The sequence below is a fragment of the Anomaloglossus baeobatrachus genome, chromosome 1, assembly GCF_048569485.1.
Source record: "Anomaloglossus baeobatrachus isolate aAnoBae1 chromosome 1, aAnoBae1.hap1, whole genome shotgun sequence".
Taxonomy (NCBI): domain Eukaryota; kingdom Metazoa; phylum Chordata; class Amphibia; order Anura; family Aromobatidae; genus Anomaloglossus; species Anomaloglossus baeobatrachus.
Genome location: NC_134353.1, coordinates 920,138,594 through 920,210,682, shown reverse-complemented (window position 1 = coordinate 920,210,682; position 72,089 = coordinate 920,138,594). Strand labels below are relative to the sequence as shown.

Here is a 72,089-nt window from a genome sequence, read left to right as displayed (position 1 = left end):
AGGTATTTCTTCCTTCCAGTTTGACAGATGTGGGAGTCACCAGCAATACTTGGTAGGGACCGTCATACAGTGGCTCTAGGCAATGTCTCTTGATGTGTCTCTTGACCAACACTGAGTCTCTTGGCTTCAAAAGGTGGCAAGTGTCATCTCCTGTAGAGTCTGGGAGAGAGGAAGAAACTATAGCATGTGTGTTAGTTAGTTCTTTAGCAAGATTAACCACAAACTGCACAACCTTATCATTTGATTCTGACAATTCCTGGGGGCTGAACCCTGCAATCGGGGGAATTGACCCAAACAAAATCTCATAAGGGGACAACCTGTGTCTAGCCAATGGGGTCATTGGCACATGATACAGGGCAACCGGGAGTAGATCCTACCATCTCTCGGCCGACTCCTGCATCATTTTAGTCAGTTTCCTCTTAAGGGTGCCATTCATTCTTTCCAACTTTGCATTGGATTGAGGATGAAACGGGGTATGCAGGGCAACTTGTGATCCAACCATGGTCAATAGTTCTTGATAGACGATTGCTACAAAATTGCTTTCAATTACTTCACTTACTCCATTTCTGCATACAACTTCACTGATTAATTTCTTTACTGTTGTTCTGGCTGTCATATTGGTCACTGGGAAGGCTTCAGGCCAACTGGAGAAAACATCCACTACTACTAGGCATTATTCGCATCTCCCACACTTGGGCAACTGGATGTGGTCGACTTGGATCCTCTGGAACGGGTACAGGGGCTTTGCTAGGTGTTTGGGTGGGACTTCTTCTGTCCTTCCAGTGTTACAAGTTTGACAAACATGGCAGCTCTTATTATAGGCAGCAAGCATGGTAGATATCCCAGAACTTGCGTATCACTTCTAGGCTCTAATTTTTCCCTCTGCGGGTGGGACCATGTCCCCAGGAAACTATGGCGGCATACATCCTTCTAGGAAGGCAGGACAGACTGTTCACCTTCCAGATGTCACCTTCTAGCTTGGCTCCTTCTTTCTTCCATGTCTGCAGTTCTTCTCTTGTGACGAGTCTTTGTTCTGCCTTGAGCCGATCCATTGGTGTTCTACCAACATTTATGCAGTCTCTGGAATCTTCTGGTTCAGCTAAAGATAGGTCTTGTAGAATCCTCTTCTTCTGTGCTCTGGTCATAACCATGGCCATATAGCATTCAGATTCTTCCACTTTCATTAAAGCGGCTTTATCTTTCTTGTCAGTGTAGTAGGCATTTCCTCTGACAACTTTCTGTGGTCTGGAGTCCATGGGCTTGGACCTTCAAGATGGCAACTTGTTCTGGCCTGGACAGGGCAAACATCAGTCTGCGGACATATTCTTTGACTGGAGTTCCTGCTGCGGTGATGACCTTCTGTTTGCCCATATGACACTAAAATCATGCGCTATGCCGAAAGCATATCGAGAGTCTGTATAAATATTGGCAGTAGCATCTCCATCTTCAGCATAGGTATAGGCTTCCGCCAGGGCCACAAGTTCTGCTTCTTGGGCGGACATTCGGGCTGGGAGTGCTGTAGCTTTGATCACTGACACTGAGGTGGTTACAGCATAGCCTGTATGAAAGGTGCCCTTTTCATCAGCTAGTCTTGAGCCATCTGTAAACAGGATGTAATCTGGATTTTCAAGTGGGTGTTCAGAGAAATTGTCAGGCGTGACAGTTTATTTCTCCATCTCCTGGAAGCAATCATGAGATATATGTATATCTGCTGTATCCTCCTTACAGATAAAAATATAAAGACAACTTAAAGGAAAAAAAACGCAATTGGTGAACAAATTAAAACCTTAAAAATAGGTGTGACTTTCCACATCATCTCCCCCCCCCTTTTTGAATATATTATCCAAAGCGTAATTACATTCAAAAAGTGTTCTACATTTAGGCATAAAAGAAAAAACAAAAAGCCAGCACCAAATGTGCACTACAGCACTAAACATTCCAAACTGTACTTATTATAAAAAATTTTTGAGATTTTTGGCAAAAAATTGCAATTTCTTGAGCTGCTTCGCCACGTCACGGCAAATCTCATTTGAAGCAGTCCTACACTAAAATATTTTTATAAAATGTGCCATACGGCCTCACATATGAATAGTAGAACTGCTCTTAGCAGCACTCACCTGGTCTATTTCAATCCCGTACCCATGACTGAGTCATGGCTGTGGGCGGGACAGGTCCAAGCAAATGCTGCATGAAGTAAATAGCCTGTGGACAAAGCCTGATGACTTAATGTGAACAGTCACCAACCGCCAAAATCCAGACAGATGGAATACATCCCAAATTGGGGTGCATAGCAAGGTGGAGGTCAACCACCGACCAATTCAATGAAGAAAAAACAAAAAGCCAGCACCAAATGTGCACTACAGCACTAAACATTCCAAACTGTACTTATTATAAAAAATTTTTGAGATTTTTGGCAAAAAATTGCAATTTCTTGAGCTGCTTCGCCACGTCACGGCAAATCTCATTTGAAGCAGTCCTACACTAAAATATTTTTATAAAATGTGCCATACGGCCTCACATATGAATAGTAGAACTGCTCTTAGCAGCACTCACCTGGTCTATTTCAATCCCGTACCCATGACTGAGTCATGGCTGTGGGCGGGACAGGTCCAAGCAAATGCTGCATGAAGTAAATAGCCTGTGGACAAAGCCTGATGACTTAATGTGAACAGTCACCAACCGCCAAAATCCAGACAGATGGAATACATCCCAAATTGGGGTGCATAGCAAGGTGGAGGTCAACCACCGACCAATTCAATGAAGAAAAAACAAAAAGCCAGCACCAAATGTGCACTACAGCACTAAACATTCCAAACTGTACTTATTATAAAAAAATTTTGAGATTTTTGGCAAAAAATTGCAATTTCTTGAGCTGCTTCGCCACGTCACGGCAAATCTCATTTGAAGCAGTCCTACACTAAAATATTTTTATAAAATGTGCCATACGGCCTCACATATGAATAGTAGAACTGCTCTTAGCAGCACTCACCTGGTCTATTTCAATCCCGTACCCATGACTGAGTCATGGCTGTGGGCGGGACAGGTCCAAGCAAATGCTGCATGAAGTAAATAGCCTGTGGACAAAGCCTGATGACTTAATGTGAACAGTCACCAACCGCCAAAATCCAGACAGATGGAATACATCCCAAATTGGGGTGCATAGCAAGGTGGAGGTCAACCACCGACCAATTCAATGAAGAAAAAACAAAAAGCCAGCACCAAATGTGCACTACAGCACTAAACATTCCAAACTGTACTTATTATAAAAAATTTTTGAGATTTTTGGCAAAAAATTGCAATTTCTTGAGCTGCTTCGCCACGTCACGGCAAATCTCATTTGAAGCAGTCCTACACTAAAATATTTTTATAAAATGTGCCATACGGCCTCACATATGAATAGTAGAACTGCTCTTAGCAGCACTCACCTGGTCTATTTCAATCCCGTACCCATGACTGAGTCATGGCTGTGGGCGGGACAGGTCCAAGCAAATGCTGCATGAAGTAAATAGCCTGTGGACAAAGCCTGATGACTTAATGTGAACAGTCACCAACCGCCAAAATCCAGACAGATGGAATACATCCCAAATTGGGGTGCATAGCAAGGTGGAGGTCAACCACCGACCAATTCAATGAAGAAAAAACAAAAAGCCAGCACCAAATGTGCACTACAGCACTAAACATTCCAAACTGTACTTATTATAAAAAAAATTTGAAATTTTTGGCAAAAAATTGCAATTTCTTGAGCTGCTTCGCCACGTCACGGCAAATCTCATTTGAAGCAGTCCTACACTAAAATATTTTTATAAAATGTGCCATACGGCCTCACATATGAATAGTAGAACTGCTCTTAGCAGCACTCACCTGGTCTATTTCAATCCCGTACCCATGACTGAGTCATGGCTGTGGGCGGGACAGGTCCAAGCAAATGCTGCATGAAGTAAATAGCCTGTGGACAAAGCCTGATGACTTAATGTGAACAGTCACCAACCGCCAAAATCCAGACAGATGGAATACATCCCAAATTGGGGTGCATAGCAAGGTGGAGGTCAACCACCGACCAATTCAATGAAGAAAAAACAAAAAGCCAGCACCAAATGTGCACTACAGCACTAAACATTCCAAACTGTACTTATTATAAAAAATTTTTGAGATTTTTGGCAAAAAATTGCAATTTCTTGAGCTGCTTCGCCACGTCACGGCAAATCTCATTTGAAGCAGTCCTACACTAAAATATTTTTATAAAATGTGCCATACGGCCTCACATATGAATAGTAGAACTGCTCTTAGCAGCACTCACCTGGTCTATTTCAATCCCGTACCCATGACTGAGTCATGGCTGTGGGCGGGACAGGTCCAAGCAAATGCTGCATGAAGTAAATAGCCTGTGGACAAAGCCTGATGACTTAATGTGAACAGTCACCAACCGCCAAAATCCAGACAGATGGAATACATCCCAAATTGGGGTGCATAGCAAGGTGGAGGTCAACCACCGACCAATTCAATGAAGAAAAAACAAAAAGCCAGCACCAAATGTGCACTACAGCACTAAACATTCCAAACTGTACTTATAAAAATTTTTTGAGATTTTTGGCAAAAAATTGCAATTTCTTGAGCTGCTTCGCCACGTCACGGCAAATCTCATTTGAAGCAGTCCTACACTAAAATATTTTTATAAAATGTGCCATACGGCCTCACATATGAATAGTAGAACTGCTCTTAGCAGCACTCACCTGGTCTATTTCAATCCCGTACCCATGACTGAGTCATGGCTGTGGGCGGGACAGGTCCAAGCAAATGCTGCATGAAGTAAATAGCCTGTGGACAAAGCCTGATGACTTAATGTGAACAGTCACCAACTGCCAAAATCCAGACAGATGGAATACATCCCAAATTGGGGTGCATAGCAAGGTGGAGGTCAACCACCGACCAATTCAATGAAGAAAAAACAAAAAGCCAGCACCAAATGTGCATTACAGCACTAAACATTCCAAACTGTACTTATTATAAAAAAATTTTGAGATTTTTGGCAAAAAATTGCAATTTCTTGAGCTGCTTCGCCACGTCACGGCAAATCTCATTTGAAGCAGTCCTACACTAAAATATTTTTATAAAATGTGCCATACGGCCTCACATATGAATAGTAGAACTGCTCTTAGCAGCACTCACCTGGTCTATTTCAATCCCGTACCCATGACTGAGTCATGGCTGTGGGCGGGACAGGTCCAAGCAAATGCTGCATGAAGTAAATAGCCTGTGGACAAAGCCTGATGACTTAATGTGAACAGTCACCAACCGCCAAAATCCAGACAGATGGAATACATCCCAAATTGGGGTGCATAGCAAGGTGGAGGTCAACCACCGACCAATTCAATGAAGAAAAAACAAAAAGCCAGCACCAAATGTGCACTACAGCACTAAACATTCCAAGCTGTACTTATTATAAAAAATTTTTGAGATTTTTGGCAAAAAATTGCAATTTCTTGAGCTGCTTCGCCACGTCACGGCAAATCTCATTTGAAGCAGTCCTACACTAAAATATTTTTATAAAATGTGCCATACGGCCTCACATATGAATAGTAGAACTGCTCTTAGCAGCACTCACCTGGTCTATTTCAATCCCGTACCCATGACTGAGTCATGGCTGTGGGCGGGACAGGTCCAAGCAAATGCTGCATGAAGTAAATAGCCTGTGGACAAAGCCTGATGACTTAATGTGAACAGTCACCAACCGCCAAAATCCAGACAGATGGAATACATCCCAAATTGGGGTGCATAGCAAGGTGGAGGTCAACCACCGACCAATTCAATGAAGAAAAAAACAAAAAGCCAGCACCAAATGTGCACTACAGCACTAAACATTCCAAACTGTACTTATTATAAAAAATTTTTGAGATTTTTGGCAAAAAATTGCAATTTCTTGAGCTGCTTCGCCACGTCACGGCAAATCTCATTTGAAGCAGTCCTACACTAAAATATTTTTATAAAATGTGCCATACGGCCTCACATATGAATAGTAGAACTGCTCTTAGCAGCACTCACCTGGTCTATTTCAATCCCGTACCCATGACTGAGTCATGGCTGTGGGCGGGACAGGTCCAAGCAAATGCTGCATGAAGTAAATAGCCTGTGGACAAAGCCTGATGACTTAATGGGAACAGTCACCAACCGCCAAAATCCAGACAGATGGAATACATCCCAAATTGGGGTGCATAGCAAGGTGGAGGTCAACCACCGACCAATTCAATGAAGAAAAAACAAAAAGCCAGCACCAAATGTGCACTACAGCACTAAACATTCCAAACTGTACTTATTATAAAAAATTTAGACATAAAAGTCACATTGTGTAGATTGTACCTGACCGGGAACACCATAAATATCGCATTATGTGTAACCTTATAAGAAAAAACTATTTCAATGGCTTTTTAACCTTCACTTGGACCACAGAAATCTGCATTACAATATTTCTTTCTATAAAAAGAAAACAGATGATTCAAGACATTAAATATCATAAACACAGAATACCATAAATCATCCACATACCTTAAACCAAATTATTGTAATTATTAATAAATTAGATTATTAATAAAGATTATAATTATTAACTAATGGTGCACAGCCTGACCTCTATGCTCCAATATCTACTAATAAATCTAAACATGTCCACAATTCAATTTATTCTGTTTAGATTGAATCAGTAAAATAAAACACTATTGTAAATTACTTTTTCCAATATAATTTACAATGTATTGCTAAAAGTAGGGAAAAGTCTCCTTTTTTTCTGTCTGAGTATGTAGTAGTTCACTCAGTCTGTTGTTTAAACATTTACACAGCACATGGTTTTCTTCACACATCCCCCGTCACTTCCTTTTTTTTTTCTAAACTATGCCTCGGCCACCATGGGCTTCATCCACCATTTTAAGATCTGACCTAAAATGGCTGCCACCAGGAATAGCACATGGTTTATCACAGTATTGCGTCCTAGAGTCCCCACATCCACAACAAAGTTCACAGGCCCATACCATACCATCGCCCTTTTTGGTCACTCACAAGGTACATTTTTGTAATATACATAACTCAAATTTCTGTCTTTCTTTTTTTCCTTTCCCCTTTTACCCGATTCTCTCTATATACCGTGTTTTTCCAAAAATAAGCCCTCCCCCAAAAATAAGCCCTAGCAGGGATTTTCAGCATTTTCGGAGCAAGGCTTAATTATAAGCCCTCCCCCGAAAATAATCCATAGTCCTGGATCAATAATGAAGTGTCCGTGCAGTTAAAAAAAGGTTACAAATACTGCAGGACACTTCATTATAGACAGCGGCACCCGGCAATTACACTCACCCGATGCTGAGCGGCAGGACCTGCAGTGATCACACACCCACACACATCAGATCTCTCACACACACACAATCAGATCTCACTCACACACCAGATGTCACACGCACACAATCAGATCTCACTCACACACCAGATCTCACACACAAACATCGTATCGCACACACAGTCAGATCGCACACATAATCAGATTGCACAGATAATCAGATCGCACACACAAACATCAGATCACACGCAAACATCAAATCACACACACAAACATCGGATCGCACACACATTGGATCGCATACACACTCACCTCATCCAGCGACACCAATTATTATTATTATTATTATTATTGTTTATTTATAGAGCACCATTGATTCCATGGTGCTGTACATGAGGGGGTTACATACAGAATACATGTACACGTTACAATAGACAGACTAGCACAGGGGGAAGAGGGCCCTGCCCTTGCGGGCTTACATCCTAAAGGATTTTGGGGAGGAGACAGTAGGTGGGGTGTAGGTGGGGCGGCAGCTCCGCACGGTGGTGGGGCGGCAGCTCCGCACGGTGGTGGGGCGGCAGCTCCGCACGGTGGTGGGGCGGCAGCTCCGCACGGTGGTGGGGCGGCAGCTCCAATGTCTTCTCGCTGGCAAAATTCTGAGAGGCAGTGCAGTGAAGCACAATGAACAGGACCTGCGGCGGGACACGTGACTTGCTTTCATTCCCTGCGTCCGTAAGCGCTGTGATGTGATGTGTGCGATCGATTGTGTGTCTGTGATCTGCTGTGTGTGTCTGGGATCAGCTGTGTGTGTGTGGGATGGGCTGTGTGTGTCAGTGATCTGCTGTGTGTGTCTGGGATCGGCTGTGTGTGTCTGGGATCGGCTGTGTTTTTCTGCGATCGGCTGTGTGTGTCTGCGATCGGCTGTGTGTGTGTGAGCTGCTGTGTGTGTCTGCGATCATCTGTATCTGTGATCGGCTATGTGTGCCTGTGATTGGCTGTGTGTGCCTGAGATCGGCTGTGTGTATCTGTGATCGGCTGTATGTACCTGCGAACGGCTATGTGTATCTGTGATCGGCTGTGTGTGCCTGCGATAGGCTATGTGTGTCTGCAATCTGCTGTGTGTGTGATTTGCTGTGTGTGTGATTTGCTGTGTGTGTGTGTGATCTGCTGTGTGTGTGATTTACTGTGTGTGTGTGATTTGCTGTGTGTGTGTGATTTGCTGTGTGTGTTTGTGTGTGTGATCTGCTGTGTGTGATTTGCTGTGTGTGTGTGATCTGCTGTGTGTGTGATCTGCTGTGTGTGTGATTTGCTGTGTGTGATTTGCTGTGTGTGATTTGCTGTGTGTGATCTGCTGTGTGTGTGATTTGCTGTGTGTGTGATTTGCTGTGTGTGATCTGCTGTGTGTGTTATTTCTGCTGTGTGTGTGATTTGCTGTGTGTGATTTCTGCTGTGTGTGTGATTTGCTGTGTGTGTGATTTCTGCTGTGTGTGTGATTTGCTGTGTGTGTGATTTGCTGTGTGTGTTATTTCTGCTGTGTGTGTGATTTGCTGTGTGTGATTTCTGCTGTGTGTGTGATTTGCTGTGTGTGTGATTTCTGCTGTGTGTGTGATTTGCTGTGTGTGTGATTTGCTGTGTGTGATTTGCTGTGTGTGTGATTTGCTGTGTGTGTGATTTGCTGTGTGTGATTTGCTGTGTGTGTGATTTCTGCTGTGTGTGATTTGCTGTGTGTGATTTCTGCTGTGTGTGTGATTTGCTGTGTGTGTGTGTGTGTGTGTGTGTGTGTGATTTGCTGTGTGTGATTTGCTGTGTGTGTCAGTGTGTCAGCCAGCAGCAGGGGAGAACGGCGTGCAGCAACCACCAGAGATCACAGGAGGACCTGGGAACCATGCAGACGTCCGGGTCTGGTGAGTATGAGTCTCCTGGGAAGTGGGGGGGGTCTGTTTTTTGGGGGGGTAAACTTACCCCCAACCGTGTTTCTCCAAGAATAAGACGTCCTCCAAAAATAAGCCCTGGTGCCTTTTTGGGGGGCAAAAAAGATATAAGGCAGTGTCTTATTTTTGGAAAAACACGGTAGACACTATATAAACTTTTAGAAACCGTTCCCCATGCACAAGCAGCAGATAACAATCCATTGTCCTCCAAAACACCTTCTTTTTTTTTTCTTCTTTTAGTGTACTAATCTATCAAAGTTCACAGTTTTGCTGCTGTTCTCTAAAAGAAAAATAAGGCAGCAGACAATAAATCACTCAAACTCAAACAAAACAAACACTAGATAAAACCCATGTCTCTGTAACAATATACATTGCTGGAGAATTTTGAGACCTTACGATAGATAATACGGTTCATATATACTGTACACTAATATCCATGAAAGAAAGGAAAATCAAAATATTAATGAAATACTGGCAGTCTGTATGCAGAGTCACAAAATAAAAATATATTGTCCAAATAAATCACCATAAAAACAAAAGAAAAAACTAATTTGCATATCTCAAGAAATTTAATTCTCCATAATACACATCTCTGTTGGATCTATTTTTTTTTATTATTTTTTTTCAAATGGATATAATACCTTCTAACATTATTTGGTTACTCTTTAAATATTTTTAGATTAGCTAACATGGTACAAACATATGCATTTACCTGCCCCTATTCTATTTTAAGATATAATGCTGCCGGACGTTTAAAACACCAATTGTTCAAAATTTTCACTTATTTGTACAATAAGGGGTCCACACTTCAGAGATTCAAAGTAACAAATTTTGTACTTGTAAACTCTCTATTCTCACCAGGCTGTCCAACATATTCCTCTGATTCTTCCTGAATCTTCTGACCCCCTTGTAAAACCATTTGCTGGGCCAGTCTCCAGCATGATGTAAATTTGAATTAGCCGGGTTAACATACACCCCTGTCTCCTGCACCACCTTCTTCTATTTCAACATATCCTTCTGACTGTAACATCTGCACTACACTTTACCAAACACCTGTGCATCTTCCTGTGGCGCCCCAGGACCTGGTCGCCACAACAGCATTGCCCCTCCAAAGGGTTAATGCTGAGCCTGGAGGTAATTGGGGGAATCTTTGGCCAGTAAGTTCAACATCCAACGTAGTTTCTCCCTCAGGCCAGCAGGGGGAGCTCTGAACCTGGAGTTCCAGGGAACATTCCTTAAGTCTGACCTGAGGGAGGAGTTAGTGTTCAGTCTGTAGAGAGAGAGCAGAGAGTCCAGACGCAGAGTGTGCTGTCTTGTGGAACTGGGGCCTAGAGCTGGAATAGCTTGGCCCAGTGAAGCAAGATTTGCAGAGAGGCACAGAAGAGACTCAGACATCGGAGTCTGTGGTTGCCAGGGTATAAAATCCTTCCCTGGTGGCCGAATCCGGAGGGCAGGAGAGCTGCAAGCCCCCCTGGCCCAGTAACAATCTGGAGGTACAGCTGCATTCCAAGGGCCCGGTGTGGACTCCAGCAGAGAAGCACCAGAGAGGGCCTGCGCAGCCTACCACACAGAAAAAGGGACGAACCACCGGTCCCAGCAGCAAGAGGGCCATTGCTAAATTCAGAGTGCAGGGTCCTGTAGAAGAAAAGAAAGAACAGGGAGTAGGCCTCATACTCAACTGGCCAAGGAGATCACCCCCAGGCACTTCCAGGCCGGCCGGATCATCTTTACCACCTGTGACGGTCTCCCTGGACTACACTGTTGCCAAGTAAAAGAGGAGAAGGTAAAGAGACTACTGTTTGTGCCTGTTTCTTTCACTGCCTGTCGGCCCTGCACCGTATTATTCACACAACATCTCACCATAGACTCTCACGAGCACCAACTGTTGCCCCGGGGTACCGCTCCACCTGTGGGGAGCAGGACCATCCAAGCTGTCATTCCATCAGCCCCGGAGGCCCCATACAGCAGCGGCGGCCTAATAGCCGCAAACCACAGGTGGCGTCACGACAAATATACCCTTTAATTGACACCCACCAGGGTCACGGAGTCGGGCTCCGCCACCACTGACGACCCCCGGACTAGCCCGGCCCGGCACCGGGTGTCCCATAGCCCTGGGGTGGGCGAGTCATTCCCACAATCCTTTATCGTTCAACTTTCCTTTCTTTCCCTTCAGCGCCGCATTCCATTGTGACGGCTGTAGCCGTCCGCTCCTAGGCAAACCTAACACCTTAAAAATCTCTAAAGCATGGCGCACAACTTTCTTTTCGTCTGTCTGTCACTAAAGGCCCCATTACAGGGGAAGAGCTATCGTGCGATTGCACCCACCCACGCCGTTTGTGCGTCACGGGCAATTTGTTGCCCGTGGCGCACAAAGTCGTTTACCCCCGTCACACGTACTTACCTCCCGAACAACCTCGCTGTGGGCAGCGAACAACCTCTTCCTGAAGGGGGAGGGATGTTCGGTGTCACAGCGACGTCACACAGCGGCCGCCCAATAGAAGCGGAGGGGCGGAGATGAGCGGGACGTAACATCCAGCCCACCTCCTTCCTTCCGCATTGCCGGCGGCACGCAGGTAAGCAGTGTTTGTCGTTCCCGGGGTGTCACACGGAACGATATGTGCTGCCTCTGGAACGACGAACCACTGGCGTGCAGAAGGAGGAACGACTTTATAAAAATGAACGGCGTGTCAACGAGCAACAATAAGGTGAGTATTTTTGCTCGTTCACAGTCGTTCGTAGCTGTCACACGCTACAATATCTCTAACGATGCCGGATGTGCGTCACGGAATCTGTGACCCCGATGACATATGCGTCACGGAATCCGTGACCCCGACGACATATCGCCCGATATATCGTAGCGTGTGACGCCGCCTTAATTCTATAACATTCTGCGAACCTTCCGGCTTCTCAACTTTCTTCTTTCTCCACTTAAACATTGTTGCTGTCTTGGCGGCAGTTGGATTGCACTAATTCAAAACTATATGGTGCACGCTACAGTCCGGCCGGCACTGGGGCATTCCACCCTTACTCTAGCTCCCTCAGCTAAGTAAAAACAAAAGGTGTCCCGTGAAAGGAGGAGGATGTACAAAAATGTCACATACATGAATGTCCCACCCTCCGGACTTGGTCAGCTGTACCAATTTATTGTCCTAAGCCCTATCTTCGATCACGGGTATCCCCCCCACATACTCAAACTACGGATCGGGTCAGTCTAACCAGCTATATCCAATTGCTGCCGACTTACCCCCTACTATTCATCCTCCGGATCTCTTGTGACAATTGAAATCTACACCACAGGGTAGAATTCGAACTACTGGGCCCACAGCGGGCACCACCACAGAGTCATTATCGGGAACCTTTAACTCTGATGGGGACACAAGGCCTGTCATCCCCTCCTCTACTGAACAACCTTGTTGGCAGTGAATACACAGTATGTAACACTTACCAGGGTTGTAGGTTGATCAGGCCTGTTGGAGCAGAGGGAGGTCCTGTTCCGTGAAGTCCAAGGTATCGGGGTGTCTAGGTTTCGGGGTGCTTCTTATGGGGGCCCCACATTGGGCGCCAGATTGTTGAGGGAGACCTCCAGGTCTCTCTCAGAGTCTCGGAGGAGGATTCCAAATCAGAACAGCGCAGATGTATATGAAACAGGAAAAATGACCACACAGAGACGTTTCTCTATCCAGGAGAAGCTCAATGCTCTTCTGACCCTTGTATTCAAAACATAGTATATATACACAGTTTACTCAATACATCCACGCTATCTATTAACCAACAAGCTAGCATAGTTCATTCCTTGTTTGAACAGTCTTAGCAACATTCGTTAGCAAAGCATTTCAAGTGTGTTTAAACATAGATGAGAGTCTATGAATGGAACAATGTCAGTTACTTATTCTCTTATATTCATGAATGTCAGTTACTTATTTGAAACTACAGATAAGCATTCCTCTATAAATAGAAGAATGCTAGTTACCTATCTGAAACCACAGATAAGTATCTCTTCCATTCATGAATGTCAGTTATTTATTCATGAACTAAAACTTTTTCTAATTAGCCCTAAGCATAATTAGTTTTGGTTATACATTCCGTTAATATTTCAATTAGGTATATACAGTCAGGGCCAGAAATATTTGGACAGTGACACAAGTTTTGTTATTTTAGCTGTTTACAAAAACATGTTCAGAAATACAATTATATATATAATATGGGCTGAAAGTGCACACTCCCAGCTGCAATATGAGAGTTTTCACATCCAAATCGGAGAAAGGGTTTAGGAATCATAGCTCTGTAATGCATAGCCACCTCTTTTTCAAGGGACCAAAAGTAATTGGACAAGGGACTCTAAGGGCTGCAATTAACTCTGAAGGCGTCTCCCTCGTTAACCTGTAATCAATGAAGTAGTTAAAAGGTCTGGGGTTGATTACAGGTGTGTGGTTTTGCATTTGGAAGTTGTTGCTGTGACCAGACAACATGCGGTCTAAGGAACTCTCAATTGAGGTGAAGCAGAACATCCTGAGGCTGAAAAAAAAAGAAAAAATCCATCAGAGAGATAGCAGACATGCTTGGAGTAGCAAAATCAACAGTCGGGTACATTCTGAGAAAAAAGGAATTGACTGGTGAGCTTGGGAACTCAAAAAGGCCTGGGCGTCCACGGATGACAACAGTGGTGGATGATCGCCGCATACTTTCTTTGGTGAAGAAGAACCCGTTCACAACATCAACTGAAGTCCAGAACACTCTCAGTGAAGTAGGTGTATCTGTCTCTAAGTCAACAGTAAAGAGAAGACTCCATGAAAGTAAATACAAAGGGTTCACATCTAGATGCAAACCATTCATCAATTCCAAAAATAGACAGGCCAGAGTTAAATTTGCTGAAAAACACCTCATGAAGCCAGCTCAGTTCTGAAAAAGTATTCTATGGACAGATGAGACAAAGATCAACCTGTACCAGAATGATGGGAAGAAAAAAGTTTGGAGAAGAAAGGGAACGGCACATGATCCAAGGCACACTACATCCTCTGTAAAACATGGTGGAGGCAACGTGATGGCATGGGCATGCATGGCTTTCAATGGCACTGGGTCACTTGTGTTTATTGATGACATAACAGCAGACAAGAGTAGCCGGATGAATTCTGAAGTGTACCGGGATATACTTTCAGCCCAGATTCAGCCAAATGCCACAAAGTTGATCGGACGGCGCTTCATAGTACAGATGACCCCAAGCATGACCCCAAGCATACAGCCAAAGCTACCCAGGAGTTCATGAGTGCAAAAAAGTGGAACATTCTGCAATGGCCAAGTCAATCACCAGATCTTAACCCAATTGAGCATGCATTTCACTTGCTCAAATCCAGACTTAAGACGGAAAGACCCACAAACAAGCAAGACCTGAAGGCTGCGGCTGTAAAGGCCTGGCAAAGCATTAAGAAGGAGGAAACCCAGCGTTTGGTGATGTCCATGGGTTCCAGACTTAAGGCAGTGATTGCCTCCAAAGGATTCGCAACAAAATATTGAAAATAAAAATTTTTTTTGGGTTTGGTTTATTTGTCCAATTACTTTTGACCTCCTAAAATGTGGAGTGTTTGTAAAGAAATGTGACAATTCCTACAATTTCTATCAGATATTTTTGTTCAAACCTTCAAATTAAACGTTACAATCTGCACTTGAATTCTGTTGTAGAGGTTTCATTTCAAATCCAATGTGGTGGCATGCAGAGCCCAACTCGCCAAAATTGTGTCACTGTCCAAATATTTCTGGAACTGTATGGAGAAGCAATAGATAAATCATTCAAAGGACAGATTATCTTATTATACTGGACAAATGATTCATATACTAGGCCTTCACACATATAGTCAGCCTAACTAGAACAGATAGGTGTTTTGGTACCAAAACATAAAGTGTAGCATGCACGCAGTCCTGGGCCCAGCCTACCGTATCCGGGTACTATGGTGTCCAGTTGCCATTATAAGAGATTTGGAGAACCTCTCACAGAGACCAGTATAGCCAGCAACTACAGAACAGTGATCTCCGGCACAAGATGCTGCTTAAGTGTTTTTGTGGCAGCTCCTTTTCGTTGCGCACACCTCTCGCTTTCCCTTCAGCTCACACACAGCACCTCCTCCGCTCTGTAAGTCCACAGCCGAAGTCTGTTGAGATGTTGCTATAGTAACCAGTGAAATGCAGATGCAAAACAGCGGCCTCTTGTGGCTGGTCAGTAACAATGCATACAATGAACAGTAAATAAGCATTTCACAGTGGGTAAAGGTCATTAATACACTATCACCCTCTCACATGGTGACCAAACAAGCACTATTATTGTTTTTATTGTGCGTATATATATTGCTGGATCGGACTTTTGTGAACATGGCAATACTAAATGTGTATTTTTTTATGTTTTTAATGGGCAAAAAGGTTTGTGGTTCAAAGATTTATATTTTTTAATTCTTCTTAAAAACTTTTTTCTTTTTACTTTATTTGGTAGACCCATGTACGTGACTTAAAGCTACAATCATCAGATCAGTTGTACTATATACTGTAATGCTATTGTTCTGTGGTATTTAGTTGAAATTTCAGTTTCCTTTGAAGCCCACCATAAACATGAGCTTCAAAAAAGGATTAAAGGGTGGCACTGCAGAAAAATTGAACCCTGTTGTGGCGCTGAGGAGAAATTGAACACTGATTATCAGTACAGAGTCATCAAAGGGAATAAATTGTGATCACCACATTGTTAACCCCTTTGCGACATCGTCAATTTTTGATTTTGCATTTTTATTTTTTTTCCCCCTCTTCCCAAAGCCATACTTTTTTTTTAATTATTTGTCCACATAAACATATGAGGGCTTCTTTTTTTGCGGGACTTGATGTAGTTTTGAATCAATTCATTTTACCACATAGTATACTATAAGGCTAGGAACGCACTTTGCGTTCACCTACTTGCAGTTTAGAACGCACGTTTTGGGCTTAATTGATTTGACCAAAGTTGCCTTTTTCAGAAATTTAGCGCTGCAAACGCATGCGTTTTTGCCGCGTATTTGATGCGTTTTCAGCGCTTTTTATCTGCGTTTCCACCTGCGTTCTGATAGTTGCGTTTTGAACATAAAGTAACTGCTTAATAAAGTTTAAATAGTCAAAATTTTTGAAACAATGGTAAAAAAAAAAATCAAATCTATAATCATTGAAAAAATCATGAAATTAAATTATGTTCATTAAATTATTGCGGTAATATGATATTTTATGGAAAAATTGCAATAAAGTATTAATTTCCTTAATTTAAATTGTCGGACTATGTAAAGGGACATATGAAATCATTATTTTAATGATCAAAAAGCATGCGTTTTGGTAGTCCAAAACGCATGCTTTCTGCAATGAAAAAGCAGGTAAAATGCAGGAATTTGAAGAAATCTTGTTTTTTGCCATTTCTCATTGACTCCAATGTTAGCAAAACGCACCGAAAATGGCAAAAATAACTGACATGTTACTTCTTTGAACGCATGGTTTTTGCCACAAAATATGCAAATTAAATGCAGCATTTAGAAACGCAAAGTGGGGTCGGAAAATCCAATTTTTACATAGACTTTGCTGGTAAATCAAAACGCATGCCTTTTGGCATGAAAAAGGTGCTTCCCAAAATGGACCTAAAAACCACCTAAAACGCAAGTAAAAAAGCAAAGTGCGTTCCTAGCCTAAGAAAGCAAAAAATTTCCAAATGTGGAGACATTACGAAAAAAAACACAATTGACGTTTTTTTTTTTAAAATTGTTTTCACGGTGTACATGTTATGGTAAAAATATGATTTTCCTCATCAGTATTAATACAGTGATACCAAACATATCTAGTTTTATTTTATTATTTTAATGGTGAAAAAAATGAGAAACTTGCAAAAAAAAAAAAAATTGGGGGGGGGGGGGGGAGTTGTGTCACAATTTTACAAGACCTGTAATGTTTTTAGTTTGATGCAATCGTGTGATATCTCATTTTTTGCATGACAAAACGACTTTTTTTTATTGATACCATTTTAGAAGTGATTTGATGTTTTGATCGCTTGTTCCGACATTTTTTGTGGTACTGCAGTCACTATAAAAGACTTAAAAAAAAATTCAAGAAAGCCAAAATTAAGTGTTTACTGATCTAATTAATAGTTTCTATTTTTTTTTTATAGATTTCAATTTTCTGAACACATCCAAACCACATATCTGTATTTTATTTATCTTTATTTTTAATGGGGCAAAAGGGGGGTGATTTGAACTTTTTTACTTCACAGTTGTTAAGGGTTCCCTTAGGAGACTATAACCTGTTATTGTCTGATCACTTGTGCTTATTTAATCGTATGAACGTATATCTTACCATCATATAAAAATAAACACCAGACAATAGACAATGATTGAAAAATATCAAAAGGATAAAAATCAAAGTCGAATATCAAGATTTTCTATGTATGCAATAGCGTTATCATTTACACTATAGAAATCCTTCTTGTCGCCATGGACATACTGTGCTCTCCATACTGTGCCCTCACACTGGCCACCATGCTGCCCCTTCTCTATACTGCTTATCCCCCCTCCCCCACTACCCAGTCTCTATTCTATGCCCCTCACACTTTTCTTTCCCAATACTGTCCAATTACAATTGTCTCCCACCATACTGCTGCCTCACACTTTCCAATGGTGCCCCCCTGATTGCTGTGCAGGGGCAGATATGCCGCATGCCCCCCAAAGGTACGCCCCTGTACAGTGTACAGGAGAATACATGACTGGTACACGCAGGGCCGGCTCCAAGTTTTTGTGGGCCCTGGGCGAAAGAGTCTCAGTGGGCCCCATCCACACATAGACATGCACAGATACATACACATACAGGCATACGTACACATACTGTATATATTTAAATAGAAATTCACAAAAACACATAAATAGACATAAATCTAGACACAGTCATATACACTGACATACATAGATACACATTATACATGCACACACAGACACATTTTTATGTTTTTATATATATTTTTAATATTGGGAAGCCGGCAACAGTATCATTCACATCCCCGCTTGTCTCCATCCAGCTCCTCCAGGGCATGTGTCTATGCCACGCTGATTGGTGGCAGTCACTAAAGGACATGGCCGCACATAGAGCACACTAACACCGATGTATATACACATCACAAGAGAGGCCGGGGACATTCACATTACTGGGGGGCATACATATTACTGAGGAAAGGGGTATATAGCAATGGAGGGCATATAGCTCTAGAGGGGGGCAGTGGCTCTGAGGTGGGGGGACAAACAGCTCTGAGATAGGAGTGACATGCAGCTCTGGGGGTATACAGCTCTGGGGTAGAGAGGACATACAACTCTGGGGTATAGTATTATGCAGCCCCCATATTTCTCCATATAGTATTATGAAGCTCCCATAGTCCTCCATATACTATTATGCAGCCCCCATGTGTAGCACTATTCAGCCCCCATGTGGTACTATGTAGCCCCCATATGGCATTATGCATCCCGCATATGGCATTATGCATCCCCCATATGGCATTATGCAGCCCCCATATGGCATTATGCAGCCCCCATATGGCATTATGCAGCCCCCATATGGCACTATTCAGCCCCCATATTACATTAAGCAGCCCCCCATATAGTACAATGCACACCCATATAGCATTAGGCACCCTCATGTAGTACACAGCCCCTATATAGCACAGAGCAGACCCAGGTAGCATTAGGCATCCTCACGTAGTACACATCCCCTATATAGCACAGTGCAGAGCCAGATAGTATTAGGCATCTTCATGTAGTATACAGCCCCTATATAGCACAGTGCAGTACCAGACAGCATTAGGCATCCTCACGTAGTATACAGCCCGTAAATAGCAAAATGCAGACCAAGATAGCATTAGGCATCCTCATATAGTGTACAGCCCCTATATACCACAGTGCAGAGCCAGATAGCATTAGACACTCTCAGGTAGTTTACAGCCCCTATATAGCACAATGCAGACCAGATAGCATTAGGCACCTTCATGTAGTATACAGCCCCTATATAGCACAGTGCAGAACCAGATAGCATTAGGCACTTTCATGTAGTATACAGCCCATATATAGCACAGTGCAGAACCAGATAGCATTAGGCACTCTCACGTAGTACACAGCCCCTATATAGCACAGTGCAGAACCAGATAGCATTAGGCACTTTCATGTAGTATACAGCCCATATATAGCACAGTGCAGAACCAGATAGCATTAGGCACCCTCATGTAGTATACAGCCGCCATATCATTTAATACACCCCCATGGTCGTCTGGCCACAGTGATTGTACATACTCACTGCTCCTCGTTCCCCGGCTCCTCCGGTCTCCTCGGCGCGTCCATTGCTGTCGCTCGCTCTGACCTCTCAGCAGGCGCGCAGTGATCACATCACCACACTCTGCTGCAGAGCTGTCAGAGGCATACAGACACAGCGAGGAGAATCATGAGAGAGAGCGCGCCGCTCCATCTCATCATTGCTCTCAATTGTATCGGCAGCTGCAATGCTGATACAATTGAAAGCGCAATCCTTGGTGGGGGGAAGCAGCGCGGGCACCGGGCCCCCCTGACTAGCGGTATGCCACTTCTGCCACCGCGAGTGGGCCCCCCCGGCAATTGATCGGGTTTACTGTGATACAGACACCAGATGTTATAGAATATACACATTATTACATACCATCTGATGTGTGTACACAGTATATCACACTAATCTGTACACTGGATGTGGTATACCATATACACAGATATACAATATCCTGCACTGATCACACCTGGGCCTACAGGACCTCACATATTCTATATGTAATATGGGCCATATAGTGTAATCTGTGCTGCAGGCTCAGATGTGATCAGTGCAGGATCTGTGTAGTGATGTCTGTGCTGGAGATCAGTGTGGGTTATTGCAGGGGAGGGATGAGGCTGGAGCCGATGACCTGGCACTGACAGCCCGACCTGATGACCCGGCACTGACAGCCCGACCTGATGACCTGGCACTGACAGCCCGAACTGGTCTGCAGCAGTTCACACTCCGGCAATAACTCACACTGATCCCGAGCAGAGTAGCCGCTGACACTATGGAATCCCGTCTGGTGTTATCAGCGGCGTTCTGTTCCCTCCTCACTGCAGCCTCCTGCCCGCCACCATGATGGATGACCTCACACTCACCGTGATCCACCGAGGCCTCCGCTCCGGTCCTCCCACAAGCTCCTCTCCGGCAGGAAGAAGCATCAGCAGCAGGCGCGCGGTTACGTCATCCCAGCAGACGCAGCCCACACAGCATGCAGTGGGCGTGTCTGCAGCACAGTGACGGCCGGGATTGAAATTCTTTAAAGGTACAGTGTGGTCCTGAACCACTGCAGCGTTAATAAAATGGCACCCACACTGATGGTGGTGGCGGCCCCCTCAGAAGCTCTTGTGGTGGGGGCCCCGGGGCTGGAGCCCTGCCTGCCCCGCCTATAATCCGGCCCTGGTGACCATATTGGCATATCTTCAAAGCAGAGTAGATCCATTAACTCTTACCTAATGGCAGAACATTGGACATAAGAAGATAGGAACCATCTCTAAAATTTGGCATTACTTGCAAAGGCAGACAGTTAACATAGTGAGGTATCCGACAGCTCTGTTACCGCTAAAAAGCCCAGACATGATAACTTTGGAGCATATGCCCACAGTCTAAAAACATGCCTGAGCTCATGCACCTGAAATTACTTCTTACTGGACTAGGGCATCTTAAGCCCGCTTTACACGCTACAATATATCTTACGATGTGTCGGCGGGGTCACATTGTAAGTGACGCACATCCGGCATCGTAAGGTATATTGTAGCGTGTAACAGCTACGTGCGATTGCGATTGAACGGTAAAACGTTCATCGCATGCACGTCGTTCAATTTCTAAAAATTGAACGTGCGGTTGTTCAATGTTCCCGAGGTAGCACACATCGCTGTGTGTGACACCCCGGGAACGATGAACAGATCTTACCTGCGTCCTGTGGCTCCCGGCTGGCTATGCGGAAGGAAGGAGGTGGGCGGGATTTTAACGTCCCACTCATCTCCGCCCCTCCGCTTCTGCTGGCCGGCTGCCGCGTGACGTCGCTGTGACGCCGAACGTCCCTCCCACTCCAGGAAGTGGACGTTTGCCACTCACATCGAGGTCGTATGGACGGGTAAGTACGTGTGACAAGAAATAATCGTTTGTAGAACACGTTCAACAAATTGAACGTGCTGCACACATACAATGGGGGCGGTTACGATCGCTCACGATATCGTATGCTTAATCGTAACGTGTAAAGCAGGCTTAAGACGTAAAAACTAAATATCAGGACTCGAGTCTACGAGTCTTTGTATCAATGCAGGGGAAGTGCTAAAAAGAATGAAAGTAATGAATAAATAGAATGAACATAACTCATTAGTCCAAAAAGATAGAGAAGTTTTAGGCTATGTGAGCACGTTGCGTCATTTCATGCGTTTACGCTGCTTATTGCACTGCAGTGTAAACGCATGTGTCCTGCGTGCCCAGCACAATCTATGATGATTGTGCATAATCCATCCACACGTTGCGTTTGAGAGCGTAGCGATTTGCATGCTGAAATTTTGACAAAATCGCTGTGCTCAAAAAAAGCAACATGTCACTTATTTTGTGCGCTTTGGATGCTGCTCCCACTCTGTCTATGGGAGAGGCAGCATACAGAGAGCATGAAATCGGCATCTATTCTGCAGACACACTGCATCCATAATGCAGTGTTTCTGCAGCGATTTGAAGCGCACATGTGCTGCCAAATCGCTGTAGAATTTTCAGCATGGATACTATGCCACGTGCGCACATAGCCTTAAGGCCGCTTTACACGCTGCGATCTCGCTAGTGAGATCACTAGCGAGTGTACCCGCCCCCGTCGGTTGTGCGCCATGGGCAAATCACTGCCCGTGGCGCACAACATCACTCTGACCCTTCACACTACTTACCTGTCTAGCGACGTTGCTGTGACCGGCAAACCGCCTCCTTTCTAAGGGGGCGGTTCGTTCTGCGTCACAGCGACGTCACTAAGCGGCCGCCCAATCGAAGCGGAGCGGCGGAGATGCCGGCAGCCGCAGGTAAGGTGAGGTTCCTTGTTCCTGTGGTGTCACACATAGCAATGTGTGGTGCCGCAGGTACGACGAACAACCTGCATAATGCAAAAGCAACGATATTTGGGAACTGGACAGTGTGTCACCGATCAACGATAAGGTGAGTATTTTCGATCGTTAGCGGTCGCTCGTACGTGTAACACGCAACGACGTCGCTAACGAGGCCAGATGTTGACCCCAATGACATCTCAGTAGCTATGTTGTTGCGTGTAAAGCAGCCTTTAGTCTATGTTCACACGTTGTGTTTTTGCACCCTTTTTTTGACTGTTTTTTTCTATTCGTTTTATGCAAATACAAGCGCATCTCAAAAAATTAGAATATCATCAAAAAGTTAATTTATTTCAGTAATTCAATACAAAAAGGGAAATGCATATATTGTATAGTCATTACACACAGAGGGATCTATTCCTATATATTATATAGAGACATTACACACAGAGGAACCTATTTCATGTCTATTTCTGTTAATGTTGATGATTATGGCTTACAGCCAATGAAACCCCAAAAGTCATTATCTCAGAAAATTAGAATAATTCCCACAAAACACCTGCAAAGGCTTCATAAGCGTTTAAAATGGTCCCTTAGTCTGGTTCAGTAGGTTACACGGTCATGGGAAATTATGCTGACTTGACAGATGTCCAGAATGCAAGACTAGCATAGATAAGGAGATCTTTAGAAAAAGTATTTCTAAAGATGTTTTATCTTATGCTAATGAGCGCGGGCTTAGTCCCAAGGTAGTTATATCCCCCAACTAGCACATGGGCGTGCTAACATGCTATTCAATGCAGCATCACCATTGGTGCCTCACGTACCTGTGTTATCTGTAACCGCGCTTCTGAATGCCGGGCACATCTGGTAGTTGTGCATGTGTGATTTATCTAAGGAAGGAGATGTGAACTCTGAAACGTGTAATAAAATCACGTTTAACCATTACTGCTGACCATCTTCTTACGACAGCATGGGGGTCCACTTCTATTTGATCTCATGGTGCCTGTTGCAGCCATAACAATACACACTTTCAATAGCAATTGTGACTAATTTCACAACTGTATCAGGGCAGCACATCTGATATTTATTCCATAAACGTTTGTAACGTTAGTAGCCTATTAGCGCCTTTTTCTTTTCAGTCTCTTTCGCATTACGTACAGAGAAGGAAGAGACCTGTCAATAACTTGGAGCAGTACAGGGAGAAGACAGCCCAGGGCAGTGCTGGACTAGTCACATCTCTCACTATGGTCCTGGAGGGAAATTTAACACTGGAGCATTTCAGAGAAAAACAAATCTGGCTGCATTTGGGCTCTGATTTATTCAGCCTTTGGTTTGGTCAGCATGAATCAACTGACTAATTCCCGTACATTCGTTAACCAGTCTAGACACTGGAACTACATTAATCTTAATTTTAATCTTTGTGCATAAGATGCAGGATGGACATAGATTCCCCAATTAATAGAAATTATCACAATTTATTCCGTCGAGAGCACCTAATATTTCTAAATAAAAATTCTTGAAGCGCTTTCCAACTAGTTTCTTGCGCTCTACAATGAGGAAGAAGTTCTCCACCCCAAGTCAAAGGAAGCGGAAAGTACGAACCCTGTGATACTGGACAGAAAGGGATACCAGGAGGCTCTATAAGATGCCCCGCTCCTGGATAACATTGCACATATACATCCTTCTTGCCATACTTCTCTGCCCGAGATTTTGCTTCTCTCGCAAAGAACAAACTATTAATATGCTGGTCTTTCTCTCCCACCATAAAGAGGATGGGGCCCCTGGCTTTCTCCAGGGGAAGTATAGAGTCTTGGTATTCTGGTTTTCTTGGATTGTCGATGATGTTGGCAATGCTATTGGACCAAAAGTCTATGCATAAAATTCTTTCCATTTTGTAAGGTATGGCTTTAATAACCAGATCACCATAACATAGGTTGATGTCATTCACGGCATTGGATCCATTGATGCATACTGTAGCAGCGATCTGAGGCAGGTAGGACGCCATAGCTAAAGCCACCTCAGCTCCTTTACATATAGCGACCACTCCAACTCCATCACCTGATACCTAAAGAGTAGAATACATTATGACATTGGTTTCTATATCTATAAGTATATAAATTGGTGCACAGTTAATAGAGCACATTCAACCTATGGCAATTACATGGTATTTAGCCGACCATTCAAACTAATGGCTATCCAGGTAATACGGGGGCGGACTTGGTCTATGACAGTGAACGCTAGACAGAGGTCCCCCTTATATAATGTCCATGTGTCCGAGCAATCAAACATGCATATGATGGGCCCCACGGGGTCTTGGGAATACTCGTAACTGGGTTGGTGAGGGTCAGGGGATGTCACGGGTGGCCCTGCCCGGTTTTATGACCCTATCGGTGTCAATAAAATGGAAGGACGAGGGGATGATGGTGGGGATGTTGAGAGTAGTTGTCTCGTGACGCCACCTGTGGTATGTGGCCAGGGATTAGCCGCCGCTGTGGGTGCTGTCCTCTGGGGCGGATGGTGTCGCAGCTCAGATGGTTTGGCTCCCCACAGGTAGAGCCTGGCCCCAGGGTAGGATGATGGTGGTGGCAGTGGCCGTTGGCGCTGAAGCGAAGGGCGCCGGCGCCGGCAAGGATGGGCTGACACAGTCGTTGCGGTTCAAGGTCTTTACTCTCTGTGTGATAGCTGCCCATAGAGTGTCGATTTCTGCTGTGATGGGCCCCAGCCGATCCCGGATAAGTCGGAGGTCAGAGTGTGTCCTTTCACAAGGGTTACCCCTTTATGAAGTGAAGAACCCGGGCTGAGTTTCCTGCTCCAAGCCTCAGGCTCTGAGACGAAAGAAGTTGAAGAGAATGGTGTCGTGTTCCCAGAACTGTAGTCCCTACTTGACTGACGGTTGTGTGAATGTCGCGGGCGGGGAGGAGGGTGTCAGAACTGCGCTCACCCCCCTGCTCGGGTCCGGCTGCGGCTGCTCAGTGGTGGCTCGAGCAATGGGCCGGATCCCGGGGGTTCTCGAGTGGCGCTCCTCGCCCGTGAGTGAAAGGGGATTTTGGGTGTAGGGATTGGTTATTGTCCGTGACGCCACCCACGGTTGTGGTGAGTTGTTGACACCACCGCTGCTCTGTGTGGGGATCCCGGGAGTGATGGTGTGAAGCAGCAAGTTGTTGTGTTGCCCCTCCGTGGGTAGGGGTTGGTGATCCCGGGGCCCAGTGATGAGGTGGGAGATGCAGGGCTTGGTGGGTGTAGGGACGCGGGGGGCAGCGCTGTGCCTTGCGGCAGTGTGGTACTCACTCAGCCTGAGACGTTGACACAGTTCTCGGTAAAACACACGGCTGGAAAGACGGTTCCCACGGACGGCTGCACTTGCTTTCCCCAGTAGGTGTCGGTGATGTCCCTTTTCCTGCACCTAATGTTGTTGATGGTTTCGATGGGTTCCCACCGGTAACCCGCTCCCCGGCTTCAAGCTGGACCGGAGGAGCTCTACTCTTTGCCCGCAGGCGCTGGCCCTTAGAAACTGGTGCCCTGGCGGTGGCGGTGTCTCTACTTTAATGGTTGGACTGTTGCCTTCAATCGGGACTTGGTTGTTGGGAGACAGACGTCCCCTTCACTGACGGATTTGGCAAATTATGGTGACTCCTAGCCTTGCCGGGGTCCGAGAGGCCCCTGCCCTGGTGCTGACTGTTCCTTGTACACTGCTCCAGACCGCCGGGCCACCACCCGTCCGCGGTCCTTCCAGGAACCTCCGAGCAGTCACCCCTGCGGACAATCACCGCCGTCTGCTGACCTTGCTGTCTCAGTCCGGGGCACACACCCGGACCAGCTTCAGGCTTTCTTACTGTCACTTTTACTCCTTTACTCCAGTTTTCTCCTTTGCTCCTCTACCACTTCTCTTCCGTCTACTTTCACTTCCTTAACTGTTCTCCATGTTTACTCCTTCACCTCCTGAACTGAACTGCCTGGTTCTTCCCGCCTCCAGAGCTGTGAACTCCTCGGTGGGCGGAGCCAACCGCCTGGCCCACCCCCTGGTGTGAACATCAGCCTCTGGAGGAAGGCAACAAGGATATTTGGGTTAGCTGGTGTGCCTAGCTGGGGTGTAGGGTGTGGTGGTGTGATGACCTGTGACCCCTGGCTTGCCCAGGGCGTCACATTCCCCCTTAGCAAAATGCAGACCGTCCGCGGGCTGCCCGTCCAACACCGGTTTTATTTTTCTGAAAATATATAAAAGGTAAACGGTAACATATTTACATTTTTAATACTTCTTCCCTTAACGGGAGGCACTTTACTTTAACGTTGCAAACGGTTTACGGTTACGGTTTCCTCTCTCTCCCACCCAAGCAACCTGGCCCTGATGCTGCCCCTAAAACCCAGACAGCACCCCTTGTCCCCAAGTCCAGCACACGTTACCCGAGCGGGATCTGTCCTTCCCCTCCAGAGGGTAGCCACCGGTCCCTGTGGTGGCTGGGCCCCAGCCGGCTCTACTGCGGGCCCTCCCTCCAACCTGCCTCTCCGGAGGCGGCAATGCGGAAACGGTAACGGTAAACAATTTATTTACAAGCCACTAACGTTTGTGGTTGCCCTGCAAGTTCACGGGCTTGTCCATGAGCAGTTCCTCATGCATAACTTTTTAAACGGTCCCCACGGGGACAACGGTGCCGGCAATGGCCGGTTTCCTCAATCACGGTAGGACAATCAGGTTACTGTTCGGTAATCTTTTTCATCATTTTTCAATAAACTTTCACACAAACTCAAACAAACTTTGGTGGTCCCAACGGGGACTGCTGCAGCGGGCATCCGCTGCCCTACTCCGAGTCCTCAGCTTCATCCGAGGGAGGGGGTGCAGAACCCACTCGGCTCTCCTGGCTGCCCATCAGTTTGGCATCCAGGGCGAACCACCCCCTCTCTCCACAGTGCCGAGTATACTGGACGATGTCGCCCGGCATTAGATTACGGCCGGGATGTTCTTCAGGCAGGTGGGCATTCACATCCCGCCGGGCTACAAACACTTCGGCCTCCAGGCCCGGTTCATAGATAAACCCGTAGCCCCGGCGGACATCAAACCGCCTCACCTTCCCCTCGTACAGCGGTCCCCGGACACGGAATGTTGCTTGTCGGAGGTTCTCCTTTTCTCTAATGGCTCGGGCCACCAGCTCGGCCTTCTTCCTCTCCCGTTCACCGATCTCCAGGCCCAACGGTACCGGCTCCCTATCCCAATATGGCGCTGCTGCGAGCTCCGGCGCACGGGTCGGACCCCGCGGGACATTCTGGACATTGCCCACTGTCAGGAATCTGGGCGGCGGGTCCCGCGGTGTCTTGGCCTTGGGCGCTGCCTTCCAGCAACAACCCGGCGCTACCTCAGTCGAGGTGTGGGGGATGGGCATAGGGGCTTTCCACTGCTGGGCCTTCGGCTCGGAGCGGGTCATCAGCTCCGGCTTGGGGGACTTTTCAGGGGATGCCTCCGGTTCAGTCTTTGGGACCTTCCATGGCAACACCTCCGGTCGACTACGGGCTCCGGCTACAGGTCGGCCCGCTTGGGCGGGGACGCTGGGTATTGCTACCGCTTGCGGTGGTAGCAGGCCTAGTGGCGGGGTCACGGCCTCCGAGACGGGTGGCGAGGGAGGCGGCGGGGGGAGAGGGCTTGGACCGGGTCCCGCAGCCGCGATGACCGGCCCTTCCAGGGCATCGGGGCGTGGGTCACTCACCCTCCCTTCCTCCGCTTCCTCCTCGCGTCTCCGCACGGCTGCTATAACGTCCGCCATGTCGGCCTCCCACTCCTCCATGAGGAGCTGCATCTTGACCTTCAGCCGTTGGTAGAGCTGCGCGGTCCGGATCTCCACCCACGCCGCGGTCCCAGGCGCAGGGGCTACGGTGTCGCGGGACGGCATCCACATGTTGCTGGCGGCTTTTCCCAGGAACAAGATGTCTGCAGAGTCCTGGCGTCCCTGCTTTTATAGCTGCGTCTACATGCAGCCAGCCGCCATCGCATCCCCCTTAGCTCTTTCCGGCCCCGCCTCTCTTGGGGCGGGGTTTTGGCCTTCGCGCCTCTGCTACTCGAGAAGACGCTCGAGCGGGAACTTTTCGTGCCAAAGATGGCGGCTTCTGAAATTTTTCTGCCGGACACCTCCGGCGGTAACAAGGCGCACCTCTACCAGTCGGCAAAGCGGTAAGATCCTGTTCGTGACGCCAAGTTGTCGTGGGCGGGGAGGAGGGTGTCAGCACTGCGCTCACCCCCCTGCTCAGGTCCGGCTGCGGCTGCTCAGTGGTGGCTCGAGCGGTGGGCCGGATCCCGGGGGTTCTCGAGCGGCGCTCCTCGCCCGTGAGTGAAAGGGGATTTTTGGTGTAGGGATTGGTTATTGTCCGTGACGCCACCCACGGTTGTGGTGAGTTGTTGACACCACCGCTGCTCTGTATGGGGATCCCGGGAGTGATGGTGTGAAGCAGCAAGTTGTTGTGTTGCCCCTCCGTGGGTAGGGGTTGGTGATCCCGGGGCCCAGTGATGAGGTGGGAGATGCAGGGCTTGGTGGGTGTAGGGACGCGGGGGGCAGCGCTGTGCCTTGCGGCACTGTGGTACTCACTCAGCCTGAGACGTTGACACAGTTCTCGGTAAAACACACGGCTGGAAAGACGGTTCCCACGGACGGCTGCACTTGCTTTCCCCAGTATGTGTCGGTGATGTCCCTTTTCCTGCACCTAATGTTGTTGATGGCTTCGATGGGTTCCCACCGGTAACCCGCTCCCCGGCTTCAAGCTGGACCGGAGGAGCTCTACTCTTTGCCCGCAGGCGCTGGCCCTTAGAAACTGGTGCCCTGGCGGTGGCGGTGTCTCTACTTTAATGGTTGGACTGTTGCCTTCAATCGGGACTTGGTTGTTGGGAGACAGACGTCCCCTTCACTGACGGATTTGGCAAATTATGGCGACTCCTAACCTTGCCGGGGTCCGAGAGGCCCCTGCCCTGGTGCTGACTGTTCCTTGTACACTGCTCCAGACCGCCGGGTCACCACCCGTCCGCGGTCCTTCCAGGAACCTCCGAGCAGTCACCCCTGCGGACAATCACCGCCGTCTGCTGACCTTGCTGTCTCAGTCCGGGGCACACACCCGGACCAGCTTCAGGCTTTCTTACTGTCACTTTTACTCCTTTACTCCAGTTTTCTCCTTTGCTCCTCTACCACTTCTCTTCCGTCTACTTTCACTTCCTTAACTGTTCTCCATGTTTACTCCTTCACCTCCTGAACTGAACTGCCTGGTTCTTCCCGCCTCCAGAGCTGTGAACTCCTCGGTGGGCGGAGCCAACCGCCTGGCCCACCCCCTGGTGTGAACATCAGCCTCTGGAGGAAGGCAACAAGGATATTTGGGTTAGCTGGTGTGCCTAGCTGGGGTGTAGGGTGTGGTGGTGTGATGACCTGTGACCCCGGGCTTGCCCAGGGCGTCACATGAAGGTTGCTCCTACTTCTACCCCAAGTGGTACCCAATCCCCAGGTGGTTGTCCTAGTGACCGGGAAAGTCCCATGCCTCATGATGGCCAGCCCCAGCCTACCCTAGTGAGAAAGCACCTAAGCTGTATGTGTGACGCTTAATCAGGTCGTCACAGGGTTCTGCACAATCTTTCTCTCCAGTGCAGGTTTAAACCCCTAATGGTTCTGGGAACCTAACCTGCAGTACTGCCTCCCCCAGCATTCACAAATCCTAGATACACCTTGCACCACACCCTGTCAGGCACACAAGTGGGCTGCTTAAGCTGGAATATCACTTAAAACAAAAGGATTTCCAGCGTCTCCAGGAGGATAGAGAAATATTTAAAAGTAAATTCTCTTTATTAGATCCATAAAAACATCCATCAGTAAATACAAAAGAGGCACAAAGGAACAGGGCAGAGGATTTTTCCTACGCATTTCAACCTGTTGAGGTCTTAATCATGGAATGCGCAAAATGTCTCCAAAAGAGGTTATTTAAATTAGATGCGCGTCCTGAGACAGGTTAAAATAATTAGTCAAGATAAACACACCCAATCAAGACATTATGTGAGCAGCACAAACTGTGGTGTATATCACAGAGACAAAAAAATGCACTTTAAAACCGCACAAACAATGCATAGTGGAAACAAAAACACAAAAAAAAAGAAAAAGGTTATTAAAACAATGTACCGTAATCAAAGAAGCCATATTATTTACTTAGAAAAACATTCCTTTTGCGTTCTTAGTGAATATATATCTATTTGCTGATATTAGATAGATGTAACAGCATAAAAAATATATATTTCTGTGAAGAGACACTTTTAAAAAAGCGCCATATTTAATATGTTTGTTATAAGGCCAAAAAAAAATCTATAAAAGGAATTTTGTATTTCTGGCGCAAGTGTAGGACAAAGGAACCCCTGTTTGAAAAGGAGGAGTATTTAATTGCTCTTAAATTCAAGAAAAGAGAAACCTGAAATATAAAGAATACCAGATAAGGAAATAGTTACATGTACTGTGTTATGAGATCCTTCCTAGTATTCATACCATGTGGGATCCTAGTACCCAATTTAAATATCCAAAAGGATTCTCTGTTGAGTATGTTTCTCCTATGATCCCCTCCTCTAGCTGGTTTATACACCTTTTCAATGCCAGTAATGACTAAAGAGTCTAGACATCTGTTGTGAACAGAGACAAAGGGGTACTTTGCACGCTGCGACATCGCTAGACGATGCTTGCTATGCCGAGCCCCCATCGCACATGCGATATCGTGTGATAGCTGCCGTAGCGAACATTATCGCTACGGCAGCTTCACACGCACTTACCAGCCCTGCGACGTCGCTCTGGCCGGCGACCGCCTCCTTACTAAGGGGGCGGGTCGTGCGGTGTCATAGCGACGCCACACGGCAGGCGGCCAATAGCAGCGGAGGGGCGGAGATGAGGGGGACGTAAACATCCCGCCCACCTCCTTCCTTCCACATAGCCGGCGGGACGCAGGCAAAGAGATGTTTCTCGCTCCTGCGGCTTCACACACAGAGATGTGTGCTGCCGCAGGAAGAGGAACAACATCGTAACAGCTGTCGTCCCGAAATTATGGAAATGACCGACGCTACACAGATCGCCGATTTACGACGCTTTTGCGATCGTAAATCGGCGCATCTAGGCTTGACACGTTGCAACATCGTTACTGGCGCCGGAAGTGTGTCACTTCCGATTTGACCCCGACGATATCGCAGTAGCGATGTCGCAACGTGCAAAGTACACCAAAGTATCTGGAAACCACAGACACATTTGTGGCAGAAGGATTGAGTGTGCCTGACATGTGTCTACGAATCCGTTTTTTGAGGGGACAACTTGTGCATCCGACATATTGTATATGGCAGGATGTACATTCGATTAAATATATAACATTAGGTGTGTTACAATTTATAAAATCTTTAATATTGTAAGAAAGACCAGTATGTGTTGAAATGAACGATTTGCTTTTTTTTGCGTGTTTGCAAGAGATACAATAATTGTGTTCGCAACCAAAAAAGCCAGTGCATGATAACCAGGTTTTGGGGGTATTATTATTTTTTTGGCTGACCACTAGACTAGGTGAGGGAATATTAGCAAGATTAGGTGCTCGTTTGGCAACAAAGTTGATTTGATTTTTGGTTAGAATATGAATAATGAAATTATCTTGTTGCAAAATAGGTAGATACTTCTGCATAATTTTAACTATTTCATAATATTGTGGAGAAAAATTGGTAGTAAAAGTTACCCTGTTGTGATTATTACTGGATTTTTTTTTGTTTTTAAATAAATCGGATCTGTCAATTTTGTTGACTATTGCTTGGGCCCTATTTAAACACCAGTCTGGATATCCCCTTTATTTAAATAATTTATATGCTTGGGATGTACCTGGAAGGTGAATTTTTTATTGAAAGATTGCTGATTAAGATGGTTGATGAATTGATGTGCTGGGTCAACATCCCCTTTCCATATAAGTAGGAGATCGTCAATATAGCGTGTGTAAAAAACTATTTTATCTGTAAAATATTATCATCATTAAAGATGTAAAGTTCCTCAAAAATAGCCACCACAATATTAGCAAGAGAGGGGGAAAATCCCCCCCCCCATGCTAACTCCACATTTCTGCAGAAAAAATTCCCTCTCAAATGTAAAATAGTTGGGAGTCAACAAAAAGTTAATTTCTCTAATGATAAAATTCTGGATATTAATGGGATACGAACTGTGCTTTGAGAGAAACTCTTTTAGACAATCAATGGCCACATGATGCGGTATAGAAGGGTACAGGCTAACTATATCGCAAATCAACCATATATAATCCCTGTGCCATGAAATAGAATTCATATTATTAATCAGTGATTTAGTGTCTCTCAAAAAACCTGGAAGATCGCTTACAAGAAGTTGAAGAAAATGGTCTATCCAAGCACCCAATTTTTCTCCCAGGGAGCCAATGCCAGATATAATTGGCCTGAAAGGGGGAGGGAAAATCCCTTTGTGAATTTTCAGGAGTGCATGATAAATTGGAACTTTTGTTTGGTGTCGCTCCATTGAGATTTATAAAGATGGCTGCCTGAAGAGAACATGTAAATTTCCACAGTCATTGATGATATGGGGCTGCATGTCAGGTAAAGGCACTGGGGAGATGGCTGTCATTACATCTTCAATAAATGCCCAGGTTTACATTGAAATTTTGGACACTTTTCTTATCCATCAATTGAAAGGATGTTTGGGGATGAGGAAATAATTTATCAAGATGATAATGCATCCTGCTATAGAGCAAAAACTGTGAAAACATTCCTTGATAGAAGACACATAAGGTCAATATCATGGCTTGCAAATAGTCTGGATCTCAATCCAATTGAAAATCTTTGGTGGAAGTTGAATAAAATGGTCCATGACAAGGCTCCAACCTGCAAAGCTGATCTGGCAACAGCAATCAGAGAAAGTTGGAGCCAGATTGATGAAGAGTACTGCTTGTCACGCATTAAGTCCATGCCTCAGAGACTGCAAGCTGTTATAAAAGCCAGAGGTGGTGCAACACAATACTAGTGATGTATTGGAGTGTTGTTTTATTTGTTTGGTTTTCATGATTCCATAATGTTTTCCTCATAACTGAGTGATTCCATAATTTTTCCCCCTGTTTGGTCTTGAAAAGTAACCGTTACTGGCTAGCACATTAGGTTTTCATGAATTTTTTTTTTAGTGTTTCTTAAAGCCAGAAAGTTGCCATTTGAAATGACTTTAGTTTGGTGCCATGTCTGTGATCTGCAATTGAATGAACATCCTCAGAGCCAGGAGAGTCCATCATTTTTGCCAGGGGTTGTAAATAACTTAACACACAGCCATTACCTCTTACTGCGTACATCATGATTGTCTGGGCCTTAACGACACATGATATATAGAGATGAGCGAGCCTCTAGAGGCTCGAGTTCGGTTCGTCGAACAGAGGCCGCGTTCGAGTTCGGTTCATCGAGCCGTTCGACGAACCTCTCGAACCCCATAGAAAACAATGGGAGGCAATCACAAACACATAAAAACACATAGAAAACACCTTCAAAGGTGTTCAAAAGGTGACAAACAACTCCCAAGACAACACAAACACATGGGAAAGTGACAAGGACATATATTCATGTGAAAACAAAACAGCTGGACGAGGAAAAAGAGGAGGAGACACAGATAGAGGCATGTCATGTCCTTTTAAAATCATGTAAAACACAGCAAGGGGACTCCAAGCAGAGTCTCCCTTTTTTCCAAAAATTGGGTCCCACAGACACCACTTCAGTGGCATCACTTGTGCCCTAGTTGCAAACTGGATGTTTTGATTTGCATCAACCACATTACAAAATACGCCAGCCTTAACTGTCCCCAGGATGACACCGGGGTAGGTAGCAAAGTCTTTGCTGATCCGTGAGTTGTTCATCTTAGATCATTTTTAAAAACACAGCATGCAAGCGGACTCCAAGCAGAGTCTCCCTTTTTTCAAAAAATTGGGCCCCACAGACACCACTTCAGTGGCATCACTTGTGCCCCGGTTGTAAACTTCACAGGTACATTTGCATGAAGCACATTCCAAAATATGCCAGCCTTTACTCTCCCCAGGATGACACAGGGGTAGTAAAGTCCTTGCAGATCCATGACTTGTTCATCTTGATGAACGTTAGTCTGTCCACATTGTCACTGGACTGACGCGTGTGCTTATCTGTCAGCGCACACCCAGCAGCACTGAAGATACGTTCAGAGATAACGCTGGCTGCGGGACAAGACAATATGTCCAAGGCGTAAGTGGGGAGCTCTGGCCATTTTTCAAGATTTGAAGCCCAAAATGAGCAAGGCTCCATTTGCAAAGTCATGGCATTGATGTTCATTTGGAGGTACTCCTGTATCATCCTCTCCAGCCGTTGACTATGTGTCAGACTTCTTGTCTCTTGTGGCCTTGCATTGAATGGTCTAAAAAAATTATGAAACGATTCCATAAAATTGCTGTTACCAGCACCAGAGACGGTGTTGCTGGTACGGTTTGACTGATAATGACAAGACAGTCCCATGCTTGGCAAGTTACAACTGGGAGATTCACTCCATGCACCACTGGTGTTTGGTGGAAAAGCCGAGCTAAGATCGAGTAACAGCTTCTGCTGATACTCCTGCATATGTGCGTCCCTTTCTATGGCTGGAATTATTTCGCCAAATTTGGACTTGTACCGGGGATCTAATAGTGTGGCAAACCAGTAGTCATCATCACTTCTAATTTTGACAATCCGAGGGTCATGTTGTAGGTAGTGCAGCAAGAAGGTGCTCATGTGTCTTGCGCATCCATGCGGACCAAGTCCTCGCTGTGTTTGTGGCGGCAAGGTGATAACCGTGCTTTCTTCCTCTGACATCTCCCCCCAACCTCGTTCAACCGAAATTTAACCAAGGTCTCCCTCATCTGCTGAGTCTTCCATGTCCACCGAGAGTTCGTCCTCCATTTCTTCCTGGACTCCTGCACCTTCCTCAACATTTTGGCTGCTACCATGCGCCCTTGTTAATCCCTCTCCCCCATCGTCCCATGCCTGCCGCCTTGGTGATGATAAACGTCTGGACCTTGTAGATGTTGGTATCCCTTGCGCATATGAATCCTCCTGTACTTCCTCCCCTTCCTCTTGTCCCACCCCCTGACTCCGAATAGTGTTTAGCGTGTGCAGGTGGGTAGAGTGCCCGGGTTCTGTGTGTAGCAGGACAGGAAATGAACACTAACTTAGTATTCCAGACACTTTTAGGATGGCACAAAAAGTGTCAGCTCTTTGGGCAAAAAACATAGCGTGGCAAAACTGGGCAGGTGGGTACAGTGCCCGGGTTCTGTGGGTACCAGGACAGGAAAGGAACACTGTTAGTATTCCAGACACTTTTAGGATGGCACAAAAAGTGTCAGCTCTTTGGGCAAATAAAATAGCATGGCAAAACTGGGCAGGTGGGTAGAGTGCCCGGGTTCTGTGTGTATCAGGACAGGAAAGGAAGCCTCACTTTCTATCCCTGCTAATGAAAAAATGCAGCAAGGAATTTCCTGAGCTGAGGTAGCCAGACGCTGTTATCTAAAGCTATACACAGCGTTTGCACGGACCTGCCTAGCAGCTATGGCTATGAACGCCTGGAAATCAGCCCTGAAAAAAGCTGAAATAACCAGCAGTCCCTAATCCCTACAGCGCGGTGTAGATTTCACTATGTCTATAGCGCACATAGCAGGAGCGGCAGCAGCAGCGTGAGCGGTGACTGTCACCCACACGCAGAAGGCAGATAATGGCGGCGAAGGGGAAAATGGCTGTATCTTATAAGGCAAGGACATGTGACATGCACAGCCTATGACACATGCCCTTGCTTGTCTGGCAAAAATCCACTTAGCTGTGTGTGTGTCTGTGATTGGCTAACATCCTGGCCCGCCCCACTGTACGCGCGGTTAGGAGAAAAAAAAAATTGCGATCGGCATTCTATCAGCACTCAGCAGCAGCACAGATCTAAACTACGCCCCCCCCAAACACTATACCCTGAAATTTGATAATAGCATGAATCACAGTGACTCACACTATTACAGTGAAAAGCCAGCTAGTAACTAGCTAGGCTTTTTGGTGATCGAACCGATCTCGAACGTAACTCGAACTGTCGAGCTTTTAGCAAAAAGCTCGAGTTTGGTCTTGAGCACCCCCCAAGATCACTCGAACATGAAATTGGTGAACTTCGAACATCGCTCAACTCTAATGATATACCCAGTATGTCATGGTGATCACTGGGGTTGTGGTGCTGTACCCACGCAATCACCGCCGAGTCTGCGGTTTATCTTGTAGCCATGATCCGGTTCTACTGCCAGTAGTAGTGCCATACCACTCCCGTCAGTTTAACCCTCAATTGTGATTGCAGCATGCAGGTGGTAGGGAGAGGATCGTACTCCTCTCCCGAGCGATTGGATCCCCGTAATGGGATCACAGGGACTCAGTTGCTGCCATGGCATCCCTGGGTAGTCACCATTGCAATCCTTGAGTCACCCTGCTATGGAGAACGTCACACACCATGCCAAATGCATGGTGTATGAGGCAAAGTGTCATGCTGCCAGTGCAGCACTGTCACACAATATAATCCACTGTAATTATCGAGCATTGCAGTGGATTATATAAGAAAACAGACAAGTAAAAGTCAGTGTCCAGGAATACTAAGTAAAAAAGTTTAAAAATAAAAATTGTTAAAAATATAATAAAAATAATCTGAAAGTATAGAACAAAAACAAAATTGTTCCAATAAATAAGTAAATTTATGTGAAAAAACCCACCCACAAAAAAGTACACATATTTGCTATTGCCATGGTAAAAATAAATATCAAAAACCATGTGTTTTCATCATACAGATGAAAAAAAGTGGAATAAAGCACAATCAGAAAATAATATATAAATAAAAATGGTACCATTGAAAACATGATCTAAGGCGGGCTTTGCACACTATGACATCGCAGGTGCGATGTCGGTGGGGTCAAATTGAAAATGACGTACTTCCGGCATCGCATGCGACATCGTAGTGTGTAAAGGCTCGATGATACGATTAACAAGCGCAAAAGCGTCGTAATCGTATCATCGGTGCAGCGTCGGCGTAATCCATGATTACGCTGACGCGACGGTCCGATGTTGTTCCTCGTTCCTGTGGCAGCACACATCGCTGTGTGTGAAGCCGCAGGAGCGAGGAACATCTCCTACCGGCGTCACTGCGGCTTCCGTAGGATATGCGGAAGGAAGGAGGTGGGCGGGATGTTTACATCCCGCTCATCTCCGCCCCTCCGCTCCTAGTGGCCGCCTGCCGTGTGACGTCGCAGTGACGCCATTTGATCCGCCCCCTTAATAAGGAGGCGGGTCGCCGTCCAGAGCGACGGTCGCAGGACAGGTGAGTCCATGTGAAGCTGCTGTACCGATAATGTTCGCTACGGCAGTTATCACAAGGATATCACAGCTGCGACGGGAGCGGGGACTATCGCGCTCGGCATCGCAGCATCGGCCTGCGATGTCACAGCGTGCAAAGTGTCACTTATACTGCAAAAAATCAAACTGCCATACAGCTCCATTAGCGAAAAAATAAACAGTTATAGCTATCAGAATACAGCAATGCAAAAACATTTTTTTTTCTATAAATTTGCTTTTATGGTGTAATAGCGGCAAAACATAAAAAAAACTATATAAATGTGATATCGCTCTGACCTGAGTAATAAAGGCGCTTAATCATTTGTACTGCACGATAAACGGCATAAAAAATTAAATAAATAAAGCCAGTTTTGCAACTGCTGTTGATTTCTTTATTCTGTATCCCAAAGATCTCAGTATGGCGCGGCTCATATCTATCCTGCACTCTACACTAAGCGCTTTCACTGAGTATTACGTGTAAATCTCTGAAAAACATGATTCAGACAAAATTCCAAAAAGAAAATTCCCTGTATTGAGGCAGAGGGAGTAACTTTGTGGTCCGGCGGTGTCCATCTTTTTAGGCATCATTTTACGTGTGCACAAAAGTGCGGTCATCAACAGCATTGTTCATCTTTGAAAAGATGGACACCGCTGAGGAGAGACCAAACAGAGTCCGCAGTAACGCTGCTGCCTCATTGGTGAATGGATACATCGGAATTTTCACCTGAATCACATATTTTGGACACATTGATGGAAAGCCCGATGTAAGTGCTCAACATAGAGCACAGGATAAATGTGAACTGATCCAAAATGTTCTGTACCCAAATTGCCATCAAATAGCATTCAACTAAACTCCACAAAAATATCCCACTCAGGTCTATCAGTTAATGGAAATATAGGGGCTTCCACATTACTAGTAACACAAACACTATGGCTCCCACTAAAAAGAAATCCAGCAAAATCTGTGCTCCCAAATCCAAATGCCCCCTCCCACAATTTGCCTAAACCACACTTAACATCCACATTTTTGGCATTGTAAGGCCCCTTTCACACGTCAGTGATTCTGGTACGTTTGTGCTTTTTTTTAAACGTACCAGAATCACTGACATACGCAGACCCATTGTAATGAATGGGTCTACTCACACGTCAGTGATTTTTCACTGCACGTGTCTCCGTGCAGCGTACCCGCGTGTGCGTGATTGCCGCACGGAGACATGTCCATTTTTTTCTGGCATCACTGATGTTCCACGGACCACGCAGTTGTGTGGTCCGTGAAACACGTGCCAGAAAAAAACGTGCATTTAAAATAATAAACATTTTAACTCACCCGGCGTCCAGCGATGTCCTCTGCAGCCCGTGCAGCCTGCTGCTTCTAAGCCGGCTGATTACTGTCGCGCATATTCATTATGCGCGACACAGCCGACCCGGAGGCAGCTGCTGCAGGGGTCACCGCCGGCCGGATGCTGCACCGCGGGAGGATTCAGCACCATGGAGAGCGGGAGCGGGCGCAGGTGAGTTGATTTCTAAGTGCAATCACGGGCCACGGAGAACGGAGCCCGGATTGCACTTAGACAACCCACGTGTGCCGTGATTTTCGGCACACGCAGGGACATGTGCGTGTTTTACACGCCAGTGAAAAACGTCTGTGTTTTTCACTGACGTGTGAAACGGGCCTTATAGTGAGGAAAATCGGCTTAATTTATAGGGTGCAGGTTTCCAGAAGCATGAGGTGGGCACAATATAGGGGCACTACAATGTACTAAGCATGACAAGGGCTTATTTGCAATTTTTAATTTTGCAAAATTCACTGCGTTTGACTCATTGGTGTTTTTCAGAGACAAAATCATCACTACACCCATAGATGAATTCCCAGAGGGTCATAACGTCCAAAATTTGTTCACTTGAATTTGTTTTTGTTGTTCTGTCACTTACAGGCTCTGCAAATGGAATCCACAAACTATTCTAGGAAAATCTGTACTCCAAAAATCAAATGGTGCTCCTTTCCTCCCGAGATCTGTAGTCTGGCCAAACAGTCACATGTGGGGTATTGCCACGTTCAGGAGAAGTTGTGGAACATATTATTTGTTGTTGGTTTTTTTTTACCTATCTCCTTGTGAAAATTGGAAATCTGAGGTTAAAACAATATTTTAGTGGTAAAAATATATTTATTTTTTCTTCACCGCCCTATTGTATAACATTTTGTGACACCTGTGGTGTCAATATTCTCACTGCACCACTGGATTAATTCATTGAAAGGTGCAGTTTGTAAAATGTGGTCACTTGTGGGGGTTTCTGCTGTTCTGGCACCTCAGGGACTCTACCAATGTGACATGACACCTAAAAACCATTCTAACTAAATTTGAACTCAAATATGGCACTCTTTCCTTTTCTCACTTTGCACTGTGCCTCAGGCCCCCTTCACACATTCGTGTCTCTGGTACGTGCTAGGTCTGTGTCCGTATGTACCGGAGACACGGGCACATGTATACCCATTAAAATCAATGGGTATATGTGCACGCACGTTTTCTGCCAGTGGCCCGTGCCTCCGTGTGGAGCAGACATGTGCCGTGTGCTCCACACGGATGCATGTCAGTGTTTCTCCGGCAGCACGGTCCTGCACACGTACCACACGGAAGTAGTGTGGATGCGGGTGCACGTGGAATTGTAAAAAATAAAAAAACACATACCTCCACGAGTCCTGCAGTCTCTGCCGCGGCTGTCACCTGCATCCATCCCCCAGTGATTTTGAACAACGCGTCTTCTTCACTGGGGGCCGGAAGCAGCGTCAGCGGGGCGTGGCCTGTGCCAGACGCTGTCATTCAGCACCACAAACAGCGCCGGATGATGCAGGTAGGTGGGGCTTTCCGTTCTCCGTGTGTTATTAGGTATAACACACGGTGAACAGGAATGTGCCACAAACACGGCACACGGGGAGCAAACCACCCTTTTAACACGTACGTGAAAAAACAGATCGTTTTTTTCACGGACGTGTGAAGGTGGCCTCAAAAGTAGTTTTTGACCACATATGGAGTAGTGGTGAACTCAGAAGAAATTGCACAACAAATTGTATGGTCCACTATCTCCAGTTACCATTGTGACAAAGAAAAATATGAGGTTAAAGCAGCATTATTGTGATTAAAAATATATTTTTTTCATTTTCACGGCAGAACGTTATAAAATTCTGTGAAGCACCTGGGGTTTCAAGGTGCTCAATAACTGTCTAGATATATTCCCTGAGGGGTCTAGTTTCCAAAATGAGGTCACTTGTGGGGGAGCTCCACTGTTTAGGTAAGTCAGGCGCTCTCTAAATGTGACATAATGTCCACTAGTGATTCCAGCTAATTTTGCATTCAAGAATTCAAATGGCACACTTTCCCTTCCGAGCCCTGCCGTGTGCCCAAACAGTAGATTTCCACCATATGTGAGGTATCATCAGCATACTCAGGAGAAATGGCACAATAAATTGCATGGTGCATTTTCTCTTCTTACCCTTGTAGAAATGCTACATTTGGGTCTAAAGTAACATATTTGTGGGATAAAGTAAAATTTTCATTTTTTTCTTCCACATTGCTTTAGTTCCTGTGAAACATCTAAAGGGTTAATAAACTACTTGGATGTGGTTTTGAGCAATTTGAAGGGTGCAGTTTTCAGAATGGGGTCACTTTTGGGTATGATGTGGTCCATAAAAAAATGATTTTGTAAAATTTGTTGAAAAAATTAGAAATTACTGATAAACTTTGAACCCTTCTAACTTCCTAAGAAAAAACAATTATGTTTCAAAAATTGCACTGATGTAAAGTAGACATGTGGGGAATGTTATTTATTAACTATTTTGTGTGACAGAACTTTCGGATTCAATGGCATATAAATTCAAAGTTTGGAAATTGTGAAATTTTCAAACTTTTCTCTAAATTTTCGCTATTTTTACAAATAAGCAAAAAAGATATTGTCTTAAATTTTCCACTGTCATGAAGCACAATATGTCATGAAAAAATAGTCTCAGAATCACTGGCATCCGTTGAAGCGTTCCAGAGTTATAACCTGTCAACGGCTTCTTGGACCGTCCACTTGGCACTCACATTGAATTTGACAGGGCCCACAGAGCTCTACACCTTCTGGACCCAGATAATCCTCGCTCAACAATTATAATCTGTCGAGTCCATTTTTTTGCACTAAAAGATGTCATTTTGCAAGCAGCCCGCAAGAAACAGAACCTCTCATACAATGATCAGCCGACCAGAATTATGCTGGATCTTTCTCATTATACCCTGGCCCAAAGATAAACACTCAGGCCTTTATTGGATCTTTTATGAGATGAAGGTATTAATTTTGGCTGAGGATTTCCTTTCTCCTTAACTGTGCGAAAAGGCTCGCAATCCTTTATTCTGCATTCTCTGGTGGACTTACCAGCTTCCTTATCCGGTCTGGGCTTACCGAAAATTTCCTTACCTACTTGGCCTACCATACTCCTCGGACCCCCAGGTTCCTAGGGACAAACCAGAGTCTCCATGTCTAGCTCTCCTTCCCTCCATCTCAGAAGCTTCCTTCCCAGGGAGGGTCGACAGAATGATAAAAAAGATCCAATTCCAGATGCGAAAAGGACTAACCTGATCTCACTACCTCAAGCTAGCCTCTAGGGTTTCGAGGTGCCTATTTACTGTCCCTCTCTCTTGGTCCCCTCCAAATCCTCCAATGCTACTAGTTATTTGTGGGCGCTGATGTGGCGCCCCTGAGGCTTCAGTCGCCACAGGGTACTGCATCTCCCTTAAGATGTAGTACTCATCCCGGGTAAGGAGCGGTTAATTGCTGGTGGTTCTCACATTCACAGCCACACATAATTAGATGCCTGCCCACTGGGGGGATGGCCTAGGGTAAGAAGGGGGTTGGCCAGCATGGGACTTTTCCGGGGACTAGGACACCCACCTGGGGGGTGGGCACCACTTGGGAAAAAGGCAAGGAGCATCTTCACACATAGTTAGTTAGCCCTGGGCACAGCTTGGGGTGAGATGCACGTAGAACCTCGTTCCAATCCTCTTCTACTCACAGTTCTGGGAGTGCCATAGGACCGGTGGCTTGGAGCATCCAGCTCAGCCTGGGTTCTCTACAGTTACACGAGATTCCAGGGTCTGCGGCGAGTGCAGGAAACACCCGTGACCCGTTCCATATTCCACCTACTCTGGGATAGGAGGAACCCCTACCAGAAAGGACTCACAGTGGGAACACTGGTGGTGACTTCGAATTGCTCGGGATCGGCTGGGGCCCATCACAGTGCTTCGGAACCAAACGGATAGGGACAAGATGTGTGACCAATCTTATCATATTATAAGGACTGCACCCAAAATACATGAGCACACACAAAGAGAACAGGGGTAACGCAGTCATAGATTGAGTCAATAATCAATATACCAACCTTTGCAAAAATATCAAAAATATTTATTCATTTTAGTGCTTAGCAAAGGGAATAGTATAAAATACATATTAAAGAAAAGTAGTAAACAATGATCAGGCTAAGGCAGAGTCATAGATGAAAAACAGATCACCAGATCATATGGGGAGTGCAGTATATCCATATCCTCACAGTAGGGGGGCCTCACAGAGTTAATAGTAGGACCAATATAACCTATTTATACATTTACACAAGTCATATACAGAGTTAGGGACATAAAAACCCTAACTAAACTAATAGGTGTAATAACATTTGGTCACTCATCACTCCGAGGGGCCAAAAAACACCCAATGGCAGGGGGGAGCCAGCCCAGGAAAAGATACACGTGGGCTGAAAACAATCCCCTCAAAGCACTCACGCGCACGTTTCGATAACTTCTTCGGGGGGCCACCTTCACACGTCACGGCCCCCCGAAGAAGTTATCGAAACGTGCGCGTCGGGGCACGTTTTACTCGGTCACGGCTACTAATGGGTGAGTGCTTTGAGGGGATTGTTTTCAGCCCACGTGTATCTTTTCCTGGGCTGGCTCCCCCCTGCCATTGGGTGTTTTTTGGCCCCTCGGAGTGATGAGTGACCAAATGTTATTACACCTATTAGTTTAGTTAGGGTTTTTATGTCCCTAACTCTGTATATGACTTGTGTAAATGTATAAATAGGTTATATTGGTCCTACTATTAACTCTGTGAGGCCCCCCTACTGTGAGGATATGGATATACTGCACTCCCCATATGATCTGGTGATCTGTTTTTCATCTATGACTCTGCCTTAGCCTGATCATTGTTTACTACTTTTCTTTAATATGTATTTTATACTATTCCCTTTGCTAAGCACTAAAATGAATAAATATTTTTGATATTTTTGCAAAGGTTGGTATATTGATTATTGACAGTGCTTCGGAAGCGGCAATCGGTTACTTAAAGAACTATGAGTAAAACATGTGGGACCCGCAGAAACTGTATCCGCCGCCCTGCGCTTCGGTGCCCACCATTACTACATTCTCCCCAGAACCCACTCCACCTGTGGGGAGCAGAAACACCTTAGCTGCTACTACCATCCGCCCCGGAGGACAGCGAGAGCAGCTGCGGCTAATTCCCTGGCCGCATACCGCAGGTGGCATCACAAAATCAACCTCCACCATCATCTTTCACCACCCTGTCCTTTATTGTACACCTCGGGGCCACGAAACCGGGCAGAAAGGGCCTCCCTGTGACACCTCCATTTAATCCGTTGCCCCGTGGGTGCTACACTGACGTTATTTTATTGAATGTATAACCCCAGTTACTTAGATGTGAATTGATCTTTCTTTATTTGCCTACCACATGCGATCTCAACTATTTATAAGCTACTTCTAGAGATGGATTTGGAATCTCCTCCCTCTCTCTGCAAGGCTTGGGAAACGGAACTTCACAAAACCTTTACAAAAGCGCAACAAGACAGATGTTTTTCCCTGTTTCACAAATCAATGCTCGCCTTTAAGTCCCAAGACACCAGTTTTAAGATAATATCCAGGTGGTGAAGGATTCCCTACACCTTGCACAAGTAGTTTCCAGGAGTCTCAGACTTGTCTTGGTGTTCCGGGGTGGCAGTTGGGAAAATTACAAATATATGATGGTTCTGTCTAACCCTGAATGCCTTTTGGGAGGGGGTAATTAAAGAAGCTAAAGAAATCACAGGAGTGTCCGTCCTCCCTTTCCCGGAGGCAATACTGCTATACATGTTCCTGATGTCCAAATCTATATACAAAAAGTCTTTGCTGAGACACCTTCTCCAAGCTGCCAAGACGGTCCACCGACTTTGGAGATCAGTAGACCTCCCATTTTGGAGGAATGATTTGCTGAAATCTCAGTAATCCACAGTACGGAAACACTGATAGCTAATTCCCGAAAATAAATAAACTTTGTGACAACCATATGCTTTCACTGGGAGGCCTTTCTCTCATCCCCGCTTTACCGACATGTCCTCAAGTAGTCAGAGACTGCTCTTATACCTCTTTTTCTTCCCTCTTTCTCTTTCCTTTTCTTTATGCTTCAGATGTGCTCTCTCACTTCCTTTTACCTTACTTTTGCAGGTTGTTGTAGATACCATCATAGAGCACATTATTTCATTATGTTGTTTAATTGTTTTCATTTACTTGTTAAAACTCAATAAAACGTTAATTGAGAAAAAGTATGTATGTTTACTGGGACAGTTCACTGGGTGGCCGTTGCCCGGTTCCGTGACCCTGGAGGTCACTTAAAAGGGGTTATGTACAGGGGAATAATAATAAAGGTTTTGTTGTGATGCCACTTGCAGGTTTCGGCTATATTGATGGAGCCGCCGCTGCACAGTCTCTCACCGCTGGGGCTGATGTTAATGGCAGCCTGGATGTTGTGGCCCTCCACAAGGGGACAAATGATGGTATTTGATGTTTAAGTCCTAAACAGTAACAAGGGTGCAGAAAGACAGTAGACCACACAAGGGATTGCAGTGTAACTGGTTCTTTACTCACGATGGTGATGCTTGCAACCCGATGGAGGCTGGTCGTCATCACTGGTCCCCTTAGTTCCAGTGCCGGTTTGGTAACCTGGTAGCTTCTTTCTCCTGCACCTGTCTCTGGTTGGTGGGTCCCCATGGCTAGGAGCGTCTGGGGGTCCCCTCCTGTTAGTCTTTCAGTCTTAGTCCGTACGGCGGGTAGTTTGAACCCTGTAGGGTCGGTGCTCTGTTCCGGTTTCTGGTTCTCCCGTCACTGTTGGTGCCCCAGACTTTATGGTCAGTGAGGTCCTAGATGGTCCCCTCACCGTGCAGATTTTATCAGGTTTGCCTGGAGCATTTTCCTGACCTAGGACTCTGCACCCCGTCGGTACTATGGTTCTGAAAGTACTCCACTGTACTCATTCGGCAACCACACATTTGAGCCTGACAGGTCACTGTTACTCTCTCCCGTCAGTACTGTTACGTCCGTCTCCTTTCACTTCCACTTACTGACAGCCTGACCCCTCCTCCCTGGTTGTCGTCTAGTGGACTGGATCGGTTCCACCCCTAGGTGGCCATCCCTTGGGTCCAACCCTAGCCTGTCACCAGTCCTTGGGGAAGGGAAAAACAGGGATTATATGTGTGTTTTGGTGTTATCAGAACTGGCCTTCTGGGTCCCTGGGGATAGGATCTGCATCTTTGACAGGATGCAGTTCCTTGTAGCTCCTGATAGCTTCAGGGGTGCTACATATTCTTATGTAGGAGGTGTAAAATTATAATCAATATTGACCGAAATATTCACACTTTTGATTAAAAAAAAACATCGGTGCTCCTGCTCTTGCTTTGCTTTGTTTCTCACATAGCCAGGGCGCAGCTGTAGAGGAGGATCGCTGCTCCTCTTTTGACAGCACCTCATCCGGGGTGCAGTATTCATCTCGGATACGGAGGAGGTCATCACTAGTAAAACCACCACAATCCACCAAAACACACAGTTTAGTTGCCCTCTCACTGGGATTGGGCTAGGGTAGAGACTTGGGGGGTGGCCATCACTAATGTAGTGGACTTTCTGCTCACTAGTTCAGGAATCAAGGAGAGGCGCTTGACACAGGGAGCAAGGCGACACACACACACACACACACACACACACAGCCATTCAGTCAGTTGTCAGACCATAACGGACAGGGAACAAGTGAGACGTGGAGGACACAGTCACTGAGGAGGGAGCTACGATATAGCTCCCTCAGGAACGGGCGTACAGAGAACAGGATGCAGAGCCCTAGGCTGGTGTGCACTGCACGTCCCACCAGCAGAATCCGCTGGGCAGAGGATTTCAAGTTTTCTGGCCTACACCAAGTGCCCGGGGCACAGCAGCATATAGAGCCAGGAGTCGTGACACAATAGCGGCACCAATAACGGACTTGCACTGCCTGTCATACGGGACAGGAACGGAGTCAAATCCAAAGACACTGGTCCCAGCGTAGCTTCAAGCCTCCGGGACTCATAAAACACAGCCCAGAGAGGAAGGACTCACAGAGAAACCCACCGGATCTGACCTCCAAACTATTCAGGATCGGATGGAGCACATGACAGCGGGGACCGGCAATCCAAAGGCAGCGACATATCAGTGAGTAAAGAACTTTGATTGCAACCCCTGTGTCGCTCCCTTTCTTCACCGCCTCCAACCCTGCGCTCCTTTAATATAGTGTACTACTACTCCTAACATCGTCCCTGGGGCCTGAGCTCTGCCTGTGGAGAACTATTCCATCCGAGCTGCGTTATCATCCGCCCCAGAGAAGACCTCCCGCAGCGACGGCTAATGCCTGCTTTACACGAGACGATAGATTGTGCGATAGCACAATCGATCGTACCGACCCCCGTCGTTTTTGCGTCACGGGCAATTAGTTGCCCATGGCACACAAACTCGTTTATCCCCCGTCACACATACTTACCTTCCGGACGACCTCGCTGTGGGCGACGAACGTCCACTTCCTGGAGTGGGAGGGACGTTCGACGTCACAGCGACATCACACGGCAGGCGGCCAATAGAAGCGGAGGGGCGGAGATGAGCGGGATGTAAACATCCCGCCCACCTCCTTCCTTCCATTAAGCCGTCGGGTGCCGCGGGAGGCAGGTAAAGCTGTTGTTCATCGTTCCCGTGGTGTCACACGGAGCAACGTGTGATGCCACGGAAACGATGAACAACCGCCGCCATTTTAATTAAACAATTTTATGAAACCTGGCGACGAGTACACGACTCATGATTTGTGAGCGATACTACGTCGCTAGGAGGTGTCACACGAGACGACGTCGTGCGGTATGCCGGATGTGCATCACGAAAACCGTGACCCCGACGACATATCGCCCAATCTATCGTCTCGTGTAAAGCCCGCTTAAGACTTGGCCGCACACCACAGGTGGCGTCACAAATAACTATGTCGCGCCCCGGGGCAGCCGAGCTGCTCGGATCCGGGCGGTCCGTGGCTCGAGGGGTCCTGGACCCGGGGGCACCGTTGACCATAAAATAATGAAAAGTCAGACTACGCCACTCACGGTTTGCGGCCAGGGATGGTAGGGCCGCCGCTGTAGGTTCCTGCTTGGGATGATAGGTGGGGGCAGCGTGGATGGTGGATCCCTCCACGAGTAAGGCTTTTCCTCAGGGGTAGGGGAAGGGTTAACGTGGAGGCGTGCAGCAATAAGTCAGTCCAGACAGGGAGTGCAGTTTGGTTGTTTTTACTTACTGCATTCGCGCCCTGGGGACGTACTGGATCCCAGGTGCGCCCGTATCCTTACAGCTGTGCCAGCCAACCTGGTGTCACTCTACCACCGATGCACTCTGGTGTATTTGTCAGTCCTCCCTGCTGTGGAGCACTGGGAGGCCTCTCTGGTATCTAGTGCCTGCCGCAAGCAGCTTGGATATTTAAGGGAATTTCTCCTGGTCCCCTCTTTGCTGCAGTGCTGATGCCTCGGACGTTGGTGGTGGCAGATGAGTGACGCCCTGGACTAGCCAGGGGGTCACAGATAGGCCCTTACACTACACCTGTCCCCCAAAAAGGTACCAGCAGTCACCCAAAAACCCTGAGTCACCCCCATCTGTACCAGACGTCCACACCCGGGGGTGGAGTCAGGCACTTGGCTACGCCCACCGAAGAGGATTGATGGTCAGGGGCGGGGAAAACCAGACGGTTCAGTGGAGTACAGTGCAGTTGAGTACACGACAGTGGAGTTGAGGAGTCGAGGAGAGTACAGGAGAGGAGAGTGGAGTGTGAGTTAGGGAGAGGAATGGAGAAGAAGTCTGTCAGGGCCTAGGTTGGAGCCTAGGGACCCTGTGGCCAGGAGACAGGCGGTGGTGGCCGTCTGCAGGAGGCCGGGAGTAGAACCAGCGGATCAGTCAAGGTACCGGGGCAGGGAAGAAGCCCGCTGGTATCGAATCGGGGAGTCAAACCGAAACCGGAGCACCAGGAAAGGGTACTCAGACCCCGTACAAGGCCCAGAAGCAACTGGACCAAGTCAAATGAACTGATTATGGTCTGGACTATAGGTCCATTCCCACCCCAAGTCCCGAGAGAAGGCAACAGCCTACCGAGGGGGATAGCAAGATACCGCCCAGGCACCAAGATCCCATGGGCCAGCGCCTGCGGGCAAAAGGGCTCCTACGGCATCTATAAGTCAGGGAGCGGACTACCGGTGTTCAGGCATAGTAGTCACACAGCTTACAGAGGTGCAGATGAAAGACGGACACCATCAACCCGAGAAGGGGGAACAACGCAGCCGGCTGCGGGCACCGACCACCATCCCGTTTTTTGTTTACTAGTGACTCCAGTGTGTTTCCTCACAGTGAGTACACCAGTGCCCTCTGGCACCGCACCGCGCTACGCCGCCCCGCCATGGCATCCTCTTGTCCCCAGCGGGCCCCGGGACCCACATCCTCTACCCACCGAGGGGGTTCAACACCTAGCTGCTCAACAACACTACACCCGGGAGCCCCCACCATCACCAGCAGCGGTGGTGCCAATAATCACCACAACCCATGGGTGGCGTCACGAACAATCTCTATAGCGGCCCCGGTCGCGCAACCACCCACTCACCAAAACAACCCCTTCACAGAGCGACGTGACCCCCGGCCCGGAGACGCTCGAGCCACCAACACACACCCGAGCCCGGATCCGAGCGGCTCGGCGGCAGCAGCCAAGCGCGGGGCGGTACAGATGAGTCCTGGAAACCCACCCGCCTGGCAGAGTTAACAGATCGCTTGAAGTTTTGGTCTGTTCTGGGATCTGCACCACGTGCGTGCAAAGTACTGTGAGCCCTGGATGTCCACCCCACAGGAACCCCTGTCCTTGGAGCTTGCTCTATCAGTCTCCAGCTACTTTTCTCCTCTGAGTGGCTGATCTTTCTACTCAGGTCTTTGCAGTTTCTGTGCTACTTTCAATGTGTCTCAAGAGTCTGTTGTCTGTCTTGACACCTTTCCTTTTACTCCTTCCTCTCTCACTCCTTCCTACTAACTCACTAACTCCTTCCTCTTTCTGTTCCGTTCTCCAACTGACTAGCCACACTTCCCAGGTCACTTTCTCCTCCTCCAGGTCTGGTCCCTCCCTTCCCAGTTGGCTGCCTGTTAGCTCACAGTGCCCAGCCCTATCACCTGGCTCTAAGGGGGGTCTCCCACCATGGTTGTGAGTATAAAGGTCCTGGTGTGCTAGTGTGTGTGTACTGACTGGCACAGTCATGTAGGACCCAAGCTGTTACCTTGTTGTTACCTTGTTTTTGTGACACCTGGTTACCGCAGGGGCGTCACAACTACAACCCCCATCCTCATCATTCCCCCCCTTTATTGACACTGCGGCCGCCGGAGTGACGATTTTGCTGCATCTGGCAAAAACCGGATCAAATGCAAGTACATGCGGCACAATCCGGCGCTAATGCAAGTCTATGAGGAAAAAACGCATCCGGCGGCAAAAATAACGGATGTATTTTTTCTGCAAAGCGCCGGATTGTGAGTGATTGCAAAAAACTGATGTGTGAAAGCAGCCTAATTGATTGTGTTTGACAACTTTACTTATTTTGGGATCGTAATATATAAATAACTAGAGATGGGCGAGCCCTAAAATGCTCGGGTGCTCTATACTCGAGTTGAGCAGGTCAAACGCTCTGTTAGTGCGCAATTCAAGTAACGAGTATAATGGAAGTAATTGACAGGGCAGTTCGGTTCTCTGTTCACATTAAGCCATCCATAAAAAAAGCATTTTCGGGGGAGAGAGGACAGGTTTTTTTTTTTCTCTTCACACACCACATCCAAAAATGTTACTTTAAGCCCAGTGAGAGCCATTCAGAGAATTGAAAATGGGTTTCCTTGGGGTGCCTGCACCCATTATGCAGAGAAGCATGCATGTGCATTGTGGTCGTTGTTTCACGGACAAAACATCAGAGCACCCGCTATACTTATCCGAGCTCTGCAAGTACCTGAGTACCCCGATGCTCGATTGAGAAACTGCTTGCTCATCATTAGAAATACCCCTTTAGGCCTGTTTCACATGTCAGTGAAAAACACTGACGTTCTTCACTGACGTGTAAAACACGCACATGTCCCACCGTGTTCCGTGATTCACGGCACACGTGGGTTGTCCATGTGCAATCCGTGATCCCGTGATTGCACATGGGCATTACTCACCTGCCTTCATTACTGCTGTCCATGGTGCTGAAGTCTCCAGCTCTCCAGCGTCCGCCCAACGCTCTCAGCAGCTACTTCCTGGTCGGCAGTTCCTGCTCTCATGAATATTCATGAGCCAGGCAGGAGCTGCCGAGAGCGGAGCAGGCACAGCGAATCGCAGGCAAGGTAAATTAAAAATATTTAATATGTCCGTGATTTTATGGTACGTGTTTCACTGATCACACACAGATCACACCATAGTGTGATCCGTGGGTCATCAGTGATGCCATAAAAAAACTGACTTGTCTCCGTGCAGAATCACGGCCACGGATGTACGCTGCACGGAGACACGTTCAGTGAAAAATCACTGATGTGTGAGCAGACCAATTGATTATAATGGGTCTGCGTATGTCAGTGATTCTGGTACGTTCAAAAAAAGGCACAAACGTACCAGAATCACTGACGTGTGAAAGGGGCCTAAATGACATGTCAACTATTCGATGGACTCCTTAACGCTTAACACTTGCTAACATGTTCCTATTAAAAATTCTAACTTACTTTTGGATGATCACATAGAATCTGAGCGGCTTCTTCAAAATATTTTAAATCCATTTCACCAAGCAAAATAGGCAAATCATCATAAGCAAAATAAGCCAGAGCAAGAGAGGCAAAACCACGGCTGGCCAGGAGGCTACTACGATACTCTAAAAGGCCACCATTACCTCCATACATGTCAATAACTCCTGGAAAGGGTCCTTCACCTGAAGAGAATACAAAATAGAAACAAAAATAGATTTCAACCATATTGAAGGCCAATTAGAGGGACTTCCATTTATTTAAATCTATTAAAAAATGTATTGAAAATTGTTCTCGCCACCAAGCATGTTTTATATCTGTGTTTCGGGAGTCCACATCATGTTAGGAAGGTAAAAGAAAAGGCAGATCCTAAAGTTTGGAATGACGTATTAAGACAGTAGGGGAGCAGGAGACTGAGTGGGTGCAGTGTAGGTAGGTCATATTGTAGACTCACCAATTAGTGGGCAGCTCCGGAGCTGACAGTCACCTTCCAAATCTTTATCTGAGGAGTAGCGGTCTTGCCTGTAATATGAAGGTGGTGGGGGACCCCAGTGAAGTCATCTGAACGGTTTTTTTTTGCAAGAGGAATATCCCAAGAGGTGGGATGTGTACTTGGAGTTTAATTTTTATTGTATTCCACAGAGGAGACAGGTAGTGGTGCGCTCCATACATCAGGAGGATTTTCAAGTAATCACTCCCACTTTCCCCACTGTGGGAAAAAGGAGGTGGAAATATTGCTTCTTCCATGCTTTCTAGAGATACTCACTGCTAGGACCCTCCATTTAAAGCACCATTCCAGTGTTTTTGTTTTTATTTTATTTCAGCCCTAGAGTGGTGCTTTAAATTTAAGACCCTTGCCCCCTGTCTTATACTTACCCTCACTTTATCAGTAATCAGCGTTGCTCCCGTCAGTCTCCTGTGATTTGTGACCTGCCGACAGCACTACTGGGCCGCACAAGGGGTCATAACTCAATACAAGTCTATGAGAGCCTCGTTCTTGCTCTCATAGACTTGCAGTGAGAACTTGTGAAGTAACTTCTGTTTCCAGCAAGTCGAAATTTACTGTTGTAAAATGGCGCAGCAGGACTTGAGCGACACTGAAAAAAGGTAAAAATGCTGGAGGGTGATTATAAGACTGAGGGCAGTGGACTTAGACGTAAAGCACAAACCCAGCACTGAAAAAAAATGCTGGAGTGGTGCTTTAGAAAAGCTGGGAGAGTAAAGGGTGAACGAATATTGGTCAGACCAGCACTCTTCCTATATGGGCAGTGAGAGACTGGTCTGTTTGGGCAGAGTAAGAGGTCATGTATAGAAGTGAGGATGTCACAGACTTGTGAAGATTTAGCGAGAGGTTGAAAACATTGGAAATGGGCATGACAGGTGTCTTGTAAAATCCTGTGGTCACAGCAGCATTAACATAGTTTTAACTAAATCTTCCCATGTTTTAAAGTAGTTGTATATCAATAGGTTATGACATCAGTTTAGGTTCATCAGGGGTACAATTTCTGTATCTATGTTGCCCCTGAGGCTTCAGTTGCCACAGGGTACTGCAACTCACTTAAGGTGCAGTACTCATCCCGGGTAAGGAGAGGTTAATCGCTGGTGTTTCTCACATTCACAAACCACACACAGTTAGGTGCTTCCCCACTGGGAGAATGGCCTGGGGTAGATAGGGGGGTGGCCATCATGAAGCATGGGACTTTCCTGGTCACTAGGACAACCACCTGGGGGACGGGCACCACTTGGGGAAAAAGGAAGGAGTATTCTCACACTTAGGGAGTCAACCCCAGGCACAGCTTGGGGTGAGGAACACAGTTGGGACCTCGGTCCAATCTTCTTTTACCTTACACTTCTGAGAGTACCATAGGACCCGCGGCTTGGAACAGGTAGCTCAGCCCGGGTTCTCTACAGCTACATGGGATTCCAGGGTCTGCGGAGAGTGTAAGAAACACCTGCAGCCCGTTCCACATTCCACATACACCAGGATTGGAGGGACCCCGACCAGAAAGGACTCACAGTGGGAACACCGGTGGTGACCTTCGAATTGCTCATGATCGACTGGGGCCCAGCACGGTGGAGACTGGTACTCCAGGAGTGGCAGCCGGGACTGTGAGTAAAGAAACCTTGAAACCACACAGACTGTGTCCGCCTGTCCTTGCTGGCTCCGGCGCCCCGCGCTTTCAGCGCCAGCGGCCATTACTTTTCTCATCATCCTCCCTGGGTCCCACTCCACCTCTGGGGAGCAGAACCATCTTAGCTGCTACAACCATCCGCCCCGGAGGACAGCGACAGCAGCGGCAGCTAATCCCTGGCCGCTTACCGCAGGTGCCATCACGAGACAAACTATCCTATCCTCCATTCATCATCCCCTTTTTATTGTACGCCTCGGAGCCACGAAGCCGGGCAGGGCCACCCATGACATCCCCAGACCCGACATCACCAGGCCCGTCGACGAGTAAACAGTTATCCCCTTGCCCCGTCGGTGCTTCATATACCCATACAATCCCAAGAAGTGGTGTAGGGCATCCTCACATTTTCTTTTTTACCTGCACAGCCGCATTGCTGCCCAACTGGAGCGATCTCCTTTCACTTAAACGCAATGGTGATAAAACAGCGAAGGCACAGTCCACTACACTACTGTTGCTTGTCCCTGCATTATTTGGATTGAGGTCCTAGTGAAGACATCACTTTAGAGCATGGGAACCTAAACATTGGTGTGTAACATGAGCTAATGGGACATTAACTACTCTTGCCAAAAAGGACACCACATATTACATAACTAGAAAAGAAAGATAGCGCATATGAGAAGCACCCGTGGAATGAATCTAAGGTTTGAATATAGAACTGCTCACCTTAGGAAGTTGTGCGCCCCCACACAACCCCAGTTGTATGTGTATAAATCCTCCAGGTAAGGGTGCTTTACCTTAGGAGGTTGTGCGCCCCCGCACAACCCCAGTGGTATGTGTATAAATCCTCCAGGTAAGGGTACTGATTTGCTGAAATGCGTTGTGTAATAACAGGAGCTCATATCAAAGTTAATCTTTTCTATAAAACTGGCAGCTACTTCAATAGCGCTCTATCAGACCGAAACACCTATCCTGTTATAAGACCACATATTACATAGCACTCATGGATTACAACCCCCCAAAATCTTAATAGTAACTGTATTAAACTGATAATTAGGCCCTAATATTGTTATGGGTTTCTTTTCATACTCTTACCTACCAGGTGGCAGAAAAAGTGCTCCTCGTACCCGTCCTTCTCTTATTAATATTCTCTGGACTCCGGGAGCTGCGTACCATCTTTCAATGACCTTGCTGGCAGCAGGTTCATCTTCATGGGGCTTGAACACCAATGAGGAATATAGCTCCAGATGAATCAAGAAAGGACTTCCTATTACATCACGTTTTATCAGCTTTTTAAATGGGGTTGTTGGTTTAAGGGCCCAGAATAATCCCATTGGACAGACTCCATGGAAGTCTCCACCAGTGGCGGGAGATTTCTCCAAATCAACCTTCCCTTCCATGTCTGTCTTGTAGAAAGCTCTGGAGTGAAATATATGACCTTTTTCATCCTTCAGCCATGCTCCTAGAGTGATTACCAGGTCGGGGGGAAGGCCCCAAGCTTGGATCTTCACAGGTTCATCCGCCAAGGAGATCTCAGGAGAGACGGATAGACCAACCATATCTGAAGATCAAGGAGTCTTAAATGGGAAGCAAGGGTCAAGAAGACACATTTAATATTAATGTATTTAAGTAAAGTATTTATTGTCCTGAGTTTTCACATACAACACTTCATACAGTCAACCAAAATACCACTGTGTGCTTATGAGGAGCAAGAAAATACTAGCCATGCTGTCTCTTGACAGGAGTTCAGACAGCCATACAGTCATTTCACCAGCACTCAATGTATTATGATTATTAGGGTGTCTAAGAACAAAGGAAAACTTAGCAGGCAGGGTTTCTTTTTGCACAATTTAGGCAAAAATTTTAAAAAGAGTCGACTTGAAAAAAAATTTGTAAAAATAAAGTGGTAACGGTAATCCTGACCCATGTACCGAGGAGTACTCTATAATTTGTGCTTGCGTCACAGAGTAGCAGCATCGTTAGATGTCATGGCAATGATGCCATGTGCTTCTGCAGACAGGAAGAACATCTTTACATGGCACTGTATGGTGGCACCAAAGCTAGGGCTTAGATTAGAGTTGGCCTCCAATGTGGGTCTTCTAATCTACAGCTATCGACATCTGTCTTGGGTCTCAACAACTCCCCATTTTAAGAGCTTCGACAAACTCTTTCTTTATCTATGATCATCTGTGATAGCTTCCCCTTGTGGGGGTTGCACACAGCCAATTTTAAAAGAAGCAATGCAAAAAGTAGCACACCACTAACTCCTTCACCATCCTAAACCATATCCTATTACACTAAAGAATGCTATACCATCCTAGACCACCATGGACAATGGGTATCATAATTAACCTTTTTCACCATAGATCAAAATATACACGGGTTAACATATTCTGTTGTATTAGCATGGGCGTTGTGGTTTCCATACATATGATACATGGCCGTGCCAGATCTGAAGCCCATTGGATACTAGCAATAGACCCAACTGATTTATTAGGGGGATATGACATCCACCATAACGCCAAATGGAGTGTTATCTGCCCAACATGAAGCTGTGAAAAAGTCCCTGAATAGAGACCCTGACGCAGATGTGAGCTGCATTTTCATGATGTATTGATTGCGAGGTCATAATAGGTGCAAAGCTACTGAAAAAGAAGAATAGATTGATACTTGCATCTTGGATGGGGAACCTGAAGGTTTTGTCCAATTATGGTGCAGTGTCCTTAGCAGATGGAGACTTGTGAAGTGAGTCGGCAGGCAACTGATGACTTTGCTTGACTGTAATACAGGTGACTTCATTCTAAAATGCTAATGGAGGGATGGGAAATATAAACAAAAATGTCTTCATGGTATTGAGTCTTATGATTTAAGTAGCAGCTTAAGGCTAAAGATCATAAACTGCCTTGTGATCTTTTTTAGATTAAAACCTTGCCTGTGTTTATCTTGTGTCAAAAGTGAGCATTAGAAAGTCTCATCTGTTTGCAGGTTATATAAACTCTGCAGGCAGTCAGCCTGAGGAAGTAGGGCGAGACGCACGTTGGGACGCAGGGACGCACACTCCAGGCAACTTATTGCAGGCTATCGCATCCACATAGATTGACGTTTTTCTCTTATTGTACACTTTGTTTGCATCTGTCAGCTACTATGTCTTTACCAGTACAAGTAATACTTTAATGTAACATGCACTTTAGGCTGGGCTCACATCTACTGATCTGTTATCAAGGATAGAGATTAGAGAACCCCCTGCAGTTCGGTTTGCGGAATCGGACCATACAAGGGGTGCGTTCGCGAACCTTTATCGACCCGAACTTCAAACCTTTCCGAACCCCATTGGATTCAATGTAAGGCCAAATGTAAAGCACAGAAAACACCTTTAGGGGGGTTGAAAAGCTTCAAGAACGGCAAAAATATGCTTTACAGACCAGCACCACTGTTTTGGCTTAGCCATTAGTTTCCAATGCTATTGACAGAAGAAATATAGAGGTGAATGAGAGACAGGTGTAGGGCTGGTGCTCCCATAACCCTGCTAGTACAGACAAGAAACAACTTGGAAACCAAACCTATGTAGTAGTTTTGACATTAATAATCCTTCCAGGGATATAGTGGTACAATAGCATCAATTGACCCCCCTCTACATTCTACAGTAACCGGTAAAGGACTCTTGGTCACAGAATCCTGGCACTACCCACAAGACATACGCCCCCCCCCCATTTTATAGCCTGGACATTAAAAATCCTTCCAGGGGCACAGTGGCACAATAGCATCAATTATCCTCCTCCCCATAGGGCGTTAAAAGAGCAGGGAGGTATGGTCCATGTGTACCGCCCCGCGCTCGGCTGCAACCGAGCCGCTTGGGTCCGGACTCGCCGGGTGGTGGCTCGAGCGTCTCTGGACCCAGGGGCCCCGTGGTCCACTTCGATCTGAAGGGAGGCTGGCGCTTTAAGGGGATGTACGTGTATGTGTTTTAAGTTCGTGATGCCACCCACGGGCTGTGGTGAAGGTGGACACCAACGCTGTGGTTACTGGGCACCCGGGGGAGATGTTGCGCAGCAAGATGTTAACCCCTCCATGGGTAGGGATGGTGGCCCCGGGACCCGTTGGGTGCTGTGTGATGGGCGGTGCAGGAAGGTGCGCAGCTGGAGGGCACTGTTGTACTCACGATTAGTAACAAACACAAGTCTCTGGTAAACCAAGATGATGGTGGTCAGTGCCCGCAGCCGGCTGCGTATGGTCCCCCACCCGGTTGGTGGTCTCTGCCTTTCTCCTGCACCGTGTTGTGTATCGTGGGCTGCCTGCGCTTCAGCATCAAGAGTTCGCTCCCCGGCTTTGTGGATGTCGGGAGAGCCCTTTGCCCACAGACGCTGGCCCGTGGGATCTCTCTGCCTGTGCGGTGGCTTTCTATCCCCCTCGTTGGGCTGTTGTCTTCAGTCGGGACTTTGGGTGGGAAAGGACCTAAAGTCCTAGCCTCAATCAGTTAATTAGCTAGTCCCCAGTAGCTTTTGGACCTAGCTTCAGGGTCTGAGTACCCCCCTTTGTGCTCCGGTTTCCAGTCGGTTCCCCGGGTCGGTACCGGCGGGCCACTACCCTGTCCCGGTCCACCACGGTTCCACCGAGCCATCTTCCCGGCTCCTGTAGGCTGAGGCCACCGTATGCCTCCTAGCCAAAGGTGCCCGGGCTCCAACCCAGACACCTGTCACAGAGTTGCAGACCTTGGCACTGGCCTGCCTCTAGACTTGAACTTCACACTCCTCTCCCAACTACTGACTGCCTTCTGTTTTTCTGCCTCAGGACCTGTGAACTTCTCGGTGGGCGTGGCCAACCACCTGGCTCTGCCCCCTGGTGTGAACATCAAACCCTGAGGGAGGTGACTAGGGTTTAATGTGGTTGGCTGATGTTACCTTGTGAGGGACAGGTGTTATGCGGGGCGCTATCTGTGACTACCTGGCTAGTCCAGGGCGTCACACTCCCCCTTGGTTAACTACAGACTGTACTAAATACTTCCAGAGACACAGCGGTACAATAGCATCAATTGCCCGACCTCTACATGCTACAGTAACTGGTCAAGGACTCTTGGTCACAGAATCCTGGCACTACCCACAAGACAGTTGAAATGCCCGCGCCGGGGCTTGCAGGGCTCACACGGTCACCGGGCCGGTGGTATTCTGGGTCAGGCTGTGAGTGGCCCGACCCAGCTTCAGTGACCCCTCGCGGGTTTCAATATAAGGGAAAGTCCGACAGTCAGTCCGGTGTGACAAGGGGGATGGAAGGAGGGTAACGGGATTCCTGGGGAGCTTGCCATCGCTCACGGCAGCCACTGAGGTCTCAGCCTCCTCTGCCAACGCTCTCCCCCAGGAAACGGTACGGGACAGGAACGGGGAATGCAAGCAGCACCACCCGTGGTATGCGGCCAGGTGTTCAGCCGCCACTGCACACCACAGTCTCTCTCCGGGGCAAGTGTTACAAGCAGCCAGATGGAATCGCTTCCCACGGGTGGAGCGGGGAAGCCCCAGGAGGTTAATGAGATCCAGGGCAACAGTCCTCAGCAGACCCCAGTCCCTGCAGGAACTGTTCTACCAACATCTTGTTGCTGTCGGCGTCGCTGATAGTGTTCACCCGCCTTAGGGTCCGAAGGGCCGTCTGCAAGCGTAGGGCATAATCCCTGATACTGTCCGCGGGCCGCTGCCGACACTGGTAAAACTGCATCCGCAACTCAGCCTTGGTCCGGGTCTCAAAGGTGGTCTGGAGTTTTTCAAAGATAGTGGCTACCGAGGCTCGGTCCGTGTCGGTCCAGGTCTCCGTCTCCTGCTCGGCTGCGCCGGTCAGCTGCCCGAGTACCACCATCGCCCGCTGACGGCCGGTCATGGCATACAGGTCAAGAATGGGGTTTAGCTTTTTCCGGAACGCCTGTAAGGCGTCCGGCTTCCTGTCATATTGGAGTAGCCAAGTAGCACCGGGCACATACGGCAGGGAGATTGGCATTACCTGAGCGACCACTGGACCGACGGCCTCTACCGCTCTGGCGCCCGGGGCGAGGGCTGCCACATTCCCATCTTCGGGCGCCGCCACTCCTGCAGCTGGCGCCCCCCCCGCCGTCTCCGACAGGCGCGGACATCTTCCTCCCGTCCCCCTTTGATTTTCTTCCGCACTTCCTTCTTTTTGGGGGCGGGGCTTCACTTTCGCGCTTTCACTGCTTGGGGAAGACGACTCGAGCGGGAAACTTTCGCGCCCAAAATGGCGGATCTTCAGATTTTTCAGCGGGACGCCGCTCACTGGGACTTCAAGGCGCACTTCTACTGGTAAGTAGATTGGGTCGATCCTGTTCGTGACGCCAGAAGAGTCGATGTGTACCACCCCGCGGCCTCGGCTGCGGCCGCCGAGCCACTCGGATCCGTGCTCGAGTTCTACGGGTGGTGGCTCGAGCCCCTCACGGACCTGGGGGTCACGTCGCTCTGCAAGGGAGGTTGGCGCTACGCGCGGGGGATGTGGGTATTTGGTTTTTGGGATGGTTATTCGTGACGCCACCCACGGGTTGTGCTGATGGTGGACACCACCGCTGCGGTGAAGGTACGGGGACTCCCGTGAGCGGTATAGTGGCGCAGCTAGGTGTTGACCCCTCCGTGGGTAGGGGGATGTTGGTCCCGGGGCCCGGTTGGGTGAGGGCCGGGGTGCAGGGTGCAGTGTTGCAGTGCGGTGCCCGAGGGCACAGGTGTACTCATGATTGAATCACACAGAGTCACTGGTAAACCAAACGAGGTGATGAACGGGGCCCGCAGCCGGCTGCAGCATTCTAGTCGGGTTGGCAGTGTCCGCCTTTCTCCTGCATCTGTGTTGTAGTTTGACCACTGTGCCTGAGCACTGGTAGTCCGCTCCCCGGCGTGTATGTGTCGTAGGAGCCCCTTTGCCCGCAGACGCTGGCCCTTGGATCTCTGGCCTTTGGCGGTGGCTACTATCCGGACGGGTTGGGCTGTTGCCTTCAATCGGGACTTTGGTGGGAATGAACCCCTGAGGTCCAGACCGCAATCAGTTAATTCGACTATGGTGGTGGCGTATAGCCTAGTCAGGGTCTGAGTACCCCTCCTGGTGCTTCAGTATCCTGTTGGTTCCCCGGTTCGGTTCCAGCGGGCCACTACCCAGTCCCGGTCCCTTACGGTTCCACAGGTCGTATTCCCGGTCTCCTGCAGGCGGCCACTGCCGTATGCCTGCCTGACTGGTTGAGGGTCCTGGGCTCTAACCCAGGCCCTGCGCAGAACTGTACTCGAGTGTTACTGTCTGAAAACTGCTGCTGTTTTCCTGCCTCAGGCCAGCAGACTCCTTGGAGGGCGTGTATTTCCACCTGACTCCGCCCACCTGGTGTGCCTGTCTGAATCTGAGGGAGGCAATCAGGTCTTAGTGTTTGATGGGTGGTACCTCTCTAGTGTGGGGGTGTATGTGGTGGATGTTGTGACCTATGACCCCTGGGTGTCCAGGGCATCACAGATGTCATAAAGCTGTGGTCCCCAACCTTTCTGACCTTGAAAGCCATATTCGGGTCTGAGAGAGGGTCACGAGCCACATTCAGCTCTGAGAGAGGGTCACGAGCCACATTTAGCTCCAATCCCCTCACAGTAGTGACACCCGTTTCAGGCATAATGACAGCAATCACCACATCGAGGCAGTATTTCAATTTCCAGTGGTTCCTACCTCCATTCATATCGGCTCTTCTATGCAGGGCTACTGACAAATATCTCCATTTGGAGGAATGCTGTTCATAGTGGTTTGCAAACCATGGTAGTAATGCACCAAGCTGGAAGACAGCCACGAGCCACACATCATGGACCCTGGAGCCACATGTGGCTCCCAAGCTACAGGTTGGGGACCCCTGTCATAAAGTAATGTATGTGGCTTGAAAGTTGCATGTCATCCTCATAGTTTTGCCAAATTTTAGAAGCAGCATGTTGACAAAAACTGAACACTATACCAAAGTTACACAGTGAGGTTCCCTTAACGAATATGTAATAGTCATGAGATGAGCACCAGAAGTGTCAAATGGCCAAATCCTAGCAGTGTGTTACACATTGTTAGGATTCCACGTGTTATGCGGGCGTCACACGGTATGATATATCGGGCGATATGTTGTCGTGGTCACGTCGATAGTGACGCACATCCGGCATCGTCTGATATATCGTAGCGTGTGACAGCTACATGCAATAGTGAACCAGCAGAAATACTCACCTTCTCATTCATCGTTGACACGTCGCTCAGTTTAAAAAAAATCGGCCGTCGGGTTGTTCATCGTTCCCGGGGCAGCACACATCGCTCCGTGTGACACCCCGGGAACGACGAACACAGCTTACCTGCGTCCCGTCAGCAATGTGGAAGGAAGGAGGTGGGCGGGATGTATCCGTCCCGCTCATCTCCGCCCCTCCGCTTCTATTGGCCGGCTGCCGAGTGACGTTGCTGTGACGCCGAACGTTCCTCCCCTTTCAGGAAGTGGATGTTCACCACCCACAGCGACGTCGCCCGGGAGGTAAGTACGTGTGACGGGGAGGATTAACGACTTTGTGCGCGACGGGCAACTAATTGCCTGTGACGCACAAACGACGGGGGCGGGTACGATCGTTCGTGCAATCACACGATAGATCGGCTCGTGTGAAGCCCACATTAGAGTCATTGTGAAATCCTATAAATATAAAAAAAAACCTCTTAAAGGGAATCGGTAAACACAGAATGAATGTTTAATTAAGTACTGGCGCTCAGTGAACCATGGCATGACCAAACATTTAAGTGCATCTTCCCACCTAATTTTTTTTCTATTTATCTCTGTCCTTCTCTGGTTCTATGAAGCCAGAGTCATCAATCAAAATATAATTTAGAGGGGGAGATACAGGGAAAAAAAGTGGGTGAAAAATTACACTGAACTGTTTGACCATACCAAAGGTGCACTAAGCGCCATACATGTAGCCTTGCGAAATATCGAGCTTGCGCAAAGACAGTGCCGGACCACGCCTGCATGAGCTGGCAATGTCTCTCTGCAGGAGCAAGATATCACCAGGCTATGTGGATGATGCAGGTGACGGTATCCACATCATTGGGCAAAATTTTGTGCCTGCGCAGAGAACCTGCCAGTTCGTGAAAGCACACTTATGATTTTGGTTCTGCCTGCCATAAGTCAGATCGAAGTGCACCTTCACGAGCTGGGAATGTCAACTTTTGTCTTTGCAGAAAGTAATAACAATGCCTTAAAACATTCTCACTCTCTCATTATTCTGGGATTTGGCAAATATAAATAAATTTGGATCTCAAATGACCTAAAATGGGAAAGTTTTATTCTGATTTCATGTCAGGCAGTGAGAAAAACCTGCAGATGTGTCTTTTTAGAAGATAGCGTGAGTAAACTTCTGGTCTCAATTGTGTGTGTGTGTGTGTGTGTGTGTGTGGTGTGTGTGTGTGTGTGTGTATGTGTGTGTGTGTGTGTGTGTGTGTGTGTGGTGTGAGAGTGAGAGTGTGTGTGTGGTTTTTTTTTGGATAATCAACAGGAGTTTTGGTGTCTTGTAGACTACGATACTTTTTCAAGTTTGCAGCTGATGGATGGCTGTACCAGGCATCATGAATAGTGGAGTGGTGCATGGAACTCTGTTTAGTGTCCTAATGAAGAAGCCAGGGACTTTGAAACATGTTGACTCAATAAAAAGCCATTTTTAAACCACATGGTTCCATCCTTTTGATAGCAGAGAAGGTCAATACACGCATTTTGCTTTTCATATAGATCTTCTGGCCCAAAGAGCCCGTGAAACTGCAGCAGCCATTGTCTACATACCCAATTGTTCAAGGACAGCGCGTTCACTTGCATACCCAATTACGGCCCATTGCGCTCTCTCTTTCCAGTTCAAAAACATATATATTGTGTGAAGATGGTTGAACTTAAACTTATCTGTAGTACATGAAATTATTGCAATCCCTGACTGCAGGGCACTGACTTTAAAAATGTTTTTGTGTTTTTGATTTTCTTTTTCACTTGTTTTCACTTGGCTGATCCAGAGATTATAATGTACAGAAACCAATATTCTAGATTCGTACCATGTTTTAAATGTATCAGGATTCTTACAAAAGTTATATCACAGTTTATAAAGTACCGGTATATGATGTTTTATATAGATTTGTTTGTTTTTTGTTTTATATTGGTGGTAGCTAGAGTTGAGTGAGTACTGAATACTCACTATACTCATAACGAGTACTGTCTAATACTCGCGTATTCATTCCGAATAGCATGTGTAATGCAAGTCAATGGGGAATACTCGCAATGTAACGAGTAACCCGAATTCCGCACTATTCGCTACTCGCATGAATAGTCCGGCATTCAGGTTACTCGTTACTTTACGAGTTTTTCCCCATTGATTTGCATTGCACATGCTATTCGGAATGAATACGCGAGTATTAGACAGAACTCGTTATGAGGATAGCGAGTACGAATAGTTAGATACTCTCTCAACTCTAGTGGTAGCTTTATTTTTCTTTTGATTGTGCAATGTTGCCCTTTTTCTTCTTCGGGATAGGGCAACTTTTCATTATTTGACCTTTCATTTTTTCCGTCCTCTTATTCCAAAAGCCATACATTTTTTATTTTTCCGTCAACATAACTCGGCGAGGGCTTATTTTTATTTTATTTCTTTTGTTGGACAATTCTTCTTTTTTTCAGTGATATTTATTTTACCATATCATGTACTGGGGAAAAAACTCTGAGGAGGGTGAAATGGTGAAGAACACACAATTCCAAAATTTATTTTTGTTTTTTAGTTTTTACATGTTCATTGCACACCAAAAATAACCCAGAAACCTCATTCTCCCTGTTGATATGATTACGGTAATACTCATATTTTATGTAGTTTTTTATGTAGCTGGTAAAAATAAAAATCTGAATAAAAAAAAAGTGTGGTGTGTTGCTAATTTTGAAGCGTTTTTACTTTTCCATCAATAGTGCTGTATGAGCACTTGATTTTTCCACGAATAACATGCTGTATGTTTTCATTGATACCATTTTGAGCTATATAGATTTTTTTTATTTTTTTTCTTGTGTATAGGTGTGGTTGTACGTCGTGTGCAGGGGTGCAGGGTGGGCTCCCCAGTATATAGCAAAATCACGCACCAGGAAAGCGACTCTAGGCAGTTTGATTGATAAATAATTGTTTTACTTTACCAAAACAGAAAAAACATGCAAAATAGAACGAATAGAACAATATATTTACAAGGCCAAAGGCCGACACCCCTATGCTGCGCCACCAGTAATAGTGATTTATGCCGCCTTCTCACCAACCTTTGCCTAACCAAGGTACTGTCTAAACAGTTGCCTAATACCTGGTAATCCCTCTGGGAAGCAGAAGTAATTGTGTGTGTGTGTGTGTGTGTGTGTATGTGTGTGTGTGTGTGTGTGTATGTGTGTGTGTGTGTGTGTGTGTGTGTGTGTGTGAACACGCCCTACCAGTGGTGAAGCTGAAGAGCTTACAACTTATCTATCTAAACATAAACAATTCCCATAAACCCCCTGAATACCCTTAATAGCTGAAGCCTCACAGAGAAGGCAGATGATAAAAGTGGGAAGGCGAGCCACACAGCTCAGCAATCCAGTCCTGGGAATCTAGAGCAACAGTCAATGCAAACGTGTGGTGCTTTCCCTTTAAGGTTTTAAATGTAACTGACAAACTGACACAGCAGAGTCGGCAAGTCTCACTGTGTACATATGTTGTGGGAGACCTCCGGGTCTCTCTCAGGGTCTCGGAGGAGGATTCCAAATCAAAACTGTGCAGATGTACAGTATATAAAACAGGAAAGATGACCACACAGAGACGTGTCTCTATCCAGGAGAAGCTCAATGCTCTTCTGACCCTTGTATTCAAAACATACTGTAGTATATATATACAGCTTACTCAATACATCCACATTATATATTAACCAACCAGCTAGCCAGGCATAGTTCATTCCTTGTTTGAACAGTCTTAGGCCGGCCTCTGTCACACGTTCGTGCCTCCGGTACGTGTTTGACAGTTTTTGCACATACCGGAGACACGTACACACGTACACCAATGTTACTCTATGGTAACAGGCACATTAACGTAAATCCACACGGAACGTGTGTCCGTGTGGATTGTACATTTGTACGTGTTTAAAAACGGCCGACATGTCCACATATCCTCCGGCATCATGGGTGTCACACGGCCCGCACCCATACCATACAGATGTAGTGTGGATGTGGTCCCGTGTGACACGCACCAGAGAAACACGTGTCATTATTATAAAATAAAAAAAACAAATACTCACCTCCTTCACCCCTGCAGAATCTTACTCTGTAAACAGTTGCTGCCGTCCGGCGCTCATTATGAGCGTGTTAATGAGGTGGGCGTGATATCACGGGCACTAATCTCCACCCCTCCGCTCGGCCGGAAGCAGCATCAGCTGGGAGTGGGCGTGGCTGGAGCCAAAGATCAGTAACCTGGACAGCAGCAAGGACCACGTGAGTATGTAAATTACTGGTTCTCTGTCTGTTATCGCGGATAGCACACGGAGAACACACGTGGCCCGCACATACCGGAGACACATACTTACCTAATGCAACACGCAAGGAAAATACGTTTCTCGCGGCACGTGCGTGATTTTCACGTGAGTGTGGTAGAGGCCTTAGCAACATTCGTTAGCAAAACATTCAAGTGTGTTTAGACATAGATGATTCTTTGAATGGAACAATGTCAGATACTTATTCTCTTCTATTCATGAATGTCAGTTACTTATTTGAAACTACAGATAAGCATTCCTCTATGAATAGAAGAATGCTAGTTACCTATCTGAAACCACAAATAAGTATCTCTATCAATTCATGAATGTCAGTTACTTATAGCCCTAAGCATAATTAGTTTTGGTTATACATTCCGTTAATATTTTAGTTAGGTATATATGGAGAAGCAATACATAAAGCATTCAAAGGACAGATTATCTTATTATTATACTGGACAAACGATTCATAGCCTAGGCCTTCACAGTCCCCTTAATAAGATTATCTGTCTTCTTACTCCGTGAGGGCTACTCAGAGACTACAGTATCCCACAGCTATGGTATATAGGTGCATGCTAATCACGCCCTCGGGTCTTTCCTAACATCTTCACTTCAGTTCCCACAGAGGGGATCCGAGTCCTGTGACGCCCTTCTATAAAAACCTCCTAAGCTTGACTTTGGGTCATTGAGCTTTGATGGTAACCATTGTGTCAGATTTGGAGGGGGCTATTAGTGTATGTAATACTGAAGGGAAGGTTGCCATGGCTATAGCCTCATTTGTCCCCTTATTACAAATCTTCTTACAGCAAGGCAAAATACAGTAAACAGTAATTATAATTTATCCATGCAACATTTTTGTTAACCATGGTGATTGGAATAAGAGACTCAAACCCCCCCTGCTACTTTGTCTCTTGCTTTATACTCATTTGGGACCACCCTTGGGACTCCAATTATGTCTATATTCCAATCTTCTCCAGTATTCCATCTCACATCCTTCCATGATCTGCAGTTCACATTCCCTGTACGCGTTATGCACAGATAAAAAACAAATTGTGCTCCCCTCCGCGCGCTGGCAGTACCCAAACAGTCCACCACTGAGCAGTAGTCAAAAAGAAAGTGTTCACAGGTGATGTCATATTGACCCATAGTTCATAGGGTTTACTACTGGGGTTTTCTATCTTGATTCCTTCAGTTAGCAAGACACAACTCATGATGAAAAGAAGGATCTTTATTCTTTAGCTGGAACAAGCTTGCAATGGGAGGCGTGGACCCAGGTATTTCTTCCTTCCAATTTGACAGATGTGGGAGTCACCAGCAATACTTGGTAGGGACCGTCATACAGTGGCTCTAGGCAATGTCTCTTGATGTGTCTCTTGACCAACACTGAGTCTCTTGGCTTCAAAAGGTGGCAAGTGTCATCTCCTGTAGAGTCTGGGAGAGAGGAAGAAACTATAGCATGTGTGTTAGTTAGTTCTTTAGCAAGATTAACCACAAACTGCACAACCTTATCATTTGATTCTGACAATTCCTGGGGGCTGAACCCTGCAATCGGGGGAATTGACCCAAACAAAATCTCATAAGGGGACAACCTGTGTCTAGCCAATGGGGTCATTGTCACATGATACAGGGCAACCGGGAGTAGATCCTACCATCTCTCGGCCGACTCCTGCATCATTTTAGTCAGTTTCCTCTTAAGGGTGCCATTCATTCTTTCCAACTTTGCATTGGATTGAGGATGAAACGGGGTATGCAGGGCAACTTGTGATCCAACCATGGTCAATAGTTCTTGATAGACGATTGCTACAAAATTGCTTTCAATTACTTCACGTACTCCATTTCTGCATACAACTTCACTGATTAATTTCTTTACTGTTGTTCTGGCTGTCATATTGGTCACTGGGAAGGCTTCAAGCCAACTGGAGAAAACATCCACTACTACTAGGCATTATTCGCATCTCCCACACTTGGGCAACTGGATGTGGTCGACTTGGATCCTCTGGAACGGGTACAGGGGCTTTGCTAGGTGTTTGGGTGGGACTTCTTCTGTCCTTCCAGTGTTACAAGTTTGACAAACATGGCAGCTCTTATTATAGGCAGCAAGCATGGTAGATATCCCAGAACTTGCGTATCACTTCTAGGCTCTAATTTTTCCCTCTGCGGGTGGGACCATGTCCCCAGGAAACTATGGCGGCATACATCCTTCTAGGAAGGCAGGACAGACTGTTCACCTTCCAGATGTCACCTTCTAGCTTGGCTCCTTCTTTCTTCCATGTCTGCAGTTCTTCTCTTGTGACGAGTCTTTGTTCTGCCTTGAGCCGATCCATTGGTGTTCTACCAACATTTATGCAGTCTCTGGAATCTTCTGGTTCAGCTAAAGATAGGTCTTGTAGAATCCTCTTCTTCTGTGCTCTGGTCATAACCATGGCCATATAGCATTCAGATTCTTCCACTTTCATTAAAGCGGCTTTATCTTTCTTGTCAGTGTAGTAGGCATTTCCTCTGACAACTTTCTGTGGTCTGGAGTCCATGGGCTTGGACCTTCAAGATGGCAACTTGTTCTGGCCTGGACAGGGCAAACATCAGTCTGCGGACATATTCTTTGACTGGAGTTCCTGCTGCGGTGATGACCTTCTGTTTGCCCATATGACACTAAAATCATGCGCTATGCCGAAAGCATATCGAGAGTCTGTATAAATATTGGCAGTAGCATCTCCATCTTCAGCATAGGTATAGGCTTCCGCCAGGGCCACAAGTTCTGCTTCTTGGGCGGACATTCGGGCTGGGAGTGCTGTAGCTTTGATCACTGACACTGAGGTGGTTACAGCATAGCCTGTATGAAAGGTGCCCTTTTCATCAGCTAGTCTTGAGCCATCTGTAAACAGGGTGTAATCTGGATTTTCAAGTGGGTGTTCAGAGAAATTGTCAGGCGTGACAGTTTATTTCTCCATCTCCTGGAAGCAATCATGAGATATATGTATATCTGCTGTATCCTCCTTACAGATAAAAATATAAAGACAACTTAAAGGAAAAAAAACGCAATTGGTGAACAAATTAAAACCTTAAAAATAGGTGTGACTTTCCACATCATCTCCCCCCCCCTTTTTGAATATATTATCCAAAGCGTAATTACATTCAAAAAGTGTTCTACATTTAGGCATAAAAGAAAAAACAAAAAGCCAGCACCAAATGTGCACTACAGCACTAAACATTCCAAACTGTACTTATTATAAAAAATTTTTGAGATTTTTGGCAAAAAATTGCAATTTCTTGAGCTGCTTCGCCACGTCACGTCAAATCTCATTTGAAGCAGTCCTACACTAAAATATTTTTATAAAATGTGCCATACGGCCTCACATATGAATAGTAGAACTGCTCTTAGCAGCACTCACCTGGTCTATTTCAATCCCGTACCCATGACTGAGTCATGGCTGTGGGCGGGACAGGTCCAAGCAAATGCTGCATGAAGTAAATAGCCTGTGGACAAAGCCTGATGACTTAATGTGAACAGTCACCAACCGCCAAAATCCAGACAGATGGAATACATCCCAAATTGGGGTGCATAGCAAGGTGGAGGTCAACCACCGACCAATTCAATGAAGAAAAAACAAAAAGCCAGCACCAAATGTGCACTACAGCACTAAACATTCCAAACTGTACTTATTATAAAAAATTTTTGAGATTTTTGGCAAAAAATTGCAATTTCTTGAGCTGCTTCGCCACGTCACGGCAAATCTCATTTGAAGCAGTCCTACACTAAAATATTTTTATAAAATGTGCCATACGGCCTCACATATGAATAGTAGAACTGCTCTTAGCAGCACTCACCTGGTCTATTTCAATCCCGTACCCATGACTGAGTCATGGCTGTGGGCGGGACAGGTCCAAGCAAATGCTGCATGAAGTAAATAGCCTGTGGACAAAGCCTGATGACTTAATGTGAACAGTCACCAACCGCCAAAATCCAGACAGATGGAATACATCCCAAATTGAGGTTGACCTCCACCTTGCTATGCACCCCAATTTGGGATGTATTCCATCTGTCTGGATTTTGGCGGTTGGTGACTGTTCACATTAAGTCATCAGGCTTTGTCCACAGGCTATTTACTTCATGCAGCATTTGCTTGGACCTGTCCCGCCCACAGCCATGACTCAGTCATGGGTACGGGATTGAAATAGACCAGGTGAGTGCTGCTAAGAGCAGTTCTACTATTCATATGTGAGGCCGTATGGCACATTTTATAAAAATATTTTAGTGTAGGACTGCTTCAAATGAGATTTGCCGTGACGTGGTGAAGCAGCTCAAGAAATTGCAATTTTTTGCCAAAAATCTCAAAAAATTTTTTATAATAAGTACAGTTTGGAATGTTTAGTGCTGTAGTGCACATTTGGTGCTGGCTTTTTGTTTTTTCTTCATTGAATTGGTCGGTGGTTGACCTCCACCTTGCTATGCACCCCAATTTGTGATGTATTCCATCTGTCTGGATTTTGGCGGTTGGTGACTGTTCACATTAAGTCATCAGGCTTTGTCCACAGGCTATTTACTTCATGCAGCTTTTGCTTGGACCTGTCCCGCCCACAGCCATGACTCAGTCATGGGTACGGGATTGAAATAGACCAGGTGAGTGCTGCTAAGAGCAGTTCTACTATTCATATGTGAGGCCGTATGGCACATTTTATAAAAATATTTTAGTGTAGGACTGCTTCAAATGAGATTTGCCGTGACGTGGCGAAGCAGCTCAAGAAATTGCAATTTTTTGCCAAAAATCTCAAAATTTTTTTTATAATAAGTACAGTTTGGAATGTTTAGTGCTGTAGTGCACATTTGGTGCTGGCTTTTTGTTTTTTCTTCATTTAGGCATAAAAGTCACATTGTGTAGATTGTACCTAACCGGGAACACCATAAATATCGCATTATGTGTTACCTTATAAAGGAAAACTATTTCAATGGCTTTTTAACCTTCACTTGGACCACAGAAATCTGCATTACAATATTTCATTCTATAAAAAGAAAACAGATGATTCAAGACATTAAATATCATAAACATAGAATACCATAAATCATCCACATACCTTAAACCAAATGATTGTAATTATTCATAAATTAGATTATTAATAAAGATTATAATTATTAACTAATGGTACACAGCCTGACCTCTATGCTCCAATATCTACCAATAAATCTAAACATGTCCACAATTCAATTTATTCTGTTTAGATTGAATCAGTAAAATAAAACACTATTGTAAATTACTTTTTCCAATATAATTTACAATGTATTGCTAAAAGTAGGGAAAAGTCTCCTTTTTTTCTGTCTGAGTATGTAGTAGTTCACTCAGTCTGTTGTTTAAACATTTACACAGCACATGGTTTTCTTCACACATCCCCCGTCACTTCCTTTTTTTTTTCTAAACTATGCCTCGGCCACCATGGGCTTCATCCACCATTTTAAGATCTGACCTAAAATGGCTGCCACCAGGAATAGCACATGGTTTATCACAGTATTGCGGCCTAGAGTCCCCACATCCACAACAAAGTTCACAGGCCCATACCATACCATCGCCCTTTTTGGTCACTCACAAGGTACATT

The 72,089-nt window shown here is 46.4% G+C and overlaps 1 protein-coding gene across 1 annotated transcript; it reads right to left on the bottom strand.

The window, feature by feature from the left end:
• Window positions 1-22,712: 22,712 nt before the first annotated feature.
• Window positions 22,713-56,730, bottom strand: LOC142302118 (acyl-coenzyme A amino acid N-acyltransferase 1-like). Its single transcript, XM_075343207.1, has 4 exons — window positions 56,658-56,730; window positions 55,083-55,560; window positions 51,840-52,042; window positions 22,713-24,438 (listed from the first exon to the last, which is right to left on the bottom strand). The coding sequence occupies exons 2-4, from the start codon at window positions 55,540-55,542 to the stop codon at window positions 23,842-23,844; spliced, it is 1,260 nt and encodes a 419-aa protein (XP_075199322.1). The 5' UTR covers window positions 55,543-55,560; window positions 56,658-56,730; the 3' UTR covers window positions 22,713-23,841.
• Window positions 56,731-72,089: the final 15,359 nt, after the last annotated feature.

Excerpts from the sequence above, each read along its gene's own strand:
- LOC142302118 (XM_075343207.1), bottom strand. The coding sequence starts at position 55,542 with ATGGTTGGTCTATCCGTCTCTCCTGAGATCTCCTTGGCGGATGAACCT. Across the intron at positions 52,043-55,082 it reads AGCACTTTTTCTGCCACCTG|GTGAAGGACCCTTTCCAGGA; the intron begins GTAGGTAAGAGT and ends TATTCTCTTCAG. Across the intron at positions 24,439-51,839 it reads TTCTATGTGATCATCCAAAA|GTATCAGGTGATGGAGTTGG; the intron begins GTAAGTTAGAAT and ends TCTACTCTTTAG.